We start from the raw sequence: 61102 nt of genomic DNA on the forward strand, positions 1-61102 counted from the left end.
AAAAGATCTAACAACATGCTTTCCAGGAGAAAAAGGATACCATGCGAGGATCAAGTAGCCCATTCTGAACAGGCCTCAAATCAGCGCCATAGACTCTATTATTCCAAACCTGCACTTCCGCTGAATTCTTTATTTCCTCGCTAGATAACGCACTAAACCTAATACTCTTTCTGTGCAAATCAAAAGAAACAGTTAAGACAACTCAGTTAGGAGCAAAAAAACAAATTTTTCCATGAACTGAAACTATGCCCAAAGAGCATACATCCGCCGAGGCCCCACATCCTCAATGTATAGTTCTTTTGTGCACCGTAGCTTCTCCACCCTCCGCGCCATTGCAGAATTAAGAGGGCCGAAGCAATTTCAAATTAAGAGGGCCGAAGCAATTTCTCCGGATTAATAGATTATCAACACGGACACAAACGTGGGAATAAAAGAAGCGCTTTTATAATGGTTTAGGGTTCTTCCTTTGAAACGGCGCCGCTACACGAAGCCGCTTCAAAGGCCACTGGGAGTAGAGAGAGATTAACTAGACACGGACCAGGGGAGATGAGAGTGGAGGTGAGGGCGGCGCCGATCACCGGAGGAAAAGAGGTCCGGAGGGCTACACCGTGCGAACTGCAAGGTTTTAAGGCTGCGGCATCAAGGTTTTTATATTTTAAAATACCTTAAAAAATATTGTTTAAAAAAATATTCTTAAAAAGGAATAATTTTAGCGGTAATTTTTCAGTTTTGCGAACTGACCGAATCAAATAGATGATTTTAAGATTGTCCAAATTACGTAGCTTAAAAAGTTTAAGTTGGGTTAGATCAAAATAAAAATATTATAAAAAATTTTGATTCGAATATGAACTCTATCCAAAAATTTTAAATTCGAACTTATATAATCCAACCAACCCAAATAACCTAACTGAGTTAATTTTTTTTATTATTTTCTTTAATAATTTTTTACTTTTATTTTAATATTTTATTATTATCATATTAATATTTTATTATTATGTACATAAAACATCTTAAATTTCAAATAAAATTTGATTTAATCCAGACTCCTAAATCCGAATCCATCGGAATCAACCCAAACTCATTCAAAGACCCTCAACCCCAATTTGATTTTTTTTTTTTCAAGTTGGGTTGGGTTTATTTTTGGCACCCTTAACAAAACCTCCTCCTGTCACTAAAAAACTCTAATATATATTTTTTTCAAGTTGGGTTGGGTTTATTCTTGGTCCTCTTTCTTTTCTATGAAATTCCTCTCTCATCCTTTTCGGGGTCATCATCTCAAGGTTCCATGAGGCTTTAGACTAAAATTTTTTTAGACTTTTAATATATATTTTTTTAAAATATAAAATTTTTCTTCACTCTTTTTCATTCGAACTTGGGATCGATAATAGTGGATTTAATTTTTTTAAATAAAATATTAATTTAAAAATAGATTTTTATATAAAATTTAGTTTTCTAGCTATTATAAATTTTTATATAAAATTTAGTTTTTTAGATTTTTTAATGTAAAATTATTACTTAAATTTTTATATTCGAGTTTGGTTAATAAATTTTTTTTTAATTCATAAAATTGCTAGATTATTTAATAATATTGTTTAACGTAAATAAGACTTTATTAATTTTAATTTTGAAAAACTTCTTTATGCTGAAGCTACACTAAGAGTGCGTTTGATTTAAATTATCACACATAACCTTGGTTATATGATTACCAAATAATCACATAACCAAGGTTATAGGGTATAAAATATAACCTAATATTATTTGGTTCAACTTATTTATTTGAAGGTAATAAAACATAACCAGTTTAACATTTACTATATTATCCTTGAGTCAAATAAATTAAATTAAATTAATAATATTAAAATTATTTATTAATATTAATAATATTAATGATGATAATAAATTGATACTATATTAAAAATAAATATAACTTATTTATATTTTTTAAATTTTAAAATAAATTTATAGATTTTTCATAAAATAATTTATTAAAATAATTAATTAAAATAATTATTTTAATAAAATAATTCAACAAATTAATAAACATAATTCATTAATTTTATTTTTTTAAAATTTAAAATAAATTTATATATAATATTAATAATATTATAAAAAAATAAATGTAATTTATTTATATTTTTTAAAATTTAAAATAAATTTATATATTTTTAATAAAATAATTTATTAAAATAATTATTTTAATAAAATAATTCATTAAATTAATAAATATATTCCATTAATATTCTTTATTTAAAATAAATGTTTATATATATTAAAAAATAATTCATTAAAATAATTATTTTAATAAAATAATTTGTTATTTAATAAATATAATTCATTAATTTTATTTTAATAAAATAATTCATTAAATAATTATTTTAATAAAATAATTTATTAAATTAATAAACATCATTTATTAATTTTATTTTTTAAAATTTAACATAAATTTATATATTTTTTTAAAAAATAATTTATTAAAATAATTATTTTAATAAAATAATTTATTTGATTAATAAATATAATTCATTAATTTTATTTTTTAAAATTTAAAATAAATGTATTTATAATTAAAAAATAATTCATTAAAAAATACTTTAAAAAATAAACCATAAAAATAAAAATAAATATAATTCATTTATTTTATTCTAATAAAATAATTTACAAGTGGTACAAGGAGTTTAGGAAGGTCTTGGATAACATGTTCAAATAAGTTTCCGTAAGCAAATATGATTTAATTACTACTATCATCACAAATTAATACGTGTTTATATTTTTCAATAATTATTGTTGCAAAATATTAACTCTCACATCTCTTACACAAGAAATATCAAGAAAAGAAGGTTGTAATGGATGTGAATATGTCATCGCTTACAAAGACAAAGATGATGACTTGATGTTGGTTGAAGATGTTCTTTCGGTATGAGTGTTATGCACTAACATGTGTGTTTGAAAAATTATTTTTTTCTTATGAATTAACATGAATCTCTTTAATTGCTATTTGTAGAATATTTATATCTTCTTGCAAGACTAAAGATAATGAAAGAATCTGAAGCAAGAGACATGATCAAAGCAACAAGAAATCAACTAGTCATACAAAAAGATACAAATGAAACTTGAGTGTTTATTTTATGAAACTAATTGTTTTATTTAAGTTCATAGACACTAAAGTTATCAAACGAATAAATCCATGGCGAGGCTGACTAACCCACTAGAAACCCATCATATGACGGGAGCAGGGTAGGTTAGCCTACCAACTTGGGAAGTTGAAAAATCTCCAACCCAACCCAAGGTGAATTGTAGGTTATGCGGGCCAACCCACAGACTTGTCAAATATATATTAAAAATTTTAAAATTAGATTATCATTTAAATTGGTCAAATTAAAATTTTAAGCTTAAATTGTAGTTTAGACAGATCAAGTCCACTAGTCCATTGAGTTTTCTACTTTAATTTTAAATTTTAAAGAAAAAAATAAGTTTTTTCAACTCGAGGGCCAACCCAAGCCCCTCCCCGGCCAACCCACGCGGATCGCGGGCCTAGGCAGATCGGTTAATCTGAACCCATCTTAAAATGAATTGATAAAATTTTAACCCAATTAGCCTAAATTGTTTGGCGGGGCGAGTCATGGGCCCAACCCAAATTGATGACTATAATAGACGCTGAATAGAGAAAGAAAAAATTGAAAATAGATTTTAAATCACTTTATCATCCCTATTCAGACAAGAAGTTAAAAATATGATGCTAAATATTGTTTAAACATGCATTTAATTGAGAATATCAAGCATGTTATATAAGATATGCTATTGTTGTGTGAAAGAAAAAAAATTATTAATTTGAGATCTATTATTGTTTGTTGTTATAAATTAATATTTGATGTTTATAAAATAATTTTATTCTTTTATTTGAGAAATATTTTACCTTAATCTACATTGATATTAAATTATTATTGTAAATTGATGTTTAAGAAAACAAGTACTTTTATAGAATGGTGTTGATTTTAACATATTAATAAATTCATTTGTGATGTCGGTTAATGAGTATGATCGTTGTGGTCAAAATAATGAGCTTTTGATATCATCTCAAATATTAGGGTTACGACGATCATACTCATTGATCGATATTACAAATGAGTTTATTAATATGTCAAAACAAATATCATTTTGTAAAAGTACTCATCTGATAGTTTCATCGCTGCTATAATTATTATGTCAATTATAAAACCGTAATTGTTACAACATGAAAAATAATCTTAAATAAAAAGTTAAAATTCTTCAAAGCCTTCAAAAAAAACCTTTAAATGATATTTTTTAAGCTTAAGATTGGGTCGTTATCAGTTCAATGATAATAAATGTAGATATTTGAATGTGCTTTGATTTGATTTGATAAATTATATGTCTCGTAATTCAACCCAAGATAAAAATTATAACCTCTCAAAGCTTATCTAATATTTATAATTATAATAGCAACTATTTTATAACTCCTATAACACATCCTTGATTCAAGATTTATATAAAAAAATATGAGAGAGAGATAATAATAAAAATAAGATAGTAAAGAGATAATTAAGTGATTATACATTGAAAAACACTTTTTTGATAAAAAATCAAAATAGAGATTCCCAAAATAAAAAGCACCCTTTTAATTTTTACCCAATTTATTTTAGTATTTATATTATATAATTGTTATAACTAACGTTAATTAATTTCAGTATATATATAGCTTAATTAATATTTTTTAAACATTAATTTTAGTATTTATTTCAATTCACTATTATGATAACATTAATCGAATGCTTATATATATTTATTTACTATTAATATTTTAGCATTTTATGTAATTATTGGTCAATCTTCATAAAAATGTTTTGACCAAAATACCAAAATAAGTGATTAGAGCTTTGACAAAAAAAAAAAAACTCCATAATAATGTTTAAACATTTGAACCATCAAAATATACATAGCATTAAAAAACACTAAATGATCTATTTAAGGTAAGACAATCTTACAAATACACTTGTTTTTCTTAAGAATTCAATAATAATTATTATTATTATCTCAAAATTAGTGGATTTTAAGCTTCAAAATTAGTTAGAACAAGAGAATGAACAACTACAATTACTTCCCTTAACCATATTGCTCATTGTAGGTTACTGACAAATAAACCCCTAATATAACACATTTCACACATTCACGACAAAACATTCACATCATAATCCCAAACATCGACACTGAGAGATTGATCTCAAATGACCAGGACAAATATATATTGAGAAATCTGATAACACTACCGACACACATTTTTGCACCCGGGATTTAGTTACATCTCCAATAGCAAAAGTTAGGAACCACCCCGCGAAAATATTCTTGAGGACGGATAGATGGTTGTTCCACCAGTGCCTGAGAAAAGAACCAAAAGAAGATCAGTGCCAATTGCCAAACATTAATGCAACATTTTCATTGTCATGGACATTTTTTCGTTCTCAGATTCGATACATCACCTGATGAACATCCTTGTCTCCAATTGAAAATCCACGGTTGCATAGCCACCTGGCACTGAATGCAACAATATAGATAGTTGAACAAAATGAGTAAAACAAAGTATCAAAGCCATTAGAATTAGAGTTAGGAAGTTCAATTTCGATAAGGAATCAGTCAGAAGTATTGCACACGGTATAGTATGACACGACAAAACTAAATATGTTTAGAATGAAACTTATTTCCTCAGAGAGAAGATTGATGCAGCTTAATTTGACCACACATTCAGCAAACTACAAATTACTTGAGGATCGTTGGGATCTCTATAATACCATTATTAGTTAGGATTGTTGGGATCTCTATGTGTATCAATTCCCGATCGCAAAGAAATTAACAATGGCAACATTAGAATTTACCATTTTAATGGTCCACGAGAGAGAGAGAGAGTTATATATAGCATTGAAGCCTATTACAATTGTGAGGTTGTGAGAAACTAGATGCAATAATAAGAATATTAGTTTACAGAAGATGTGAGTTGATTTTCTCCCAATGATTCCATTTTATTTATTGCAACATTATCCCCCAAAAATTGTAGTTAGATGGGAAAAGAGAGCGTATAACTTGAATGACACAAGGGAAAATAATATTACCTCAACTTAGCTAGCCGATTCTTACAACTTGCAGCAGCATGAGAACTATGATCTCTTAGGAGAACAGAGAATAGGCCATCCTTGTTACCATTGCCTTGAAAAAAGAACATAAGCTTTGTCATATAGAAGTTGGAAGACAGTTCGATCATAATACATAAACTTTGTAAAGCAGCCAAGGTAGCTATTTCTTTAATAACAAATATTCCACTAATGAAAGTTGTATCGATAATATAATCCTAGAAAGAACTAGAATTGACTCTTGCTTCATGCCAACCCTTTTGCAGACCTAACCACACAATGCATTAGGGCTTAGTCTAGACACTACACTTAGCAACACATGATGGATTAGAGTAGGAGTAGCTTCAGAGAATATGAGAAAGAAGAATAAGTTCTGTTCAATTATGAGTATATTTGGTTTCTTTGACTGGATTCTTACGAGATTATTGAAAACACAAAAGTGCTAGATAAGTCAAACTAAGAACTGGATCCTTGTCAACAATAAAAGAGTACCATAAATCATTTCTCCTTAAAAGAGGAAGTTTAATGTTGCTCACCTAGAGTAACCTTCCCTAGTTGCCCACTTATAAGCTCACTGTTACGAAAATATACATATCCATCGCTGGGACACATGGTCTCATATTTTGTATATATTTTCTCTTTGACTATAAGATTAACATGTTCATTTGGACGCACAAGAACACTGAAAAGTTGCTTCCCAGTCCATAGTTCAACAGGCTGCAAAGGACAAAGAAATATGTTAACAAGATAAAATTAAATGGAAAAGCTAGGCCAAAGCAATCAATTTGGAACATGTAATCCCTATGTTTGAACGAGAAGGGGAAAAGAATGAAGTTTGAATGAGAAAGCACTATGTTTCCAACCGAGGTCGAGAAAATGAATTTTAGAGACAGTCATAGTGAAGTAGTTGTTGTTGCATCCTAAACTAGGGGTTAAGCAAGAATCTTGCCTTCATAATGGCTGGTACAGGCAAATCAACATGATCCATAGCATCATCCATGTAGCAGCACATTAGAGAGAATGCAGCTCGATCAAAGAAGGTATCTTTCCGCGTAATCAAAAATGAAGCTAGGGTGGAAGCGACTAATGTCTCCGGATTCTTTTGAGTGCACAAGTTATTTTGGACCTGTGAAGCAGCATGACATAACTTCAACAACATTCTTTAAAAAAGAAATGGATTTCTAACTAGAATGCACATCAACAAAAATAAAAATATCAGTAAGGCAATGAACATAACCACACCAGGTACACAACATCTCAATATCACCAATGTGCAACATGTTCTTCTAAAACTAAGGTTTGAAAGAATAGAATAATTCACATGTCTCACTCATCAAGCTATCTTCAATCAGCATTAACTCTTACCAGCATTGCAATTGGCTTAATAATCATACCAGTGAATAGAAGTACAAAAAAAAATGAAAAAGAAAAATCGGACATGTGATAATTTTACAGTGAGAAATAGTTGTGCCACTAGTACACAACACACTTCATTATCTCAGGAAAATGGCTTAGGATGCATTTGCTTCATGAATTTTCTCTTTTAATTTACCTCTTCCATAAAAAGAGAATATGGAAATGAAAAAGAAAATTAAAAGAAAACTGTCATGGAATGTAGCACAAACTCTAGCATTGTTTAGGGCACACTAAAAAGTCAGAATGATTTAGCAATTCAACATGCTTAACAATGATAATAAAAAAAAATGGGAATGCAAATGCACTCCACATAAAGAACATTGTAGAACTAAAAAGATCAAACAACCTGCTTTTCAGGAGAAAAAGCATACCATGCGAAGATCAAGTAGCCCATTCTGAACAGGCCTCAAATCGGCACCATAGTTTCTATTATTCGAACCCTGCACTTCCGCTGAATTCCTTTTCTCCTCGCCAAAGAACGCGCTAAACCTAATTCTCTTTCTGCGCAGATCAAAAGAAATAGTTAAGGCCACCCAGTTCAGAGCAAAAATAAATTTTTCGATGAACTGAAACTATGCCCTAAAATCATACATTGGCCGAGGGCAGCTCACATCCTCAATGCAAGGGTCTTCTGTGCACTGTCGCTTCTCTTCCCTCAGCGCTATCGCAGGGGAAAGAGGGCCGCAACAAATTCTCTTTCTGCGCAAATCAAAAGAAACAGTTAAGACCACCCAGTTCAGAGCAAAAGTAAATTTTTCGATGAACTGAAACTATGCCCTAAAATCATACATTGGCCGAGGGCAGAGCCCATCCTCAATGCAAGGTTCTTCTGTGCACTGTCGCTTCTCTTCCCTCCGCGCCATCACAGGGGAAAAGGCCGAACAATTTCTCTGAATTATAATAGTTTAGGGTTCTTTCTTCGTGTAGCGTTGGAAGTAGGTTCTTTCTTCAACGCGGCTTCGTGTAGCGTCGGAAGTACGTTCCCTGCTGAAATCGCCGGACCAATCCTTCCCGCGGCTCAACTGGCAGCCTCAGCTAAATCAGCCCGAGTCGCCTGTTCGCCGGCGTTAAAGTTGAGCGGCGAAGTCAAGAGAGAGGCGGTTAATTGGCTTTTTTGCGTTACATAATCATCCTTTATATAGACATATAAATAGGACGAGCAAATATTCTGTTACACCGAATAAATCTACCTCATCGAACAAAAATTCGATTAGATTATTTTAAAATTTTAATTATTTAAAAAAAATTAATTAATTCAGTTAATTCTATTCAATTTCGATTTTAAAATTTTTATTCAATTAAATTAAATAAATCAAATTAATTAAAATAAAAAATAATTTATAAATTCTTAAATAAATTTATAAATCCTTAACTAATTTATAAAAAAATTTAATTATTTCGATTAATTCGATCAAAAACTAAATTAATTGATATTTTATCAATTTAATTTATTCAATTTTTATTTAAAAATTTCGATCGATTTAGTTAGTTTAAAAAAATTCAATTCGGTTCGATTTTGATTAATTCGATTCGATTCAATTTTAACCGAATACTTACCTTAAATATACAAATTAACAGATATCTAACGATTTATTTTAATTGAAAATTAATAATAAATATAAATGATTTATTCCGAAGATAAAGATATTTACAATAAAATATTTTTTATTTGGAAAAAAATCTATGTTTTATAATTTTACCATAAAATATCCTTTTCTCTTGTTTATCAAAATTTAATTAATTATGGAAAACTAATAATTTTTTAATTAAATAAGATGGCAACTAATTATATTTTAAATAAAACTCAGTCGAAAAGTTAGAAATAGAAATAATAATACATAAAAATTCTCAATAATAATAAGTATTGAAAATATTAACTATATCTAACTTTTGCTATCAATATATCGAATATTTATAAATTAAATCATTACACTCCAAACAAAAAAAATAGTTATATCCAAAAATTAGAGTCTTTACCAAAATAAACCATTAAAATATTCATAGCATTAAAAAATCCAAAGATATATTTAAGAGGAAAATTTTATATATATATATATATATATATATATATATTTGACAAATAAAAAAAATATTTTTTCCCCAAATTAGATGTCCCATTTTACTTTTAATCATGTAAATATTATAACAATTCTAATTTTATAACTACTATAACATAAATTCATATTTATATTACAATAATTATAAAATTACAACGGCTAAAATAATTATAACAACACTAGACTCATAATTATTACAATATAAATTTAAATTAAATTATAATAATTATAATTTTATAATTACTATAACAATTATAACAACTATGATTCATAAACTATTATAATGTAAATAAAAATTCATGTTATAACAACTACAAAATCGTAATTATTATAACATACATTTCTCTTATTCTTGTTCATATTATAACAACTACTATAATGCAGTCAACCGATTCAAAAATAAATAAAAAATAATAACATTAAATAATAATTATACGCAACTAAATAACGAATCAAGACATCTTTTTTATAAAAAAAATCAAAATAAAACGCCCTTGATGATTTAATAAAAACTTCTTAATTTTTTTTTTCTCAAGAACTCAAATGATAATATAATTTTCTCAAAAGGTAAATTTTGACCATCAAAGCAGTTTATTATTTATTGTAGCTTTTTGACAAATCAACCCCTAACATTATACATTTTACACATTCCATAGGAAACAACAAACATTTGCATCCAGATTGCAAAATGGCATGTAAATGCAATATCAAACAATAAATACAACACTGACACCAAGAAATTGACCCATAACGAGCTTGACAAATTGAGAAATTTGATAACAATGCTGGAACACATTTGGGCGCGGAGGGATTTAGTAAGATCTCTCAAGAGCAAAGTTAAGAACGGTGCGAAAAAATTCTCGAGGATGGATAGGTGGTTGCTCTGACAGTGCCTGAGAATAGAACCAAAAGAAGATCAATGCCAATTGCCAAATGGTAATGCAACATTTGCAATGTCATGAACATTTTGTAATTCTCAGATTCAATCCCTTACCTGATGAATCAAGACAGTAGATGGAGTCATCCCTGGCACGGTGTTCACCTCTATCACCATGACCTGTCAACAGAATGATTAGGTAGGCATTGGAACGACAAACATACATGCGAAGCTCAAAAAGAACGAAAAACAGAATACTGTTCCGTTTAGTTTCAGTGAGGTAAATGGTAGGGTGTATCAGTCCAAATGATGAGCTTTAAAGCAAACAGATTGGTGTAAAAACAAGAAGATTTACCTCCCCAGTGTGAACATTAACAAAGGCATCGATACGTGAAAATCCTTCCAAATCTAGAGTATTTGCTATTATTTCAACTCGCCGTTTGCATGCTTCCAAGGCTTCTTCACTGTCAAAATTTGCCAAACATTGAAGGTAAGAAGACCCTCAAGAACATTTTGTCTCATTATATAGAAAATGCATGAGTTTATGTTAAGTAGGTATAGCTAGTGATATTAAGATCTTTTTTAGATCACTTTTAATTTTGATTGTGTAAACTAAAGTTTGTGTCTGACAGTACAACCGGGTCTAACACCTTGACTGGTCATAATCCAATCGGATATCAACAGGGGATAGAGACTTTGAACCATGCTCCATAGAACCATTTTATTTTTTTTCATCCGATTTCTCAATTATCATATAGATCTAAATTGTCAATCGAAGGGACTAGAAATTTCATGTTTTATTACCAATTGTGTTAAATCGTGTCAATGTTTGGAAAAGAAAATTTATAAGCAACTAAAAACAAGAGTTTCAGATGAACCTGATTATTGTTGCAGGAGGTGGTGTCAAGTTGATGCCAGTACCACCTGCAAAATAAATGCATAGTCTAACGATCCATTGTTGACAAAAACATACCCTTGGAGCATATTATAAAATAGCATGTTTGAGATGCACACTATTTGACCACTTTATAACCCAACAAATTAAAGTATATACTGAGGACCAAATAATAGAAATAAATGATATTGTAGAAATGGTGATGCCTTTCAAGCTAAGAGATGCCCCTTTTGCTTTGTTTTGACTTAAATTACTAAGACCATAAAATTTTCTTTTAGCCAAAAGCACACAAAGCAATCACAAAAGACTAAAAGCCCTCCATTTTAGCTGTCTACTCTTTAAATCATTAAAAGATAAATATCTCCTTGTTTGATAATAGATCTAAGATATCTAAATCTCTTGCACCAGTTTCCTATCAATTTGTCTAAGATATTGCCTTTCTTTTCTCATTATTAAAATTATATGTTACCTCTATATTTAGTTTTAATTAACTTAAAATTTTATGTTTCTTTATGATACCTGAAAATAGAAAATTGGAAAGTTTGATTTAAATTTATTGAATATCATTTGCAAATATCATATATGAAAATCATGGCATAGGTGGTCATGTTCGACTAGCATGTTTTGATATGTTTAGCAAAGAAATTTAAGTTAGGTATTTGCTTATGTTACTCTTTTGTGCGTGGAGTTTACAGGGACTTGGTAACATGCACATGAAGTTCGTGACACTTGTGAGTTGTGATGTTGACTTAGTGCAGCCAAGATGGTTCAGCTCAAGGCTCAAGTGATCCATTGGAGTATGGAAAAGGGTGATAGGAGACATCCAAGGGACCACAGAACAAAGAGATTAGAGTTGTTACGACAATTTTGACAGAAGTTGCAACAGGTGAACTTCATAGGTGAAGTGAAGAATGACATAAAGCAAGTCATGGGCTTTGGTGCATCCAAGGGATTGAAGGACCTAGCGGAAGATGGGCTCTTGGATGACATAAAACTTATACAACCGGAAGACTTTGTGCTGTAAGAAATTGTGTGGCTTCTAATTATGGGTTTATGATTACAGGTTAGACAAGCTTGATTGAGAGCCTTCGACGAGGGAACATGAATTCCTAGTTGTAGTCTAAGCATAAGCTCGATCTCGAAGGACTGTAATGGTTTATAAGGTGTAAGTTAAGTAAAATCAGAGATCCAATTCACTTATGTTTGTTTCAATCGACCGGGATGCTTAGTTGATTGTCTGAGTTGACTCATGTGACTGTTAAACAAGATAAACTTATTATATCTGCTAGTCGAATCGACTATATAGGTATCAACCGACTCATCATAGTTGAGATAATTGAATCATGGTGGAGTTTGACTAAAAATAAAAGTTGTTGGCAAATAAGCTCGTTGAGGAATAACGTTATCTTATTTGAATAAGAGTCGAGTCAACTGATTCCAACCAAAAGCTATCCGAATGAGCTATCTTACCTATGCCTCAATGCTCTCTCATTACTATCAAGCCAATCAAGACGGTCCACAATTGCAACATAGTATCCATTCTATAGATGGACCAAGAAAAGTTACTGAAAACATGTTTAATAATACAATCCATGTCCAACATCCCTACCCTAACTAGACTGCACAAAATTGATTTGTGAGAAATGCTTACTTTACCCAAGTTAGTCAAGATGAGAGTACTGAGATGGAATGTGCACGATTCCTATGAGAAACAAAGTAAAATATCTTTACTCATGGGGTCTGACCCTAATAAATGATCAAATAAGAAAACAGGTTAAATGGTATGAACATGCACAATAAAAGCTCGAGCTTCAATTAAAGTTAAAGAAGTGAGTAGAGGATCGCCAAAAGATAACTTTCCTTTTGAAAGTGATTGCAATACTGATTTACTGACAATATTGCATTACATAGTGCTTGACAATGAGATTAGATGCACATAACTGACTCCAAACAGTTGGGACTATGGAGATTTTGTTGTTGTAAACTTGAAATACACATCCCTTATGATTGTCCATTTTTATGTAGGATACGTAGAAGATGATACAATTATTAACAACCTGATGATTATTAATCTGACAGAAATAACAACAAATTCAAGTAAAAATCACATTTATCTTCAAGGTCAAAATATCACCAAATGAGAAACAGTACCTTGAAATTTCTCTTCAAGAGATAAAATGTCACCAGTTTCTTTGACAGTAATACTTGGACTAAGAGAGTGCATTTCACCACGTGTTCCCATAACACCCACTGTCACTTCGATCCATCCAGTCCGTTCTTCCCATAGTAGGTGACGAGCATTATTATCCGCTGATTTTGATGAAACAATTATTTCATCTGTTTCAATAAAAGGCTCAAAAACTAATGATTGAGGAGGAGGGTTTGGCATTTCAATTACGCCATGCGCCTAAAAGAGAAAACATTATTGTTTTTTAGAAATCACAATTTGATTGCATAGGGAGTCAAAAATAGTTATCAGTTGGCATTACCAATCTACAAGATGTTTATTAATGAAGAATTGGAAACAGATAAATACAGTTATATCACATGATACTAGCAATTCATAAAATATGTTTCTTAACTAAAGAAGTGCAACAGTTTAAAAGTATGGCTTGTAGACATGATTCCATTGTTCCAGAATAGGTGAAAAAAGATATAACTAAGAAATTATTGAGTCACCAATAAGACAGCACAAAACTTTTGTGAGATATTCCATATTTCCTTTAAAATGCCCAATTTTCATTACGCAATACTGTAGAGGTTTGAAAGTTTACATACTAAAATTTTATCTCTATAAAAACAAATGCTTGATATCCCTTAGTTTATAGTGTCTGAATATGGCATCGCCAGTTTATAGCATGCAGCTATATATGTTTGGCAAAGAAAGCATAGTTTAGTTACAAATATGAGGCATGACAAATAAGTTTAAAGTAGTTTTCATTTTTATCAACATAAGTAGAAAAAAACAGCAATTGTGTTAGTCCCAACTATTTGAGGCAATTTGAGATTAACAGATAGAATATGAAATTAAGTATCACAATAGTTAATAATTTAGGACGGGATACTAAGTAGTAGGAAAACCAAAAAAAATTATGCCATGTACCTCGTGAATGCACATTGCAGGATCAGGAATAAGATCATAATTCTCAGGACCAAAAATACATATATAAGGATTTCTAGTACAAAAACCATAAAAGATAGCGACAAGAACAAAACAACTAGGACATGCCCAATGCCTTTTGCCAACGTAAAAGAGTCATTGATAAGCATAACCTTTGTAGGCAAGCTGAGTGGTGTGAGGCTAGAGAAGAATTCAATCTTACTAGACGTGTACAAAAGCACATGAATCAAGAATCCAAGTAGACGATCCAGTGGGATATGTGGGGAAGAATTAATTCTATGGATCACAACAGTATGTGACTCATATGTTGCATCTGCTGCTACCTAGATACAAGGAAGACGAGCTGACGAGGATACTCCTGAGTAGAAACTGTGATGATAAGTCAGGACAAGAGGGGATGTGATTAAACGAACTCTTCCTGAAGGGCTGCGGGATAAGAGCAGTTGAATAAGCTATATGAGTTATAAGGGAATATAGAGAAAGTTGCTTCCATAGATCTGTAGTTATGCAGACAAGCGCAGAACGAAATGCCCAGAGATAGAATAGAAGACTAGGCTGCAACACACAGATGGGCTTGTGTGAGGCAGAGATGTGCAACTGGAGAGACAATCGGCCAAAGAGACATGCAAGGACATGCTGTTGTAGATATGTTGTTAGTGAAGAAAGCTTGCATTAAGACTCATCCAAAAAGCTCGTGTCATTTAAGCTAACATGCACAAAAAGCAAGGTTGTGGAAGGATGAGCCATGAGGATGAGTGGCACGAGGTTGCAATGCATCCAACAGTGTTCAGTGAGCGAGAAACTTGCCAATACAGAGGCTCCACAGAAAAAAAAAACCCATGGACAAGAAGCCAATCATGTATGAGAAAAGGTATCACTACAACAGTGGCTTTCTCTGAAACCGTGATGTAGTAGATAAATTATTAGGATTACCCAGGTAACCTCCTCTACCACCATGCATTATTCATGAATGAAATCTTAAAATATACACCCTACATTTATGGTATTTATACATAGGTCCCTAACAACCCTAACACTTACAAATATAGCACAGATGTATGAATTATGTATTTGTCCAACTTTCCAGTTATATGAACATGCAAAACCGTAGTTACAAAGCATAGATAATTTAGTATTATGGTAAACCAAAAATAATGTCAACCTAAAGGGCATTAAACATTCCAAAGTTCATATTTTATTGTAAAAACAAATTTTTTTAAAATCATAAACTTCCATCAGTTATTAGCAAGTAACTCAATAACAGAAATTATGGTAGTTATTCTTGACCTTTGACAGACTATTAGCTGGAAGCCGTGGCAGGGAGTTTTGCAATGCATTTACATAGACTTTAAGATCTTCTTTGGAGCTGAAAAATATTATTTGATCATCAAAAAGCAGAAACGACTGTGAAGTTAACATATTACCATCAAATTTTTAAGAGAAAGGCCTGCAAGATGGCATATATACCGTAATCTAGCAACTCCAGTTGAGCATCCATCACGAGCTGGTTTGATGCACAACGATTCTGATTGAAGTTTAACTGTCAGATCTTGCCAGGTATCAGTTAAATTAGAATTTAATAATTCCTCTGTGCTCCTAACATCTTTGGCTATGGTAAGAACTCCCAAATTTGTCAACTGTACATTACAAAAACAAGAAAAAAATAGAATGATGAGATTTCAGTCTCACAATTAGCTAAATTGAGCTGTGCATTGAAACCAAACTATAAATGAACATGATTTCAAAAACATACATAAGGCTTAGAAGCCAGGACATAGAGTTTGACAACCATTGTCAGTTCATTTTGACAGAAAATTGCTGGAAAAATGATGCACCAAGTGTGATATGACAATTTTTCCTTTGAATGACTTGGAACATTGATTTTGAGCATCATCTAATACTTCTACGTTGCTATTCAAATCAAGATGTTATCAATGTGATTAAGCTTGTTTACATATTTGTTGTATGCAAAGCATGGGTTATCAAGCTTCGAAGTTATAATTTATAAGGTTTGATGATGTTTCATATGAAGGCCAAATAGCACATTTCTCATTGTATTAAGGCATCAACAAGAAATTGTTGACGCCCTCCTTAATGTTACCCAGTGAACTAATTAATCTCCTTTCAAGTTTGCCTCCTCCAAGCTGATTTTGACTTATATCTCTCATGTCATCCATCTTAGGATTATTTTTCTTTACAAGATTGCTTTTGTTTATCACCAAATCATGTATTTTCCCAACTACTTCCAACTGGAAAGTACAGGGAAAAGTGTCTTAACTTCATGTATGACAGGAATTGTTTTATTGTTTTTATCATAAGATGAGATTTGTAAAAATGTTCATTCAGTCCAACTTGACTACGCAGTCTTTCCAGTTGAAAAGCTCAGCACAAGGTTTTCTCCTCTTGTAGATGAGGAAAACAAAAGATATATTCTGTAACGTGCAAAGTAATGGCACAATGAAAGATTATTACCCATGAAATTTGGAATTTATCGTGTCTATATTAATCTGATATAAGGTTGAGTGTAAGGGGATGGCTTCCTTTATTCAACTCTCATTAAATCAGTATAATTAGCCAAACTGAATTTTACATTGCCTAACAAGTCAAGAATTGATTGATTAAACGACAAAAGTAATGGCACAATGAAAGATTAACAGCTACGAAATTTGGAACTTTCTGTATCTTTATTGAAAAGCTATGAGTTTAGATACAAGGATATTTTCCTTTATGAAGCCCCAGTTGGATTTTTGGAGCAATATCACTAGCCAAGCTAGAAGTTCTGTTGTCAGCAAAATCTAACAGGTTTTGTTGACTGTGTCAACAATTCCAGATTTCAGAACCTCAAGATAATAGCAAATCACTGTCAAAATATTGTTTGCAACAAATTGAAGTTCAGAAGTGAGGGAATAAAAGTTTTTTAAAACCAAAAGACAATGTGTGCCACAAAATTAGACAGTATCATACATGACTAAGAGAAACAGATGTTTGCACTTTATCCATACAAACTTTGGAAGCAGATGGTCCAGGGCCTGCACGATTTAAAAGCCCAGCTAAATGCCAAGAATAATGGTACAGCATTAGAACTGACAGAAATTTAATACCTGTATAGGGAACTCCTGCAGACTCTAACAAAGATTGGAGAGTACCATCTTCACCAATTCCACCATGTACTGTTCAGAAAAGCTGATTATGGTCAAAGGCTAAAGCTAAAAAATCAATTTAAACAACCAAAAAAACCACGAATCTTAATCCCATGTTTGTTAATAAGATTAACACTTGGAATTTCAAGTTAAATGAAACAGTAGCACTTGATAGAAAATAGAGACAGAGAAAAGATACTTGAGAAAGATTAAAAACAATCAGGTTCTTGAAGATCTTTTAGACTAGTAAACTAAATGCTTCCCACATGGGAATGGGACAAAGAAAGAGGAGTTATGGTTACAATGACAAATCTGTATTGCAGAATCACGAGTATTAGTCAATGACCATTTACGATTTAACTCATCTAACCAGGGTAATATCAAGGAGGAAAGGAATAAAAAGTGCCTCATGATGACTGGAAAAAATGGATAAATTTCTATTCTTCAAAATGACTTTGTTAAATCATTTTCAAGCAGCAGTTCATGTTGAGATGGAAACTTAATTAAGAACAACTTGATAGAAGATGTGTCAATCATAATACTTTCAGTGGCTTTTGTATTTAACTAGGTGTTCAAAATTCCAAAATTAAAATTCAATGGTCTATCAAATTAGTTTATACGGCTACTGTAAATACATCAAGGAACCTTGATATTTGATAGCATTTATAAATATGAATTGCCAACGATAGGATTCAGTTTCGTGAGTTACGGTAGCCTTTTTTTTGTACCAACAATTTCATAGAATAAAGATAAGCTAAGAAAATATTCACCCAAAAAACTCAAATTTAGTAATTCTTTTGCAAGAAAGTTTCAATTAAAATGATTGAACACCAACAAGAATTATTTGTGCTGAATTGAAAATGCAGCCTGACAAACCTCAGTTGTCAAATTTAAAAATAATAGACAGAAAACTATCCTCATCACAGCAATTTGAAGGATTAATGTGTATTCATTTTATTATTGCTAATCATATAAGATTATCCAAAGCCATCTTTGATAAACCAACACAAAAAATGTATCACTACAGTAGTATCTAAATGCACAAAGTCAATTGTCCTTGTAAGCTTTTCAAGTATAGTAAACACTACCAAAGAGATCTAAACTGTTTATAAATGCATTAATGAATCACGTATCCAACATGTCATACAGCGATACTTATTTATCTAGAATTAGTATTACTGCATATGTGTGGTTAAGATCAGACCTGCAATAAAAACTATTGCCTGAGCTTCCTTAGCATGCTGGATCCAGTTTTCCAGTGTATAATTCGTAGGAAGTTCTTCAATGATGTCAAAACCCGTAAACCAGTCATGTTTACTAAGTGCTTCTGTTAGTTCACTCATAGCATTGTTGCGTAAATGAGAAGTCAATGAAGCCCTATCAGGTTCAATCGCTTCAATGCATGCTGCCAGAACTTCTTCTGTGGTATGGCGTAGGACAAGAGAATAACTGTTCAAGAACATAGGTTTTATTTAATTAGAAAATATATATATATATATATATATATATATATAAATACTGGTAAATTGTTACCTGACCAAGTATATGATGTCAGTTATGTGAAAAAGGAAGGAAAACAATTTTAGGTGCAATTCCAACATATAGATCTGAGTATATTCCCGTTTTTTTTCTTTTTTTTTGGAAAAGAAGCAAATTATAAGAAAAGTTATCAGAGCAAGGTGAAGAACACAGGAGATGAGCTGAAAGAAAAGAAGCTTACGGCAAAGTCCAAACAGTTCTATAGTTCTCACGTTGATTTACATCCCCATGCTGGGCAGATGCATAACCTCGTGCAGGTGCTAGCAGGCAAGGAATCACATCAAGCTGACCAAAAAGAAAATTATCATGCTAGCTCAATAACGAAACTTGACATAGCAGGGGGAAAATGATAAATGCTTATGCTATATCCAAGAACAAAATTATGTAACCATTTTTTTCCCTATAAAACCTAAGCACCAAGTCATGCTAACAACTTCCCTACAAATTATCTGCCTTCTTGAGGGACTGAACGCTCTTTCTCATCTCCCCTGGTACATAGGCCTGGCTATATTACCATCTATGTACATGATTTTATCTAAATACACAAGGGTTGGTAAATTGCCAATCCATTCTTTAAAATAAATTCTCTGGAAAATGGTCGACAATGAATATAGGTACGTAAATGCATCCATGAACCAAACATAGCATAGGATACAGAAAATGGGCATCCACACAGGAAATATATTTAGTCAAAGGGACTAGAATGATAGAGGCAATTAAGTGAGTAGATACATCTATTTGGATACCACATAGGTAGTCCAAGTAAAATACAATATGTTATGGTACGGTCAAAATTGTGATCCATGGCACTCATTGGAACAGTTAGTTTACTAAAATAGTAAAATACTGCAAAAAAAGATAATTCAATAGGCTAGCAGGTGTCAAATAGCAGTAAGTTAGGAATTTACATCATCATAACCTTGCAAGTTGAGCCAAACATTTGTTCCACTCATCAGTGATACTTGACGCTCTGAGGTTTCTCCTCCAAAAAGAACAAAAACCTTCCGACGACCATGGGACTTGGAAGGAATGTTGTGCAAACGAGGAGAATGCAACCTTCTAGCTAAAGTGTTCCATACACTGCTGCGAGATTTGAGAGAAGGAAATCGCGAACAAGCATGCTGAATAACAGTCCGAAGAATATTTGAATGAGAGAACCCAACCTATATAAGTAAAAAAAGGGTCATTGGAAGATAGACCTACAAAACTCATGGTTAAATAATATTGAATTAACACCAGAAGTCTGCATATGAACAGAAGTGCAAAGTTTAAATATTGTTCAATACTAGAGTATTGGTCCCTTTGGAATGGTATAGTTTCAGTACCATGTTGTGCAAACATTAGGCACGCTTTCAAGCATTCGACAATCAACTCAAGTTTTCATTATATAGTCTTATTCTACTTACCTTGTTCACATTTAAATATAGGTCAATAACAATTAGACACTCAATTAATTTAAAATTTTAGAGCAATAAATTATAAAAATATAATAATTATGAAGATTAATAATTATAGTTACTAATATCAAAATTAATAAATTTTCAAAAAAAATGCTAAAATGAATGTTGTGCATTGGATGAGTGCACTAATCCTTGTAATATTTTAGTGAGATTAACCTCATAATTTTTCAAGAACTAAATTGAATAATACTTCAAAAATATTTGATACTGAAATTAGTTAAATATATCTCAGAATCACTAGGAGTTGGAAGTGGAATTGAAAGAAGTATAAGATATTGATATATCTCAATTTCCCCTTCCTTCTTTTTTTTCTAGTATTTGATCTCCTCCCTATGATCAACATACAAAATTAAAGGAAGTCATGAGAAGAGAGTCTTAAATCGACCAATTTCAAATGAAACTAGTCAAGCCAAGGCATGTCTCTATCAGTACCACCAAAACGACACAGACAGGTGACATAGTGACATTTGTTTACCCATGCCAACATAATATCAGTATCAGTCTGTGGCTAGAACGAGATGTCTTGATTGTGCTTACTGACATCGACTGACTTATGGAACCATGAAAAAGTGAAAAGATTCTATCATCTCTTTCTTGATTTTCCTATTTTGCTGTTATAAATTATAATCCATTATTATGCCAACTCTAGTGGTAAGAATACGATTCTGCAGTCGCCATAAGCTCCAGTTTGAGGTTTTTATGTGTACTTCTTTAGGGCCACTTTGATAACATATTTCATTTCCTGCATATAGTCTTCTAGGCATATTTTAAAATTTTGTCAGATTACAGATCTCTGGTTCTTGTATTTACAGGGGGCAAAAGATAGTAAATACCTTTGAGGCTTGCTGAAATAGGAAGCTAGTTTGCTCCATGCCACTTACCTGAATTCAATGAACAACTGTCACTGCCATAGCAAGTAGAAAAATGAAACAAGCGTTGTGAGCTCAGTTACCAAAATATTCTCACATACCAAGTTAATATCAGTGAAAAGGATGGTACCAGATTCAGTTAGTCCAAACTTAATATCCTTTCCCAGAGTTGGAATCAAATTAACATGATTGGGCAAAAACCAACCATCAATTCTGGCAAAGTCACGGAGACCAAAAGATTGAAAGAGCATTGATGCTCCTTGCCTTATGCATTCAATTACGTGGATTGGGAACCGTGGAGGGGTGTAATAAGCAACCTGCACAAGACACAACCTCGTAAGTAATCTTACAAAAATTTTAGAGTGAATTCAATTCAGTGTAAATCAAACCGTTAAGCCAAAAGGAAACAATGTACGAAGAGAGTACAAAACAACATCAACATTAAGAAAAGATAAAATAAAAAAAATGCTGCAAACTTACCTGCTGTGTTGGAAGATACTTCCTCCTGTAATTAAAGATGACATCTTCAGAAGCATCAGGTTTGGCCAAAATTTGAAGATCCACCTAATATTCAATAACAACAATATACATACCATTGTTAGTTAACCTACTCCTTTGGGCAATACCCAATCTAATTTCTAAATATCTCTAATTTAACAAATGGTGTCACCCAAGTTTTAATAGAAAAAAAGGTACAAGATGCCACTTAAGAATCTGGGAGGACTGATAAAGCACGGTCTAGACAGAGTTTCGGAAATCTAAGCAAGCATGTGAAACCTTATTAAGGTAAGTACAAGGATAAGTTAAGGAATTGATATGTTTAGCTTCCCTAGTTAGACAAGTAGATTTGACAATGGATCTCAATGTGACGCATCTCAGTAAAAAAATGTGCAACTCTTCATTACAGGATTTAAATTGTCAGGAACAAACTTTTAATGACAGTAGTAACATCTCCCAAGATTTGTCAAATAGTACTCAATATTCTGGATGTTCTAATTGACAATAAAAAAATTTACATACTCTTGAGAGAAAAATATCAATGTCATTCAGGTTTCTAGGTATCTTAAATAAACGAAATAGCCACAAAGTTTTATCTAAGAAAAGCAAGGGCATTGACTTACTTCGGTTGGAAGTAAAACAATTGGCTTGACATCATTATCCATTCCAACATCAATGACAATTGCTGTAAATTCAATCCCTCCTTCAAGAAAAACTTCAACAAGGACTTTATCATCAATGCCCTGCCACAGATAAACTCAGGTTAAGGAAGGAAATACATATTCTTCATATCATATATTTACTGCAACAGAGAATCAGAAACAAGTCACCTCTTTTATTATGTTAACTGCCTTTTTAATGGCATCATCAATACCATAAGCAACAACAACACCTATGCTTGATCCAGCAAGAGTGGGCTTCACCTAAAACACATGGTGTATAGAAAACTTGTACTGCATGTCTGTACATTCTTGTACAAAAAAATCATTGGCTTACCACAACTTTTCCTTTTTTCTGGTCCAAAAAATTTCTTTCAAACCATTGTACCATTTCATCCCTATTTGGTTGAGTTGCCTAAATTTTGCATATGAAAAAAGAAAACATATTAAGAGAATTCATTCCATTGAAGGAACCTATCATGGAGTCTATCAGAAATAGAAACAGGCTAGAAACTGGGAACTGCATTTACCAATCAAAATGTAGTTAGAGAATCTTAAATAAAAGTTTACAGATGAGATGTACAGCAGCCATTTAACTGGATAATTTATTTAGGGCAAACTTCTAAATGTGAATTCTATAGAACATTGATATAGAATCCCTAAATGTGCATAGTGATAATCTTCATTCATTATGAGAATAAGTTGTGACAACTTTTGTTGTCCAGATTTGGAATGAAATGATACTTTGACAGATTTTTACATGATACTAGTTCCATAGATGATCAGTACGTTATCATCTAATCTATTCTGGTTTGGAGCACCCTAACTTCTTCATTTTCTGTTTGCTCAAAGTCCACCCAAATTTTCTCAGGTAATAAAGGTAGATACTTAACAAAAAATAATAATTTAAAATTGCAAACAGATGCAAAATGTTGATAAGAGAAAATTAGAGCAGAAGGAGATAAAAGGAAAAAAGATCTACTTGGTAGAAAGCATTGGGAGTAAGTCATAACTTGGAGGCATAAAAAAATTAAATAAAAGGCAATAACTCCTTCCATGTATGTTCACAAATTTCAGATAAATTAGATAGCCAAAGCATTCACTCAACCAAAGAATGCTTTTAAAGATGCAGAAATGGTGCCACACCTGAACAAGAAAACTGGGTACTGTAACAAATGCTTGTCTACTAAGCTCCAAGGATGCATTGTACTGCAAAATAATTTGCAAAAGCAATAAAGAAATTGATAAGAAATATTGTCAGAAAAACTTCAGTGAGCTTGAAAGAATGATAAAACCTTATCTGCATCCCGCAATTGTCAGCTTGATAAATGTTTATAGAAAGAAGAATCAAAAGAAAAAACCAAAGGTAAAAGGCCCAAAACTTGAGGCAGCAGAGAGGGCAGCTTGATAACTTCATCATAGGAAAACTTTGTGAGATAGGAAGCAATATCAGCACAATCCAATTAGAAGGCGAGAAGGGGAAGCAGATAATAGGAAAGAGAAGGAAGCATTGAAATTTGAAAGACAAGGAGAAGCAGTAAAATTGGAAAGGGAAACTGAAGCGATGACAACAGAAACATTACAGTTATTGCATAGTAATGTCAAATATCTGTATGATGGATTGGGTTTCACAGTAAAGAGAAGTGGACAAGAAAATCAATAAATATTTGAGCTGGTACTAGTTAATGGTAGCGAATATCACAATCAATCATGAAACATATTCACAACAGCAGTAAAGATGGCTTACCTTGTCAAATGCCTGACGGCATACATGAGAAGTTGTGCCTACGAATGGAACATTAGCTTTCTCCAACAGCTCCTGAACATGCACACATGATGTGAAATCAAACTTAGCTTCAGAACATTAGCCACACATATTTGCATCAAGCAAGTTACAACATTATGGTGGTTCCACAATCAAACATTCTGAATGATTTCATAGTCAATATATTCACGGGAAGTTCAGATGGAATAGACTAAGATTAGTGGCATCTTGAATACTGTTATGTGACAATCTTTTGTGTGAATTATTATCGCGTTCAATTTGTCCATAACACTAACCTGAATACCTCCATCTTCACCAAAACGTCCATGAATTACAGGAAAAACTATATCCACAGAAACAGCAAGATGCTCAACGAAGGCGTGTAAAGAGTGAAAACCTTGTGCAAGGCTGCAAATATTTTGTCAGATAATAGGTCATCCACAAAGGAACTCCAATTCATTGAGCTGCAGTCTAGAAGCTTACCTCTCTAATTTGAAATCAAAGTCTGCAGGAGTATTTGAGTATAACTGTAAGCCCATTGGATAAAGGATTACTATAAATGCTAATGATCTGATATGATATATAGACACAGAAGAGATAAACTCCAGTACTCCACAATAGGAAGCATAACAATATTCAAAACAAAAAGACAGTAGCCACATAATAGCAATCTAGAAACAAAAGTAAAACACAGCTTTTGTCATGTATTGAGATTAGTTGTGAACACCATCTAAACAAACAATTATATATCAGTCAAAAGTCATTAAACCAATGACTATTTAGACCCAAGTTACTAACAAACAAAAATATAGAACAGAAAATTTGTTATTAATGTTATAGTTGGCTCATCAAGTGTCTCAATACCATGAAACTTATAATCCAGGAAACTGACCTGGGCAGGTGAAATGGCATATGCATTGAGATTGCAATCAATATAATAGCAGGAGACATGCAAATCTTCTCCCTGTTACATAATACAGAGAAGGAACACAATGTCAGGAACACAATCGTCTAATCTCTCGTCTGCAAAAAATCATCCCTAGATAGCACAATGCGGGCATAATAAAAATATCCAAACAAAAAACATTCTTTTTCCAATGATCGAGAAAGCAGCAAACCTGTATGTGATCAAGAACCGACCTCGCGGAGTTCAACGAGATGCCACGCTCCGCGGACGGCCCACCACAGATGATCCCAACCCTCAATGGCCTCCCCGGCTCCTCTTCCTCCTCCAGCACTCTACTCCCCTCTTCGACCGCGGAGTAAAGGTTAGACGAGGCTCGAAGCGGTAGCATGGGAACCCCCAGCTTCGCCGCTTTCAAAACCCACGGGGAGCATCCGGCGACAGACGCAGAGCCGTCCGCCGCCCGCGGGATTGAACACTGCTCGCCGAAGCAATGATTCCTGGGACGGCAGCGAAGGGAGAAGGAGACGATCCCGGGAGTGGGGAGGCGATGGCGGAGGAGCGAGGCCATGGAGATCGGAGGACGGAGGATTCCGCAGAGTTCGAAGAGAGTCGGCAATGGAAAAAATAGTGGGGGAAAGAGGAGTGATGAGGACACGCCTTTTGTCGGTAGCGGCGTGGTGATGGACAGCAAGGATTCCGTTTCGATGACGATCGAACGGTCCAAATTGACAACTGAGAGATTCCGATGTGAGATTCCATTGCATATAATCCAAGTAGCAAATAGAATGCGGTGGTTGGAGGTGGAAGTGGGCCACCACCGCCGGGACGGCAATTGTGTAAACATTTTATTAATTTTAGAAGTGTTAATATTTAGTTATATGGTAATTATATTTGGTTAGTTTAAATAGATATTTTTATTTTAAATGTGTGTTAGTATTTTATATATTTATTCAATTGTAGTAATATTTTACTTAATTTAATAGTATATTTTCTTCTAAATTTATAATTGAGTAAAAAACAGTATCCCTTGTTTTTATTAAGCATTCCATTTTTAAAATATATCAAAAAGTACATTATCTTATTTTGACATTTAAAAAATATTTTTATTCCATTGCTAATAAAATTTTATTTGAAAAAAAATCTTAGTATTTAGAATGGGAGCATCATTTTAATTTAAAAAAATATTCTATTACACGAAACTCTGATGAAATCAGGAAGAGTCAATTATATAATCTTATTATTATGCCTATGATCTCTAGATAACATGATAATAATTTTACTATTACACCAACATTTGTCTTTAATAAGCATCATTTTAAAACATAGCATAAAAACATTTAAAGTTTTAAAATTTTTAAAAGACGCACATATTTTGACATTTAAAAAATATTTTTATTCCATTGATAATAAAATTTTATTTGAAAAATCTTAATATTTAAAATGGTGAGCATCATTTTAATTAAAAAAATATCCTATTACACAAAACTCTCATCCATATGAAATCACAAAAAGAGTCTATTATATACAATTTTATCCTATATGTAACCTTCAAATAATATGATAATAATTTTACCATTACACTAATATTCCTCTTCGATAGTATCATTTAAAAACATAACATAAAAGAATCATCAATTAACCAAAAGAAGCATTTAAAGTTTTAAAATTTTCAAAAGACGTACCTAGTTTTTAAATTTCTCAAAGGACACATTTATTTTCTTTTTTACCCCTCTCACTAATCACTGTAGTGCTACATTAAGAACAACACCATTATGATGTAAAGAAAAGCATCACTAAAGAGATGTTGTATTTCAAACATCAATACCACAATAATACTAATTTTAAAAATATTTTTGAATATCATTAGTATTGATTTTTAAAAATTAAGTTCTAAAATCAATATCATTGTCACCATTATAATGTTGGATTTCATATAATGATGTTCTTTGAAATCCAACATAATAGTGATGATATTTTTTTGAATATAGCACTACAGTAATCAACGAGAGGAGTAAAATGGAAAATAAATATGCCCTTTGAGAAATTTGAAAGATACGAGTGTCTTTTAAAAATTTAAAAATTTCACAAGTGCGTCAAAGTAAAAAAGCTATAAAAGAATTATATTTTAAATTTTAAATAAAACGAATATTTTGTATTTTCAATTAACTTATTAAAAATTAAAATAAAATAAAATTCCTCCAAAGAAATGCAAAAGCATAACTAACAAGATCAAGGATGTCAAAGCATGGATTGAAATGCCAAGTCGATTCTTCTTCTTCTTCTTCTTCTTCTTCAAGGAAAGGATTCCTGCCATTGCTGCAACTAAACCCTGCATCTGAAACAAGATCTCAGAAGTCAAACTGAATCACTGTGTGGTTAGGGTTCTACGTATGCTGCTCTACACGGCCTTGATCAGTAGGTCGACCAAGAGATTTAGTAGACAAAACCCCATTTTGAGCAAAGATCAACCTGCTCTAAATCAAGCTGCTGAAATTGCTAAACAATGTCGAGCTGAGTACCTGCTGCTTTGCAATGGCCGAGGAAGATCCAGGTTTGGGAGCCGCTTTCTTCCGGGAAAACCATCTCGGTCGCCGGAAGATCCTCTTCGCCAACTGGAGCGGCTTCACCGAGGAGGCATTTGGCAGGGCCAGGACTCGGCGCGCAGGGCGCTGGTTCTGGGACTCGAGTTGGAGGAAGAAGCGGCGGCGGAGGCGGAGGAAGAAGGAGATCCTTTCGCCGCCGCTGCCCCAGTAGGGGAAAAGGTTTGATGCGCTGAGACACAGATCCAGGCCCTTGGATTTGGCGCGGACGGTGATGCTCCATCCCCGATCCTCATTGCGCGGCCGCGGCTCCTCCATCTCCGCCGTTTCGATGGCCCGAGTGCGGCGGTTTCCGTTCCAGGTTTCATTTTTCAACATGTTGCTATTTATAGATATATATTTCCAGGTTATCCTTAATTAAAAAATATATAAAAATACATAAATAGTAGCATGACGGCCATTTCCTCCCTCCGGTGATTCTTGCTCGCTCTCATTCTCCTTTCTCTTCCCTTCCCTGCGGCAAAAGGCGAGCAAGGGCGACGACTCGAGATGCAACGGAAGGCCGCCAGATCCGCTGCAGTCGCCCAAACCTAACCCCAATTTCTCTCCATCCTCGCCGCCGACCGGGCCACCCGCCCCCATGTCCCCTCGTCCCAGCCCCACCACCGGCGGGCCAGATCGGAGCTCGCATTCCGCATCCCGACCTCTTCTGCACGTTTATGGACTTCGAGCAGATAGAATGCAAGGTCGAGGAGAGCGGGGCCGTACTGGAGCTCCGGGGATAGGAAGATACGCAATGCTGCTGGATCGGTACCGGAAAGGCCCAAGCATCGGCATAGCGTCTCTATGGATGGGTCGCCGATGATGTCCGGGGAGGCCATAGAGGCGAAGGAAGCCATCGTGACCTCCGAGCAACTTCCGGAGCTTGCGGCCGCCGATCCCCAACGAGCCAAAAGGTACCTCGTTTTTGTTAGCAGAAAGTTGCCATCTTTGTCTTCGTGGGAGCTCGGTGCTTGAATCTAAATGTCAGTTTCTTCGATTTCTCATATCACATGCCAAAGTAGTTGCTGGTGATTGAGATTTCGCTGGTAATTCAGAATATCTAAGTTCGTTTTTGAGTAGAAAACATACTAATTATCCATGAAAAACACATGAATTTCCCTTTCAAACACATGAATTTTGGTGTAGTGATGCTCAATATCTGCAAACAAATCTTGTACTAGCAAACACCAAACGTCACTTGATACGAGACATAAGTAACCTTGACTAGGATTTTATTGGTAATTCTATGTATAAGTTCTTTTTCGAGTAGAAGATATATTCTAGCCAAACACATGAATTGAAAAACTATCCATTTTTTTTGGTGTAGTGATGCTCAATATCTAAGAAGCAAACAAATCTTGTACTAGCAAACACCAAAGCTCACTTCAGATACGAGACATAAGTATACCTTGCCGAGGATTTTATTGCTAATTCTATATGTCTAAGTTCTTTTTCAAGTTGAAGATATATTAGTTAGCCATGAAGCACATGAATTTCATCAAAACTATCCATTTTTCTAGGTATATGCATTCCTTAAACCCTATTTAGTTTTACTTCTCAAACACATGAATTTTTGGTGTAGTGATGCTCAATAGCTAAGAAGCAAACGAATCTTATGCTAGCAAACACAAAAGCTCACATCAGATACGAGACATAAGTATACCTTGACTAGGATTTTTTTGCTAATTCTATATGTCGAAGTTCTTTTTTGAGTAGAAGATATATTATTTAGCCATGAAGCACATGAATTTCATTAAAAACTATCCAATATTTTGAAGTATATGCATCTGACCAAAACATGCATAGGTTAGATTCAAACTTTGTCAATGATATGGTAGTCTTACATTTGGATTTGTTTGTCATTGTTTAAAACTTGATGCATGTAGAATTTTGGCTAATGGACAGTCTGCCGCTCGCTCGAAGGAAAGAAAGGCATATTTGTATAACAGAACTTGAGAAAAAGGTACAAACCTTTTCCGAAGCTACAACTCTCTTTGCACAGCTAGCATTGTTTCAGGTGTGTGATCTTATATTTTATGCTTTCGATAGTATGAGCTATCTGACCAACTAACTCTCCCAGAGTACCATAAGTTTTGGCTTTAACTTAGTTATCTCTGCTACAAACAACACTTGTTCGAAGGCAAATGACAGAAAAAAATCAACAATGAATACCTTATTCGATCATGGTTAATGGCTTGTGCATTTTCTCATATATTTAATTTTATTTCAAATCGCCACACAGTCTGCAATTCACTGAACAAAACCTGTGGACCAGGAAATGCTCTAATACTTGCATCTTGTAGCATAATGAACTTGTCTGCTGCATTGCTTCAAAAAGGCATCACTGATGAATCAGGTAGCATAAAATATGGTCTGTTCCATCCAATTCTTAATTCTTAGCAAAAATTGTGTATTATGGTAAAATGATTAAATAGACAAATCAGGCTTCTTCTAAGGTATATTTGGACTTTCTTGTATGTTTTTTTTTTTGAGTGTGTGTCATAAACTGAATTATAAATTGAAGTTCCATAAACTTATGGCTCTTTAACTAGAGTCAAGCTTTCTAGTAGATTTGGGTTCAGACAGTTGTATTCCAACCAACAGTTCGACCTTGTCAATTACTTATTTACTTCTGTTTAGTGAACTTTATTATTGGCTTGCTCCCAGTAAAGTAGAATTCCCTAGGTTTGTGCTTCTTCCTCGATGAAACAACATAGCATTTTAATGGACACCAGTTTCAGATCAGGCATTTTGGCTCCCATGTTTCTGGTGGTGCCAGATGATTTACTGTTTGTTTCTTTTGCAGCACTAAATGAAGTGCTGAAGCAGGAACTCAAACAACTCAAGTTTGCAACAGGAACTCGATCAAGTTTGCAACAGTCCCAACCTCTTGTCTTAACCAGCTACTTCCCCAATCACCAGACTCCTTTTCCAACATGATCCGGCAAGATCCTGGAGGATGGATGCAGGAATTGGACATCAGCAGCAGTTCCTTAGTGAAATTAGAGTGGTCCTCAATTTCTAGAAAATAGAAGCAAACAAGCTCTAGTTCGGCCTTCTTTAATCTAGTCATTGTGGTCCAATAATTGCTGGATACGTTGTGTAATGTTCTTTCTAGTAAAAATTGTTTCCCTTTTTCTAAGGAATGTTTTTTTTTTCCTTTTCTTTTTGGATTTGTAAGCCATGTTCCTAATTTGTAACAGCATTGCGCTTTGGTAATTCTATATGTTTATTTTGGCTATTTGCCTTCTTTTGTTATGCTAAGTGCATTTAAGAAATATCATTTTTTTAGTTTTTTATTTATTTAATTTTAGATTTTTACCTCCTGCAGGTGTGATGCAATGATAAAGTTTTAAACACCTAAATTATCAGAAATATCCTTTCTAATCAAGATTAATGTATTAATTTGTATGTATGTATGTGGATGAGGATGATCAATTTTATAAGTTATTTTATATATTTAATTTAAATGGAATAAAAAGAGGGGAAGGATATTTGAGAAAAGAATGCTAAGTCAATAAATTGACAAAGAGGTAGAGTAATTAGGTTTAATAAATTGGCTAAAACTAAAATTGAAATGGAAAGACAATATTCTTTAAAATTTGATTCATGAAATTAATATAACATATTTAATTAAAAAAATATTTATTATTATTATCAATAAAAAGCGAGTTTTCACAATACTTTATATTATTCGTGTAAAATTTATTTTATCATATTGCTCTATTATTCATCTAAGAATTAGAAGTAGGTTAGACTTTGATGCGAAAGGAATTGAACTAAGCACCAAAATAAAATGAACAAAAAACACACATTAAATTTTTTTTATGTCAAATTGTAAATTATAAAATATTTTTTTAAATAGGCTAACGTCCAGGACGGTCCTATTTTAGATCCGTCTATAGTCCTAAAGTACTCAAAGAAATAATTAAAATAATTCTAATAGGAATGAATAGTAGATTGACGTTTAAACGTGCATAACATTTCAAATTTATTTGATAGATTAATTAGAAAAAGATTGTCTACATAATAATAAAAATAATAATAATAATAATAATAATAATAATAATAATAATAATAATAATAATAATAATAATAATAATAATAATAATGATGATGATGATGTGATCCACTCCATGCCCTTTAGAACTACTTTACCGAGCTTTATGTCTTAAAAATAAAAAAATTATGGTGGCCTCAAACCACCAGTAGTTCTTGGGTCTGATGAGGCAATCTTTGCTTTGCATGCCAATTGTCCTTTAAAAAATTGTGATCAACCAACTTGTCAATTTTATTTTAATATCTTCAAGGACATTTTTTAAAATATCTCTCTTTCCTTTTGTGTTTATTAAAGAATAAAATAGACATTTTAATAGTAATAGAAATTTTATAAATTATATATCCTTGCTTTAAATCCAACCTATTGGTATAAAAAAATTAAAGGGTGGTCAAAATTAACTAAGAACACTTTATTTTTATTATTATTAAAATTGAAGGGCACAACATTAGTGTTGTTATAGTAGTTCTAGTCATAATTTCTATAAGAGTTATGGACATAATTGCTATAATAATAATTAATAAATAATATTTAATATAAAGTGTTTCATGTATAATAATTTTACTATGTTTTTTTGGATGAAAAAATAGAATGAAATATTCTTTTGATATTTTTTTACAATAATAATGAAAATAAGGGATATGATGGTGTTTTGATTTTTGTCTACAATTATATTCCAACATAAGATTATAAAAATTAAATTATGATTCTTTGCCAGCTTCAATTGGTTTAAGAAAGATGGAAAAGGCCCTTCTATTATTTATTAAAATATTGTTTTTATAAAATTTTGAATAAAAACTATTCCATCTAATGAAATTTTAATAATATTCACATTCCAAATTATTAAAAGAGCATTCACTTTTATCAAATTGTTTCCTTTTGTTAATTTAAAAATTTTAAGTGTAAATTATACTTATCCTTAACAATATTCTCTTATGACAAGGCTTTTTAGTATCATAGGAGAAATAATAATGGTGCCTATTTAATCATTATTAAAAAAAAGAAATCCCTTTAATTATTTCCATGTGATTTTAAGTTGCTCTCGAAAATTAATAAACTCGAGTTAAAAGTAGTTAAACAATCAATTTAACATTCATGATGAATTTAATCATGATCTCACATTAATAAAAAATCTTAAATTGCAAAAAAAAAAAAAATAAAACAAAATTTGAATTGAGAAGTCAAGATCACGTGTTGTAGGGAGAAATGACTACTCACTGACTTTTTGGATTGCTTCAACAGGAGAAAAAAGTGATTGCTCTCCTATCCAACTGAAAAAGAAAAAAAAAAAAATTTTCAAGAGAAGGAAGAAGTTGACGTGGTGATTGGATTAATGATAAGAGTTTATGATTTCCAGTTCATAATATTTTTTATCATACAGTAAATGAATGGAGTAATGTTCATGAATAAGATTTTCGACTAATTTATTTATTTTTATTTAATATACGTTCAATTTATTAATCTAATAAAATATAATTTTATTTATCCCAAGCAATTTAATACTGTCGATCCTACAGTAAAATACTAATAGATAGACCGTCAATAGACCGTCAGTTGAGAGAGCATAATCAGAGGCAATGAATTTAAATTTTCAAATAAATACATACATTTATATTATCAACTCAAGAACTAACCAAACAAATTTAAAATATAAAAATTTCAAACAAACAAATAAATTTGAATTGAAAGTCAAATCGATGAAACGATAACATCTAAACGAAGCTCCAGTTAAATTTAAAGTAAATTTAAAAAAACTTTTAAATAAACAAATAAATTTATATTATCAATTCAACAACTAACCAAAACTTTTAAATGAATAAATAAATTTATATTATCAATTTCAACAACAACTAAAAAGTTTAAAATATAAAAATTTTAAATAAATAAATAAATTTGAATTAAAAATTAGATAACATCTAAATAAATCAAGTTCAAATTAAATTTAAACTAAATTTAAGCTAAGAGTTAATTTGTCAAACTTAATTTGATTATCTTATTAAATAAATTTAAACATAATAAAATTTGATTTAGTTTAAGTCGTTTTACTATCTTAACTCCTTTTCTGTAGAAGGATTCGAACTCTTGTCCTCTTCTATAAATCTGTTACGTCGTAATCAACTCAGCTATGTCTCAAGAACTACTATCTTAACTCCAACTCACAAAAACGGAGATGGGTGTAGACCACCTCAAATGCTATTATTAGGCCCACAATTATTATATCGAATGAGTTACTAAAAATATTTTCCGGAGATATTTATTTTCCTGGAGAGGCAGATAAGATATCTAGGCACAGCGGCATTTTTATACCACCGAAAACAAAAAAAAAAAATTCTAAGGAATCAAAAAAATTGAAAAATTGGATCTATGTCCAACGGATCACACCCACGAAGAAAAAGTATTTTGTTTCGGTTCGACCCGTAGTCACATATGAAATAACTGATGGCATAAATTTAGCAACACTTTTTCCTCAAGATCTCTTGCGGGAAAAGGATAATGTCCAACTTAGAGTTGTCAATTATATCCTTTATGGAAATTGCAAGTCAATTCGAGGAAGAAGGGTCAGCTCTGTGATCCCATGACTCATTCGTGATTTCTGCAATCGATTAGAATTTTAAATTTTTATTAAATAATTAATTGTACATAGACCCAATAAAATAATTAATTAAATTAAAATTTTAAAATATTAAATAAATAATATGAAGCATCTCATGTGTAGACTAGAAACATCATAAAATATTAAATTTTTTCTCTCTTTGTCGGAGACAAAAGATAAGTTTTTTTATAGTCCTAGAATATTTAATTCGTAGCTCTCAGAGCTATGGATTAGATACATTTTCCATTTAACATCCTTTAAAAAATCAATATAAATAGTAAATCGTATTATATCACAAATTAATCTATTTATCCCAACACTACCATAAATCAAGAATCTACAATTAACCACAATAGAAAGACATTATTTATCTTAACACACTTCTTAAAAAAGAAGTCAGTCTAATTTAAATCATCATGCTCAACGATTAATTTAACAGATTACTATCGAAATATCAATTTTGAACGCGATTCCAATAAGAGAAATCTCTGTGCAATGATGCAATGGTAAAAATTATCCTCCTCTATAATAAAGAGGGATAACGTTGAAACCTTCTCTCTATTTTCTTCTTATATCATAGTTGACTCTGATTGATTTCTGCGGAGAATAATCATGCATCATAGGATTCACCTTTGATATCTAAGTCATCATAAAACCCCAAATAATATAAAACAGATAAATGATAAAATAAAACAAAGTAAAGTAGATGACAGAATGATGATAATGTACCAAGAGAGTCATCCTTTTTACTTTATATATAGAAAGAAATCCAATGGACACCCCATTAAAGGGTGTCGCTATAACCGTTTGTCATTTCAAGTTACGGTAACCACTATATCCCTTCACATGTTGAGAGATTGAGAGGTCGACGAATCCAGATGTCAGTCCAAATCGGTAACTCGAGAGGTCGAAAAGTCAACAACTCGAAAGGTCTGAAGTCAGATCAGCTCAATCCATTGGAGACTAATGGATATCTACATTGATCAAGTCCAAAAGCATGCCACATGACTTCTACGTTAATCGAGTCCTGTCATATGCCCCCGCTATCTCCCCTGTATCAAACACAAAACCTTGGTAGAAAATAACTTAAACTCCACTTGTTTGCAACCTCAAGAAGTCTATCAAATTATGAATTCATAATGCACACCAATCCTCTTTGGTAAACAGTTGAACTCATTCATTGAACACTCTTCTGTAAAAGGTGGAATTCGCCACCTTAGCAGCCGCACACGGTCGACCTCACAACCATTTATGAAGAGGTAAATCGAGAAACTGCAATTGGATAATAGTAATTATTATCCTGAAAGAAACAGGGCAATAATGGACTCCATAATTACTCTCACTAAATTTAAATCTTAATCTTATTCGGCACATGATCTTCATTCGTCTCCTTTTTTATTTTTTTTTCTTCACTGTGCATTTCGCTATCAGTGATTGGTATGTACCTCCCTATTCTACAGGTCTAGGTTTACTTGGGTGGAAAGAAATCTGAGAGCAAAAGAGAAGGATGAGAATGAGAGAAGAGTGGATAATAGAAAGGAAAAAAATAACTATCAAGCCTACTTAGTGACTTTGTCTCTATAAAAAATATATGACAAAAATTAAAAAGAACACGACTTTTATTGGAATCATCATTTTTATTCTCTAAATTAGTCTTTCGATATTCTTATAACTGTCAAATAATGTCAATTTTGAAAAAAATAAAATATGCATAATAACATCAAATTTGGTATAAATTTGGTAGGTGAGGTTCCCGTCACATCTAGTGGTCCAAAATTTTGGCCATTTCCAATTTCATCTTGCATACTGTAGACATGCAATTTGCCCACAGTATTCAAGTTGCCCACACTAACTTGATTTAAATACGACAAAATCCAGTACTTTCTGCAAAAAGAGCAAATGATTCATCAAAAATCTTTAATTTTACTAAATTAAAATTTTAATATCAAAATATTTTTTATCCACTTAATCAAAATTACTTAAACTTCAACAAAATTACTTTAAAATAAGTATAAAAAATACTAAATAATTATTATATAATTATAAAAACTACTTAATAGTTACTATAATAATATTATTGTATTAATGATTATATATTGTAATAACTAAAGAATAATATTATAATAGTTATAAAATAATTATTATATATTGTAGAAACTAATCATAATTATTATAATAATATTGAAAATAAAGAGTAGTAACTAATCGAAATGACTACAGTAGCATTGAAAATAAAAAGAGATATTTTAGAGATAAAATTTCTAATAGAGCTATTTTTTATTAAGAAAAAGATGCTTTTTGATAATTTATATAATTTGAAGTGTCCTTTTATATTTGCCCTCCTATTTTTTATCTAAAATACTCTTTTTCAATATTATTATAATAATTTTAATTAATATTGATATAATATAAAGTAATTTTATAAGTTTGGCTAAACTGTCAAATTGCTTTATGTTATAATAGTTTTAGTCAAAATTACTTAGTTTGACTAAATTAAACACTCTCATCTCTCTAATTTATCATCTATTAATTGTTGATATATTCTAGGCTAATCTTTATGGATCAAAATCATCTAATCCTTGTCTACTCTACTCTCGCTTTCGTCTAGTTCATACTAAAAAGCGATAATTAAAGATATACCCTTCAATCTAATGCTATAAGATCGCGTATGTCCCTAGAGCCATGGTGCCATGGTAGGACATCCAAGTTGTGACTCAGGCGGGTTCGATCCCCGCGTATTTGTAAGAATTTTCTTCCAAATGAAGATCCAATCAAAGAATGCTAGGCGTCTAGGTTGGCCGCTGCGTGCGCTTCCCGATTTATCCTGGTGGCCGATAGAAAACTTCCGTGAGACTTACTGGGATTATCATTTTTTTTTTATAAGATCACTAACTAAAATTACTTCATGGACCATCAATTCTCTATCCTCCATTAGGTAAACAACAGGGGAGAGACCTTGAGATGCTCCCTTTCCCTCCTCCTTTCCTTTCCCTTCATGGTAAATGAGGCCTAAATCAAAAGGCCCCCTGTAAAATTTGAATTTGCTTCCTTCACGGCCACTCAACATACTTATCAATTTCTTTCGGTGCCTCTTCTGCTTGCCCAGGTCTCTCCGCCTTCAGTCGCCGTCTTCTCCCCGTGCGATGGCTTCGCCTCGGCGGAGAGCGACGCTCTCCATCGCGCCCAAGGCCGTCACCGTGAAGCGCGCCCTCCTCACCGGCGGCCGCAAGAACGCCTCCCGCACCTTCTTCCTCTTCTCCGCCTTCTTCTTGCTCATCTTCTTCTACACCGACGAAATCAAGTCCCTGGCCGACTTCTCCTTCGCCACCGCCTCCAGATCAAAGTACCAGGAGGACCTCGTCGGCGAATCGAGAAGTACGCCGCCGGCGGGCATTTCTTCGGCGGTCGCCGACCCTGCGCCGGAGCGGACTCAGATTCCGCCGAAGGTGGAGGCCAGCAGGCGGCCGGCGGCGGCGGCGCAAGACGAGTGCGAACTCGCCGTGGGGCGGTGGGTGTTCGACGACGTCTCGCGCCCGATCTACAAGGAGCACGAGTGCAAGTACCTGACCGAGCAGGTGACCTGCATTCGGAACGGCCGCCGCGACGACAGCTACCAGAAATGGCGGTGGCAGCCCCGGGACTGTGACATGCCCAGGTAGGTATCGATCGACCTCTTCTTCGCCCTAAAAATTGCTCCTCCTTTGAGGGATCTCCCTACTGAAAAAAAAAGCACAGATTTGACGCGGCGGCGCTGCTGGAGAGGCTGCGGGGGAAGCGCCTCATGTTCGTCGGAGATTCTCTCAACAGGAACCAGTGGGAATCCATGGTGTGCCTCGTCCAATCCGCCATCCCTGAGGGCAAGAAGACTCTCGTCAAGAAAGGCTCGTTCAACGTTTTCCGAGCAGAGGTGAAGCTTCAGCTTTGCTATTTTGATCTGAAATCGAGAGATTAGTTGAATCCCCTGGTCTGGATCTTCGCTTTCAGGAGTATAATGCCACTGTGGAGTTCTACTGGGCTCCGTTCCTGGTGGAGTCCAACTCCGACGATCCTCAGATTCACAGCATCCAGGACCGGATCATCATGGCGGACTCCATCGCCAAACACGGGAAGCACTGGAAGGGGGTGGATTACTTGATCTTCAATACCTACATTTGGTGGATGAACACGGCGAAGATGAAGCTTCTGTGAGTAGCTTCCGATGAACTGGAGCGCCGTCGATGACTTTCCTTTTCCAGCTTCTGATCCATGAAATTTGGGAATTCTGCAACAGGCGAGGCTCGTTCAGGAGGGGATCGAGGGAGTACGATCTGGTCGACCGGCCGGTGGCCTACCGGCGAGTGATGGCGACGTGGGCGAGGTGGGTGCAGAGGAATCTGGATCCCAAGAAGACCATGGTGCTCTTCATGAGCTTGTCGCCGAATCATATGAGGTGGGGATTTCGTTCTTCTCCAAAATTGCTTCCTTTTAGGGATCGAGCGGTGGCTCTTAGGGGTTTCGATCGCAGGAGCAAGGATTGGGGGAACCCGAAGGGGGTCAAGTGCGCGATGGAGACGATGCCGATCGCGAACGCGTCGCAGACGGCGAAGCTGGCGACGGACTGGCGGCTGTTCCGGGCGGAGGAGGAGACGACGCGGGCGATGCGGTTCCCGGTGGCGTTCGTCAACATCACGAAGCTGTCGCAGTTCCGGAAGGACGCGCACACGTCGGTGCACACGCTCCGGCAGGGGAAGCTGCTGACGGCGGAGCAGCAGAGGGATCCGGCCACCTACGCCGACTGCATCCACTGGTGCCTGCCGGGCCTCCCGGACACCTGGAATGAGTTCGTGTACGCGCGGATCGTTTCCCGGCCATAGCGAGCCTGGGCCTTATAAATGGGCCGGGCCTCAACTGGCCCAGCTCGACCGATCCGCGATTTGTTTTACTCTTATTTGTTTTTTTAAATTTGAGATTAAATTCTTTAATTATCCTCTGGCAAGAACTGAGACTGGTAAAATGAATTGCCTGAATAGCAGAAAAAGAAATTCAGTAGGCGATTACGCAACAGAGTTCGTAAGGTTCTCACTCTCCGGCTTGCTTAGAACACGAGCAAAGTAAATTCGAAGGTTGTAAGCTTGAAACAAAGTGCAGGGAAACCAAACTTACTTGGTCAACTTCCAGATAAATTCTTTGTGCAAGAGACGGATATATAGACTGTCGAACTTCACCGCGGTCTCGGTTCCATGCTCTTTGGAGAAGTCCTTCCCTTCAATTGCAAAATAGTGAGACAACTTAGCAATCCTTCCCCTCATGTATTACAAATACGGAATTACTGTTGTTCTTTTGATTGAGCATTCGAAGGATTCGTTTGTTTGATAGAAAATAGTTTCTGAATCAGAGGGATACCTGATAAACTTCTAAAAATTGCCACTTCAGATCCCATCTTTTCTTCAACAGAACCTGAAAAGAGTGACGAAATTAGGAGGTTGTTTCCTCGGAAGATTAGTTGGCATAACTCGACAGACAAAACTGAGTAAAGCGCATAAATGACCTTTGTTTAGGATTTGTATTGGATTCAAATCGGGAGTACTGCAATCATGTTCACTAATACAGAACAGCAGACAATGAGGATTTGTCACTTTTTTTTTTATGTTAGAAGCTTTTGTTACCAGCTCGGCAAAGAAAGAATTACAAGATAGTGCATGCTTACAGTTTTTCGTTGATGTAAGCTTGAAGTCCTGAGTTGGTTTCTTCTGAAGAATTTTCATAGCCAAAAGATGGTTTTTCTGTTTTGTTGTTCAGTTCTGCACAGCCACTTTGTATTTCCTTGCTGTTTTCACTGCTGCTCTGTGAACACAAAGATTTTTCACCCAATATTTTGCTTTCTAGCTTTGAAGAACTACCATCTACGTCTCCTTCGTTGATGGAAGCATTTCTTTGCCTCATTGGTTCAGGCATCGGAATTCTATCTTCATTATCCCCAGAGAAGAATGAATATGGTAAGCAAACTTCTGTCTTCCTAGTTTGTTTGTGGTTCTTGTTCCAAACAGAAAAACCTGATAGTTCTTCTGATCTATCATTTGCGAAACTGAAATCAAAAGGACTTGCATGGTCAACAGGCATTTTCAATCTAGATGTGTCCTCTTTGAAGTCTGCATTGTGGCAGCAAAAGCAAATCGTTGAGGCATTCTGCCATTATGATATGTAATTTATTTCCATAAAACTTTTGGATCCAGAACTTTTATTCAAACCAATCTACCTGAAAATTCCTCCAGAGGAAAAATGAAACTGGGATCTGGAATTCTCTGAAGTCCAGGTGAAACTTTTGAGCAATGCTGAGCTTTAGAGTTTAACTGATTCAGTATGAACTTATCTTTTCCAGGTTCTAAATTCATGTAACAAACACTCCATCAAATTCCATTTTGATAACTTATTTTCCTTAACTAAGGCTATTACCTGAGATTATATCCATCTCATCCATGTGGTTTTTCTTGATTGCATTCAGATTCACGAAGGTTATGTCCAGGTCACTTAGATGTCTTTTCTTGCTTCTCAATTTTGCTGAATGTGATAAAAATTCATAACTTTTATCTTCTCTAGCTGAAAATCAACTTTTACTTAGATTCATATGAATAAATATAGCTTTTAGAATTATAAACTTGCAATAAAAATTAGCGGCAACAATCAATAAATGACCTGCAGTCGATGTGCATGACTCTTCACTGCAAAAAAGTTCCAACCGGTATAAGATGAACTTTGTTAGGATCTGAAAAAGCAAAGTCTATTGGGGTTGGGTGAGAGGAGCAAGAGGATATGCATTTACCTTAAAGAGCTTGCGCTGTCTGGCAAATTTTCCTTTTCAGTGAAAGACCAAGAAGGTAGATTGAAATTACTGTCCAGAAAAGAGCCAATCCAAGGTTTAATCAACCACATTGCAGTTCATGGTCATAAACTAACAGGGCAATACCTTCTATCTTTGTCAAAAAATATAAGATTGCATTCTTTTTCTATTGCTGAAAGACTGAATAAGGAGTCCTCAATTTCTGACACTAAGCAGTTGAAGAGTGTCACCAAGAAAAAATAACAATGACTAACGAGAAATTTGCATTTATAAGGAAGCAGGAGCAAATGGCAAAAGCTAAACAACAATGTGAAGAGAATCTGCAAATAGAAGTCTGCAGGAGACAACTCTGGGAAGCAATATCAGAGGTGCATATGCTGCTGTAGAACATGAACGTTAGTAGTATGACAATTATCAAATTCTGTTCTGAAAAAAAAGAAGACATTCATACAAATACTATCCACATGAAACAATTAACTGTTTAACTTGAGTTGGTACTTGGTAAGACAATACCACATCTTCCACAAGAAATTGCCATGAATAAGCTATTCATGCTTTTAGGGAAAAGATAGCTGTGGACCTAATGCCCTGGAAGAAGGCATACTTCATGCTTAAAGCATAACAATGAGTATTTCTTCTCTAATCAAAGAACTTAACAGATTTAAGCCACTAAAGATATATGTGGTTCAATGCAATCATGATGGTGTTACTGCATAAAAACTCATTGCAATAATTGATGTTTATATTTATATAATATAATTGGATCAAACTATGACAAATATACACATCAAACGAAGAAGAAGAAGATCAAAAAAGACTTGGTTAGTAATAATAAAATAAGATAAAATTTATTTAAATATAAATGATAATATAGTAGGGGATAAAATCCAATAGAGTAAGAGAATTTATATAGTCAACTCCATCTAGTGGGATAAGACTTGATTGTTATTGTAATCGGATTAAATACAAGTATGAAGGTATCACTATTTAAAATCTCAATCCGTAACTGTTGACAGAAGTGAATTTTTTTGTTCTGTTTGCTAACTGGCATATAGGATCCTCAATAAAACAAGTGGAGGCAAGGGGCGGCTAGAAACCAAAGCTAGTGTCACATCGAACTCCTCTAAATTGCAATATCTCTCAGTTCCACTTGCATGCAACACTCAATTTGTTGCATCGAGCTTCTCCTCCAAATTGCAATTTCACACCAAACGTAAAATTGCCATGCACTTTTCTAGAGACAAAAAAGAACTGAGGACATCTTTATGGAACCAATACCAATAATCTAAATAAAGATAAAACAAAGAAACTGATATTAGTCAACCTGAATTGCTGTGTCTCTTTTGTTGTTCTGCTCCAAATCTAGAGAAATAGAAAACAAAACAGTAAGATCATTGGTTGTTTATATAGAAAAGACATTATGTTGGATAGTGAACCTGCTAGTATCTAAAGAGAAATCCCCAAAGAAACTGTTATTCAACTCCGATGTATTTGCATTCGAGATGACAGAAGTGTGAATTCTAGAGGACTTAATGTCACAAGCTGCATCATGCTCCCATATGTCCATGAAACTATTGTCCAGAATATTATTATTATCTGGTAAATAAGTTGATGGTTATATTTTAGTTGTGATGCTTCGAAGTAAATGAAACAAACAATATTGATGCAGATAGCCCATGTAAATGACTAATTAACATTCTGCCAGGTAAGATCAGGGGGCAGGATAGCAATGAAACAATACTGGATTGAGCCACATTTGTAAAAGCATTCTCCATTGGCAGTAAGGTCAATAATTATGCACTATAGAAATTTAAAAATTTCAGAACCAATACCAAATGCATGAAAATGCACTGAAGGTAAATTTGATCCTAACAATTAACCAAGATCTAGGCTCTGCTAAGATGATGAATGAAGTATTCTGGTAATCATATTAACAAAGAACTCATTGCTAAGAAAAACAATTAAGAAACAAATGTCCTCCCATGGCTGGAATGAATGTCAAAAATCAGACAATGAAAAACAATTAACAAGGATGTGAATTAAAATCTTCAGCTCAAGACAATGAAGAAATTTACATTTTCTTAATTCATATGGCCTTTCTTGAAAATTTTCATTGTTGCTACCAAGGAAATCAGACATATCATCAAGCACATCTGAGTAGATACATGAGTTGACAAACTTCGAAGATTCCCTATTCCTTTTCTCATAAGTACGACACTTCTGTTTGTGAACTACTTCAGAATCCCTGTGAATTAGCTTACTGATATCATACATAGCTTCACTCTGCAAGTCAAAGGAGAAACTAAATACTAAATCTGATTTTACAAAAAAATGTGGCATCAAATAACACTGAACAAAAGCATGTCTAGTTAGTTAGCTAATTGAATTTTTATTACTGATATGGCTTTGCTAGCAACAAATGCATGAGCTGGACTTCAGAGTTCTATGTTCTTCAGCAACATAATCAACCAAGTATGATGCGACACAATAAATATCTCTTTAAAATGGTCGCAGCTGGTGTTTTGGGAATTGGCTCAAACTACCCAGTTCAACAAGAAACGAGTTCTCAATATAATATAAGAATGAATCTGTGAAGATGAAAGTCATTTGTAAAGTGGCAGTGTTCAACCATGGATGAAAAAGGAATGTAAATCATGGGTAAGCAAATGCTATCATTACTAAGTGGCAGGTGATAATGTAAATCACGGTTAAGCAAATGATATCATTACTAACTGGCAGGTGATGCCATGAAAGCTATGGATAGAAAGAAACCTAAATACAAAATGTATACAAAGATATAAAGAACTACAACACCAAGCGCTTTCAGGAAATTATTGATATTATAGGCAAATCAGGCATAAATTAGTGAAAAGAGCTCTTTATTTGTTTGCCAGTATGGAAAGAAAACTAATATTTTATTATGAGATACTTAGTTCTTTTTTCTTATTTAATTCTAAAAAATGAGTTGTATGCATGGAAAGCATGGACTTTATAAGCATCATACTATTTGCGAGACAGATTTTGATATGACAAATTATGGTTTAGAGAGGGAAAGAAATAAAAGAATAATTACCAGTTCTAGCCCAAGATCAGAAGACATGGACCTAAAGTTTGATGAGTTTTTTGAGAGCCCAGCCACCTTTGGTGGTGAATTGAAACCCCTGTAGAAGAGATCAATAACATCAAGGTTTAGAATATAACTTATGATTCTAACAGCTGAAAGTTCTCATCAAAATAAGTAAACCTCTCTATCTTTCAAAACAACTGAACTGCTTAGGTAAACAATATAAAATCCCATAATTATCAACCAGAAAAAGGTTTCGTGTAATTTTAGAAATAATAAATGTATGGTTGTCTAAATAGGTATCAGTATTGGATCAGATAGTCAAAATATCTAAGGATGAATCATACAGGATTAGGACTTGTGAAATCATTGTTATCATCATCATCAAGTTTGTCTCAACTATCTGGGGCCAACCACAAGAATCTTTTCTATCCATTGAGCTGTATCACGGCCATAACACTAGTAACATACAGTAACAACCTAGCCTAATGCAAAATAAGATTGAAGTTCATGTTTATAGCTTCAAACAAATTTTGCTGTTGACAGTGTAGGTGTAACACAATCCTCAACTTTTCTCATTCAGGCTTGGAACCAACATTAATGGTATTAAGAATGATAAATGAAACTATTTCACATATGACATTGCAAAAGATATTCAATAATCATAAGAAAACATATTTTATGCATAATTAACAACATATTTTAATAGTACTGTATATAAATAATAAATAATAAATAGTAGTTAATAAAATTAGATTAATAGCACAATATGTTAACTTAAATATCAATAATATTAATCTAAGTGGCACTAGGCCTAGTGAGTGATGACAAGGTTAAACAGTTAATCTTTAAATTTACAGTAAATGTGGAGAAAGAATGTGGAATTTATGTGAGCTACGAAGAATCATTTTCCTTTGTGAAAGTTAATTAGAATTTAAGCTAGGATTGGTCAAAAATCAACTGGATTGATGGATTTCAAAATTAGCTTGATTTAACAGAATATTGCCCATTTTCATCTTTTTTGGGGTAAAACTAACTAATTTCATTAAAAGTTCACTTTCTAAATTTCTCAGTCGATCTTATGAAATGCCCCATTTCTCGAGAAAGGTTGGATCAGCCTTTGTAGATACAAATCCAACTCGAGAATTCTGTTGCACTATTAACCAATTTTGACCACTATGCAAAGATAAAAAATCTTAAGCATTTGAAAGAGGGTATGAATATGAGAATTTGGACAGCCATATGAGAGTTTTTGTTGTCATAGGATTTGCTTATGTGTGAATCAGAGATACATAAAGAAGCTTCAACTCGAGTACACAGGAATAAAGCTATTGATACAAAGGAATATTACACAGTTCAAAGTTTTCTCAACACAATGATTTCAACTTCTAAATTCATTCTAATCACTAAAACATTTAGCTAGTCAAGGTTGTTGCCAAATCATGATGAAATATAAACAATAACAACCCTTTTATTAAGTCATCACTAGTCAAAAACTGAAACTCTGGCATGATTCAACATTTTTAACTTTGGTCATCACTATATTTTTAATTTTGTTATTGTAATCAGTTTTATTATGGAGTCAGTCCACCAGAACCAGAGCACTGCATTAGGTTTGTTTTATAATTCCTTTATTTTTGCAAGGTGTGATTTAAGTATAGAGTTTGTAGACCATATTTAAGGGGCCTAGTCTCTTTACTTCTATTTCTCCCCCGAGTATATACATAGATAAAAGATGGAGTTCAGATCAATAAATTCAATCAACTAACTAGAAAGGACATTACTTTATCATTCCAACTCAAATATACAATCCTTGCATTGCTTTGGTGGAAATAGGTAGGGTGACCTTGTATATCATCAGCATAATTAGTATTTTCTGTCAAAAAGAATTCTGAGACTACAATGTAAATCCTCTCTAGCATGAATTAGTATTTTAGACAGGCATGTTCAACTAACTGCTGAATAACCACAAGTTTCATAACAAACCTTTGTGTTCTTGGTGAGTGAGCAGGAGTTTCCATCCCGATCTTGCCAAGACCTGACATGGAAGAACAAATAAATTTAAAACTAAAAGTTTGTTTTCTTAGTTGTCTCAAATAAAAAGGAAATGTATGATCATGGAACTATTGGTACTCTCATGATTACCCATGGAAATGCCCACATAGCATACATGTAATGTAAGTCATGCCTGGGTCAACAATTGTAAGTGCCCAATAAATTGTAAAAAAAAACACTAGCATTGTGTCATTCTTTACTTAGTAATCTAATTTATCTATCCAATTATCCAATTAGATTACCAAATTAGTGTAGCCTGCCTTAGCTGTTGGCATGCTTATCAGCTAACTTCTTCCATTCAGACATAGAGCATATTATTTAGTATATTTACAATCATTTTTTTAGATGCTTCAGTCTGGAAATGGGAATTCAAATGCAAATGAATGATTAACAAAATACCTCTTAAGCGAGAATGTACTTCTTAGCAACTTCCAATCATCATGTGAAGTTGATGTTGTGATTAAGGCCTTAACAACAAATGAAAAATTCAACTCAAGGACTATGTTGATTTGAGTTTGGATTAGTTTAAGTGTTGAACAGAAACTCTTAACCTAAGCACAGCATGATAACCTACATATTTTTTTTTGGATTTTTGGAGTTCTTGTAACATTAAACGATGACAAAGAAGACAACATTTTAATCCTTCCATATGTTCCTATTGATACTAGTTAACATCTGAATCAAGAACTAAAAGTTATGTTGTTAGCAAGGAAAGTCTTATATGATTGTCATTTCATGCAACCATCTGCATATAAGAGAAAATCAACAGTCAACTTGTTAGGGACTATTGACCTAAATGCTTAAGCACAAGTTAAGAGTGGTTCACTCAACTAAGCCCTTTGATTAGCCCACAGCTCTCCAACTGGAACTAAGCTAAAGTGTCACGATCTCACTCACTTAACGCTTGAGATCTCAATCAAGACCCAAATCCAACTCCTAACCTAATCGCAAATGTCATGTCCAATGGAACTTCACCATCACACATGCAAGCACAACACTTTCAAGATACCTAAACATATTTAGGTTAGATCCCTTTGGTACTATATGTATAGATGAAAGAATTGAACATTTGCCCACAATGATAGCAATCATTTCCAAACCTTTAAACCCCTTGATCAGCCCACTAGTCCGTGTGAAATGAAACTAGAGTGTGACTTTTTGTAGCCAATTTACAGGTAAATGACTCCATTTGTATGGAAGTTGTCATAAAATATGAATTCACACAAGACACCATTCTTTCTCAATTTTCACTTTCTCAGAGTAACTAAGAGTCGAGAAATGATATGTAGCATGAAAATGCAGCATAAAACTAACATGACACATTCAACTGCATGGTTGTGGGTCCCCATGGAGCATTGTATGCAGTGTGTCATGTTGATTTCATGCTGCATTTTTTCATGTTGCATATCATTGCCGCTTGGTGCCTTATGTGCTAAAACAATTACCGCTTGGCTCCAATGTTGAATTTTATGCCACTTCACCTTCTAATCAAAACCAAAGAAACTCAATGAAATGTTGGAACGCCAAACTTGGCTCTTATAAACTTTAGCGATTAGAAGGTTATAACAAGATCTGTCAGAAATTGTCTTATTTAAGCAACTAGCAACTGGCATTACAGCTGAAGTTGCAACTGCTATTATGTTTGAATCAAGTATAAAAAGAACCCAGTTATCTTTATGTAACTTGTAGTATCATGTTCTTTAAGATTGTTATCATCATCAAAATTTGTTTGACTATTTGGGCTTGGCCATCAAGTTCTTTGATATCTTATTTATAGTTTATTGCCAAAGATGGGTGACATGTCATGCAAAATCACAATAGAGAAAGAGTGTGTGAGAAGCAAACAAAAAAGGGCCAAATTCATCTATTAAAAGCATAAACTCAACAAGTTTTATTTTTATACCTCCAACTGAAAATGCAACATGAGTTTCAGGAGCTACTTTTGCTTTGTTGTCTATTTCTCTATCTTCATCGTCATCATTGAGTAAACCAAGAACCAAATTCTCTACAGAGAAATATTTATTAAAAACATTAAAGGAAACAAAATTAAAAAAATGTGGAGACTCTTTAAATAGATAATCCCACAAGGCAAATGGATTTAAATTGTTCAATACAAGGAGGTACTCCTTAAAAGATCATTATGCAGATTGCATACCATCCTGAACTTGTTCTTCAATTGCTTGTGATTTAAAATGAGCAGAGTTTGAACCACATTCACGTGCTGCTGACAACTTAAGGCCTTCAACTTTGCTGCTAAGATTTTGAGTTGCTGATGCTTTTTCAGGAAGAATAGCAGAACAGCTGTTCTAAAATTCATTTATTTACTTCAGCACAGCTCAGGACATCCTAATAAGTATGTTGTACCAAAGGAAAACATGACATACTTGTTTGCCAGTGAAGTCTCTAACTGAATACCTGGTAGCAATCATCGAATAAATATAAAATGAGAACACCCAAAATAGTCTTCACTGTTATTTACAACATACTAATATATGTTATAGTAAAACATACAAACTCCAAGCTTAAGAAACTTCTTCCAGGACATAGCATAAAAATCATCACCATCATCTTCAAGTTGTGTTCCAATTATTTGGGGGCAATTGGATACATATATCTTCTTCCTGTATTGAGGTCTATGCAAGGGTATATTACTAGGAATGTTCTAGCATAATGACAGACCATTTTGTTTAAAAAGAGCTCTACGGAAGCTTCATGAAGCTGCAACGGAATTCTACATGTCCAATCTTCCAATGACCACAAACTAAAATTCATGGGAGAAAATGAGATTTTAAAACAACTCTGCTTGGATACAACCTTACATGTTGAGTTCAATTGTAAATACATAAGGTAGAAGCTCACAATAGTTTCTCTATTTAAGAAGAATAGGACTACTTAGTGAAATATAAGTCAAGTATTGGTTACATAGTAGTACAATATTTTCATGCCTATTAATGATTAGACCAATATAATCCTTGAAAACTTATTTCTAAAACATCTGGCTCAGATGTAAGGAATAAAGTTGTAGGCTAAGGAATCAAATATGCCAAAAACTAAGGAGTAAGGACTTCAGATTATTATCAATTAGCAGCAAGCTAATAAGGTTTTTTAAACAATGGAATCAGAAAAATATTGCCGTTAGTTCCTAGAAAAAATGAGCAGAAATAAAAATTGCACATGGTAGGTCGGATTAGTCAGGGAATTCAAAATAAGGTTTTTTAAGCAATAGAATTCAGAACTAAGTTGAGAATGAGAATTTTCAAGTTGACCAGAATGTGCTAAATTATTTTGCATGCAGTGGACCGCAGGCTTTTCTCCTTCCACTGCTTTTGAAATAAAAGTATATGCAGGGGACAAAAGCTTGTCTACAATAATTCAGGAATGTGATTTTCAATCTTTTATTGATTAAACTTCATACTACAAAGAGCAAACAAAATTTATGCAATCAAACAAAAGGTGTTAATCCCATAAATGCTCTGACTTAAACAACCTTCATCAGTAACTGTAGCCAAATTTATGAAGTTCAATATGTCAAGGGATCGCACTTCCTCATTATAATGAAGCCATTTGCTACTAACACCAATATGATTGTCCACTCCAGGTCTCTGTAGTTGACGTTTCCTTTGTTCAAAGTAATGCTTTTGCCTTCAAGGTATAAGTTCAAACATGATTAAACTCTGTCGCGTGTGTAGATAAGGGAACTTCTTATTGAACAACATATAAATCAAATCAAATGCCTTGAATGAATTTAGTATGTTTATGACTTACTTGTTAAGCATTGACTTTCGAGACTGTTAATTTCATCATCCATCCATGGTTGCACCATATCAAAAGAAAAATAAATGATCTATTAGATATAATTTAGTAAATATATGGAGTATAGCATCATCAGATCTTGCGTTCAAACTGAAGATGGAGAATAAAGGTAAACAATAGACGAATACTAAATGAGTTATGTGGAAGACACTAAACCAACTTTGGGACAAAAATATAATTGAAAGTAAAAATAATGTAAAAGTGTAACTTGAAAGACACAATTAATAAGAGTAAAATCAAAGTTATAGGGTTCTAAGTCTTGAATGCCAGACTTTCCACTGCAGTGCAGGTGCCAACTTGAATTCAGATGGTTGAATTAAGGGGGAAATTGGGTCACATTTGGTCTATTCTTGACCAGAATTTGACATGACCGAAATTTTCCAGGCCAAGAAAAATTGATTTGAAATGGTAATCCAAATAAAGTATGGGAGATCCAACCCAACCCAAGATGGATTGATTCCAAATGAGTCAATTATCAAGCTTTTAGAGCAAGACTAAAAAACTAGTTAGTAAATGCTCAATTACCAAATAGAGACTATGTTTCGCTAAAAGAGTTGTCACTTGTAGAAAATAGGAATTCATTAAAGGAAGATGGACATGTTTGAAGCTGACAAACATCACATTAATTTAAGTTACAGCCACGAGAGGAAAAAAATTCAGGATTACCATATTGGCAAATATAAGACTTAGCGGAGGTAACTTCTTGAAGTAAATTACTTTGATTCATTAGATAGCTTACTAAGTATAATACTCATATCTCATGTAAATTATGCAATTAAACTTGAGTCAGATGATTTGGTATTTTATAATAGATACCTGAAATCAACCAATATCTACATTTGTTAAACTTCTTAACCCAACACCTGAGCCAAGAATTGAAATAACTCAATTTTTCAGGTCAGATCTGTTTGAAATGTGTTGGATATCTAGTACAAAGCGGATAAAGATTAGAGAACAGGAACTTAAAAGTAGTCACTTGCTAGACAAAAATGACACTGCAAACGATAACACATGTAAAGTGACTTGTTAATATTTGATTCCATCAAGGCATTGAATTAGATTGCCCTAAATATAACCTAATCTATGATACTGACAATAAGAATATAACATCACTTTCTATGGAAGTCGCTAGCTAGGGAACGTGCTAGCAGGTGTGTGAAACAATACTTACAGAGTTCACCTTTCTCCGTGAGCCTCCCATCCACTGCAACATTTTCGTGACGTTAATTGCCTGAAAATGAAATAGCAGAAAATGACTCCTTTCTAACATGAGATATACATATAGACGTATAGAGGCGTAACCACTCACTAACAGGAAGTCCCTTGGCGACGTATCTTAATCTTCTGTGGCTTCTCAAATGGAAAATCTACTCATCGGCTGATCTGAGGCACGGGGTAGACAAATCGCATTCGGACGATTCGCGTCTTTTTATCAAATAAACTTTAATCGAGAGCGACCTATGCACCTAAAAGTGAGAGTACAAAGATTGGGGGCGAAAATTCACCAGAACAAGCTCCTAAACCCTAAACAGAGAAGCCCCGGAATAAATCTGTCAATCGAGGATCCAAAAAAAAAAAACAACGGACACTAATTCATAGCCTCGCCTCCCGAAGTTTTGCATGAACATCTCAAAGCACACGGAAATGAAGGGGAATAAAATCTGAACCAAAAAAATACAAGACCTGGGTTTGATCGAGCTTGTTCGCTGACGAACGGATCGAAGGAGAAGATCAACCTTTTACCCAGAAATCCAGCTCCGGATTGGTGGAAGATCGGAGATCGCCTTCGACCAGTGGGATAGGAAGAGGCGGAGTGAAGTGTTGGCTTCGCCGGTCGAGATCGAGCTCCTCCCTGAAATGAGTCAACTGATGGAGAGCAGCTAGGGCTGCCGTTTTTATAGTAGGATAGCCGGTACGATGAGGTGGACCGTAGGCGCGAAAAGGAATTAATAATTCAAATTTCTGCAATTTCTCATCTTTGCCCTTACATTTTACAACTTTCGTAGAATGTTCTCTGTTTTTTCAGTATTTGCAAAATTGTCCTCCATTGCTTACGAAATGGTAACTTGAGACATGAATTAATTAATTTATAAAGAGAGGTTATTTGAAAATATTAATTGGAACGAAATTCTAATTAACTCCTAAAGCTTTCATCATTAGTTAATTCAGCCTCCCCGGAAAGATGACGTCGATGTTGCCGCTGCTGCTGCCGGAATTGAACATGGCGTCGGCGAGCTCCGCCACCGACCCGTCCGTGTCTCTGCCGCCGCGCTGCGCCGGCGCCGCTCCCTGTCGGCCATCGCCGAGGAGGCTGCCCTGGCTCCCCATCCAGTCATGGACTTGACCCGCCGCCGCCGCCGCCGCCGCCGAAGAGCCATCCCCGGCCGCGGCGCCGCCGCCTATGTCGTCGTCGTTGGCGGCCGGCAGGAGGAGGGGGGTGGGGGAGGTATGACACGTGTGCGTGCCGCGGTAGGTGATTTTGAAGACGGAGGCGTCGTCGTTGAGCCGCTGCACTTGCTTCTTCGCTTCGCAACCGTAGAAGCTCTTGTGCGTGCAACGGTAATAACTCCTGTCAAATTTTATATAATTTAATAAATTTTAATTATTTTTTCAACTATATTATTAATAATTTAATTATTTGTAAAGCGAAAAAAAATAGTTGATAATTTATAAAGGAAACTAATTAAGCTTAATTAAAATTAGAAACCTAGGAAATCTCGAGTTGAGGATGTCCTTTTGTCCGTACTTCCGCCACGTGTATCCATCGTCCGGTGGGTTGTCCGGGTTCCCTGTTCTCGTCGCCGGCACTATTAGCGTCATAGTCCCCTCTTTCCTAGAAATTAATCCATGGTACCAAAGTGTTATTTTTGAAAAAAACAATCTTAGGAGGGTAAATTAGAAAATTGGTCAACACTTTGACCGTCAACGATATTGAACGACGTGGAGTCGGCTGACCTTTTCATTTGAGTCCATATTTAAAATTAACTTTCACCATCAATTTTGTAAGAAATGTCAAGATCCATTGACTCATTTATTTGTTAAAATTTCATCAAACAGAATACAATCACATATTAATATTAGGTATCATAAAATTTAATACTTTTAAATTTTTTTTATTTTAAATCAATCGAATATGTTACATGACTATTTTATAAGTTTAACAATTTTTAAATTAAATAATTATTATTTTATCTAATAGAACAGTGAGAAATCACAAATATATATATGTATATAATTCCAATAGTGCGTCTCATCTTAAGGATGAATGAATAAAAATTTTAAACGTTTTATTTAATATTTTCCTTTTAGAATTAGATTGGATTATAATATTAAATATAAAAAAAATTTAATTACCCATAGAATATATCAATAAGAAGTGTAGAATAATAATTTGATATACCTTGAGTAATTAAATTTATTTCATTTTAAATATTTTTATGTTAATATTATAATCCAACTCTAAAAAATCTTAAATGATTTAATTATAAATTAAAAATAAATAAATAAATAATAGAGGTTCGAAATCTTGTGTAGATTTCAGAGATATATAATAACTTGGAAATTTTAAGAGCATTTTCAAATGAAAATTGCTATTTTTAATTAATATTCTTCACCTTTAAATTTCACCTTTTTTATTTTTCAAAGTACCCTAGCGAATTTTGAAAATGAGATGATTCGGAGAACCATAAATAATTATCGAACTACGAGGGACCAAAGTGAATATTTTTCCAATTTCACAAACCTCTTCCTCGACGACGACGACCCAGCGTCGCCCCTCTGCAACGGCAGCGCTCCGCCCTCCAACGCCAGCTGCGCCAACTCCCCCGCCGCCGGCGCGGCGGCGGAAGGCTCGAGCATGAAGTCGCGCAGCGCGGCGGCGGCCCTTTGGAAGGCGCCAGCGGCGTCCTGGCAGGAGGCGAGGAGATAGCCGGGGTCGAACGCGCCGCCGGAGTTGCGGAGGAAGCGGTCCAGTTCGTCTGCCAGACCGCAAGCGTCGAGGACCTGGTTCAGAATCCGGTCCATGTCGGTTCGACCGGATGGGATGGGATATGCCAGACAGCTCTCAGGAGTTTATATATCCGTTTAGTGTAAAGAATGGGGTGGGTGGGAAGTGGGAACTTGGACCGCGGACTCGGTCCAAGTCACGGGGTTTAATTTTCGTTCTCTTGGTCGTAGGGAAGACCGTCTCGGTCTAAATTTAACTCGAAGGCCTTCCCGACTCGTGTCCCGCAAGCAAGTGATCCTGAGCAATCAACTGAATATTCCATTCGATTGACTGACCCGGTCCAAAAGTCAATTCAACTCGATAGATTTAGCCGTTAATTAGGTTCCCATTTAGCCCACTGAACCGGTGGACCGGTCTCAATCGGCGGGAAAAGAAGGCAATCTTGTCACTAGATTTTGTCGGATTTGAGCCGTTTCCAAGTGTCTATCGCGATCTATCATCTCAATTGCTTTCTCTGCAGATTTTGCATGGACTCTTTGAATAGTCTAAATCTATGGAAGAAGAAAGTTGAAGTGGTAAACTATGATGTTGTTTTTGTGAAGGAGCGTTTGATGGTTATAATTTGTTCATAGATTAAACTTTTGGATCTTAATTACATCGAGAAGAATTGTCTTGATAATGTCGATATCGAGCCCACTATAGGTCAGCAAGACATGTTTATATGGCCTTGCTTCAAATCAACTCGAACTCTTGAGTACCTTGCATGACTCGATTTTTCAAGTTTCTTATTCCATTCAGGAATATCTCTTGAGTTCTCCATATAGTTTAGTTTCAAGAATAGTTTAGTTCTCCACATAGTTTAACATAATGCGTACATGATTTACAATTTAGAGTTTATAATGCGAATGCAGATCCTCAATAAATACCCAAGGCTCAATAATCCTAGGGCTTAGAGTTTAGATAATAATACTATAAAAAAAATTATAATTCAGATATTTGATATTTACGATCCAATTAATTTTGAAAATGATCAGCTCGATCCCATATAAATTTTTCATTGGCCATTAAGATAAATTGAAAAGCACATATGAATCCAAACGAATGGCTCAATGTCATAATAAATATTAAATTTGATGTCGATATCAATATCTAACCCTATTATCTTTTGACAGAGTCTTTCTTCCTCCATCGTGACATCCACTTCAACCTCTAGTCCAACAATAAATTCGAGTCGCATCATATCTCATTTTTATCTTTTAGCATTTGATAAATAATAATATATCTACTTAATCAGTATCAAGCCTCTGTCCCTTCAAACCCAATTAAATGTCATTGTCACATTTAAGCATTATATGTCTTTCATTGTGAAAGATTGAGAGCTAGTCATCATCGATGGGGAAGAAAGACTCTGTCAAAAGATATTAGGGTTAGATATTGATATCGACATCAACTTTAATATTTATTATGGCATTGAGCCGTTCGTTAGGATCCATCTGTGCTTTTATTGATATCGATATCTCTTTTTTTCTTCTACAGACTTGCAGAAGAAAAAAGAAAGCTAGTCATCGCAACCAAGTGGTGCTAGTGAGACAAGCTCTATCTTCTCTCGAGAAACTAGAGAGAAGGAGAAAGTTTGATGGTTGTAAGTCGCTCGTCCAGTTGTTGGGCTATGCAGAGGAGAGTAGAGCTCCAATAGCGCAGAGATCACCGGAGCACTAGCAAGGCACTGCACTGCAGAGGTGTGGTACTTGGCATGGAACAACAGCATTACGGACAAGCAGTGTAGATAAGAGAAGGCAAGCAGATCATCGGAATCACAGCAAGGTTGGGAGCACCGGAGTAGGAACAAGAGGTTGTACACTACATGCACTAGCTCCTAGTGTGACAAGGCAGGTATATATAGAGATCTTAGGTGAAAAATAACAAATAAATACAGCGGAGAAAAATAATCCTTCAAAGATCCATGTGAATACAATATACATCTTTGATCAAGTTATCATTTTTATTGCGTGAACGGAATAATTCCGATAGTAACTTTGATTTGGTAGATCTTAACATAATCAGAATCATCGTGCATTTTTAATATCCACACTTTTTTTCATATCCTTCGTTTGTTGCATGAATTCAGCCTTTGGAGTGAACCTTAAAACACTTTCGTTATGCTAACAACTTGGATGGTAGAACCAAGTGAGGAAGAAGAGAAGACTAGAAGTAATATATCGAAAATGCATTGCAAAAATGACTTTTGTACTCATCTAATAAATATAAAAGGTTTTTATCTTTTGCTCTCCTTTTCATTAATACTTCATTAATCTCTATTAATAGACATTAATCCTCTTTAGTAGTTAAATCTAATCTAATGAGTCTAATTCAAATTAGACTCAATTCAATAATCCAATAGTTGAATTCGTTTGAGTCTAACTCAATGAGTTTAATTCGGATTAGACTTAATCCTATAATCTTATAGTCCACCATATTTTAAAAAACTAAAATAAACTCATCTATAAATTAACATGTTCTTTGTGTGTAATCTAATAGGTTCTTATAATGTTGGTAATGTCTCTAAAATAACATTTTAGATACATAAGCAATGAGTGACATCTAGCAATGCATCATTGTTACCTAAATGATGAGAATGTCAAAATTTGACCTAACCTTTCTATGTTTATTATCTTGTATAACTTAGTCCTTTTATCTTCGATATCTAGATTGATCCATGAGGCATAGACTGTGTCATCCCTTTATAAATCTTTGTGTTTCTTGATCTCCAGTAGACTCACTTACCTAAATGAGTTCAATATCTCATATTAACTTATTTGAGCATGACCATGCATTTGAGTAATCTTACTTAATCAAGGGGTCCACAAATATCATTTCCGTCATATGGAAGGGATAAATCTCATCTACATCACTCACATCCCTTCACATAATTTATTGCATACATAGGGATCGACTTTATAGTCTATCTTATTACAGGTAACGTTTGTCGATACTAAAGTACACGACTCTTTATGTAAGAAATCGTAGTGACTTCAGGACTAAGGATTATTTATACTAATAGTCATTATGAGAATGTTTATGACACTCATATAATGATCCATGAAACATTCTCATGGCAGATGAATTCAGTATATATTCTCTAATATACATGTGTCAACTTGATATCTTATATACACGATTTATGAAATTAAGTTATTAATTGACCTACATATTAGTCTCAACGCATTAATATTGCTATTGTATATTAAAGCTTGACTAAAAATAATTAAGAGTAGTGTTATATGTACATCTACAATCTCTCACTATTAATTTAACCAATTGATATATTGTAGACTAGAACCTATTACCTTAGAACATTATTATATTTATTCATCTGACACATATATGAAGTAAATATAATAATCATAAATTTTATCTTTTATTAATGAAATATAATACAAAAGTTTCCTTATCAATCATTTAATAATTAACTTTAAGAGCTAACATTAACAGTAAAGAGGCAAAGGGGAGGTTGGTACATGCAGTAGGCAGTGTACAGAATTGTAGGAGTGTTTCAACAGCTATGTAACATATTGTCGGAGCCCCACCACCTCCGGCGATCACTGACACAAGGAGGAAGAAGGAGAAGACCACCACAAAAGATGAAGGAGTTGGTGAGAGGTTGTTGTGGAGGGTATAGGCTAGAAGCTTTCTTGGTCAGGTTTTTCCAATTATGGTGGGTGCACACACTGTTGCCCTGTCGCCCACCCTGCTCCTTTCCCCTTCTGGACCAGACATGGCCAAAACAAAGAGACAAACCACCAGAGGACAAGGAAGGGGCCAGCCACAAGGCACCACCAGTTCTCCACCTCCTATTGATGGGCAGAGTGGAATGCAACAAGCCATTGTTGGCATCGGATAGACCCAACTAGAGGTTGAGTTAGCAGACAACGAATGCAGGGAGGCACTCACAGCTGAACAAGCGGTAGTGAGCATTAAGGAGGACTTCACTAATGCTGACGTGGATGAAGAACTGATGGGAGAAGCTATTAATGTAGATGACAAGGCACAAGTTAGCCCCACACCTAGTGCCTTTGGACAACTTGTCCTCATCGATCCAATGTAGAATGTCCAGTAGAGCAACATGTTGCCATCTCAAGCATGCCCTGCATTTTAACCTCACGAACCTGAAGGACTAAAGGAGGTTACTCATAGCTAGAACAGTGGGAGTGTGAAGTCATCGGTTGGTCTCTTCCTCGACAACCAAAAGTGGGGGGCTGCGATGAAACTCCAACACTTGGAAAGGCAAGGAAAGATACTAAGCTCGGACTACAATGACATAGATATGGTGCAGGACTTGGGGTTTTGTCTTGTAGGTTTCTCCATGGGACAGAACTCCAACAGGGATGGAATCGTAATGGTTGCTCGATGTTGGAGGACTTCATATAAGTTCCACATACATATGAGTGGGTGGATTATCTTTTGATTTGATGCGATAATAGATTGGGATTGTGTGTTGGCTAAGGGGTCATACTTCACATATGACAATCTACTATTCCTGAAGATATTGCCAAGTTGCTTCTTGTTTAACGAGGGTAATCATTTTGTTCCAATGTAGGTGCAAATCCATGACTTGCAGATGGATTGTTGGGTTGAGCAGGTATTCAACCTCATTGGTTCGAAAGTTAATCGACCAATGTATATGGACAAACTAACCTACACTAAAGAACCAGTCACCTATGCACGACTACTAATAGAGGTTGATAAGGAAGGAAGGAAAGTTGACTTAGTGTCGATTACACTCCCAACAGGTGCACAAGTCAACTTGGAGGTTAAGTTTGAGCCGAAGTTTTGTGAAGGTTGTTGGCATATCGAGCACTCAAAGTAAAATTACTCAGTTGTGCAAAAGGAACCACAAGAGGCCACAGGGGCAATCTATGCATAATGGTCGATGTTCGAGATCGTGTGGAAGGCAGAGTGCAGAGGCTACACACAGACAAAGACAAACACAGTAGATTGGGATGCAATAAGGGCCATAGGATCCAGTGCCAAGTGCGAAGAGTGGAAGCACACAAGGAGATGTTGATTCATAGAGCGGAGGCATCCAGAGCAAGGACACCAATAGCACAACATAGAGCAGACGTAGTGTAGAGAGCGAAGATGGTGGCTTGGCAAGTGGAGACACAGTAGTATGGAGCAGAGCGGAGGTAATGCGGAGAGTGGAGGCACCCAAGGTCATGCTAGTGCGTAGAGCAAACACACCTAGTCTGAAGTAGTAACAGTATGGAGCAAAGTGAGGGCAATACAGAGAGCGAAAATGGTGGTGCGACGAGTGGGAGCACCCAGTGCTATGTTGGTGAGTAGATCGGAGACACCTAGTGTGAAGACACTAATAGTGAGGGGCAGAGTAGTTGAAGCACTGAGAGTAGAGGCACCCAGTGTGGAGACACCACTAGTAGTAAGGACCAAAGCGGAGACCATGCAGATTGCAGTGACGATGTGGACCAGGTTAATGTGGAGAGCGGAGGCACACGATACAGTTACAGTGCAAATCAAGTTGGGGTGGAGAGCGGATGCACCCAATGTCATGCTGGTGCACAGTGCGGAGGCATCGAGTGCGGAGGCGGTGTGGCCCAAGCTGGTGGGCAAAGCAGAGGCACCCAATGCCATGCTGGTGGGTAAAGCAGAGGCAACCAGTGCGGCGGCAGTGCGACCTAGGTTGGTATGTAGAGCAAGGGTACCTAGTGCGCAGGTAGTGTCATACTGGTGCACATAGCGAAAGCACCTAGTGCAATGTTGGTGCGTGGAGTGGAGACACTTAGTGCGGAGGCAGTGCCATGCTAGTGCGCATAGCGGAAGCACCTAGTGTGGAAGCGTGCGACCTAGGCTAGTGTCAGAGCGGAGGCACCCAACGCAATGTTGGTGCACAAAGCGGAGGCACCCAGTGTGAAAAGTGGTGCTACCTAGACTGGTGCGCAGAATAGAGGCAGTGAAGTACAATGGAAGGACGTGCCTACACCAAGACGGCAGCGGACACATGGTGTCTGCAACAAAGCATGAGAATCACTAACTAGAACATTATGGGCTTCCACAAGCCCTTAAAACAGAAGGTTGTCCAAAACCTCCTTCAGCGACAACGCCTTACAATTTTGGGACTGATGGAGATCAAGCTATTGAAGAAGGACATCAATGATTCACTTCATATAAGGTTTGCGGGTATGGAAATTGAGCATCTAATGGACTTGAGCATCTTGGAGGTCAGGGAACAATTTATTCCTTGTCGGGTTAACTACAAGATCACAACACAGAGCATTTTGGTGACATTTGTCTATGACCTGCATAGTATCGCTGCGAGGAGACCGTTGTAGGCATCACTCATTAATCTCGTGGAGCATATTATGGAGCCTAGGATGGTAATAGGAGACTTCAATATCTTGATGACAAATCAAGACAAAGAAGGTGGCAAGTCGATCTTGCACTACGAAACCAACTACCTAGGGGTGATGGTGCAACATTGCAACTTGCTGGGCATCCGATCTATTGGCTGCCAATTGATGTGGACTAATGGCTCAGTTTCTGGCAAACTTGATCGAGCAATGATCAACACACAATGGCTCCTTGAGGACTATGAAAGCTATGCATAATTCCTCCCGTCCGGCTACCTCTCGGACCATTTCTACTGAATTGTCACCATGCTATCCAGAGAACAGCCCAAGTCGTTGCCCTTAAAGTTCCACAATATGTGGACTTTGCATGAGGACTTCCATAGGATGTTGGACGAATCATGGACACAACAAAGTACAGAGACAACACAGTTTCAACTAAAATAGAAGCTAACCAGGCTCAAACAACATCT

At 34.6% G+C, this 61102-nt stretch overlaps 7 protein-coding genes and 1 pseudogene across 7 annotated transcripts in view; 2 read left to right on the top strand and 6 right to left on the bottom strand.

Annotated features, from left to right (window-relative positions):
• Positions 1-333, bottom strand: part of LOC141827971 (DNA-directed RNA polymerase III subunit 1-like) — a 17054-nt gene extending 16721 nt beyond the window's left edge. The window contains exons 1-2 of the mRNA XM_074715322.1: positions 263-333; positions 41-170 (exon numbers count right to left, since the gene is read on the bottom strand). Coding sequence (XP_074571423.1) covers positions 41-170; positions 263-333 — 201 coding nt within the window. The remainder of the gene's footprint in view (positions 1-40; positions 171-262) is intronic.
• A 4827-nt stretch (positions 334-5160) lies between these two features.
• Positions 5161-8627, bottom strand: LOC141828199 (DNA-directed RNA polymerase III subunit 1-like). The gene is made up of 7 exons (XM_074715574.1): positions 8343-8627; positions 7925-8054; positions 7087-7263; positions 6674-6854; positions 6120-6213; positions 5493-5547; positions 5161-5391 (listed from the first exon to the last, which is right to left on the bottom strand). The coding sequence occupies exons 1-7, from the start codon at positions 8414-8416 to the stop codon at positions 5308-5310; spliced, it is 795 nt and encodes a 264-aa protein (XP_074571675.1). The 5' UTR covers positions 8417-8627; the 3' UTR covers positions 5161-5307.
• A 1558-nt stretch (positions 8628-10185) lies between these two features.
• On the bottom strand, positions 10186-25929 carry LOC141826625 (uncharacterized). The gene is made up of 24 exons (XM_074713887.1): positions 25552-25929; positions 25326-25397; positions 24917-24960; positions 24730-24841; positions 24416-24487; positions 23815-23877; positions 23006-23083; positions 22840-22932; positions 22633-22752; positions 21992-22075; positions 21613-21828; positions 21476-21523; positions 20091-20345; positions 19364-19467; positions 18848-19092; positions 17605-17673; positions 17468-17532; positions 15971-16140; positions 15791-15869; positions 13534-13789; positions 11366-11411; positions 10843-10951; positions 10605-10667; positions 10186-10503 (listed from the first exon to the last, which is right to left on the bottom strand). The coding sequence occupies exons 1-24, from the start codon at positions 25906-25908 to the stop codon at positions 10423-10425; spliced, it is 2901 nt and encodes a 966-aa protein (XP_074569988.1). The 5' UTR covers positions 25909-25929; the 3' UTR covers positions 10186-10422.
• A 1581-nt stretch (positions 25930-27510) lies between these two features.
• On the bottom strand, positions 27511-28310 carry LOC141826954 (uncharacterized). The gene is made up of 2 exons (XM_074714264.1): positions 27860-28310; positions 27511-27675 (listed from the first exon to the last, which is right to left on the bottom strand). Exons 1-2 carry the CDS (start codon positions 28256-28258, stop codon positions 27511-27513), a joined length of 564 nt encoding a protein of 187 aa, XP_074570365.1. The 5' UTR covers positions 28259-28310.
• Positions 28257-30862, top strand: LOC141826955 (transcription factor RF2b-like; annotated as a pseudogene).
• A 6819-nt stretch (positions 30863-37681) lies between these two features.
• On the top strand, positions 37682-39645 carry LOC141826486 (protein trichome birefringence-like 28). Its single transcript, XM_074713737.1, has 5 exons — positions 37682-38227; positions 38308-38479; positions 38557-38756; positions 38843-39001; positions 39077-39645. Exons 1-5 carry the CDS (start codon positions 37716-37718, stop codon positions 39423-39425), a joined length of 1392 nt encoding a protein of 463 aa, XP_074569838.1. The 5' UTR covers positions 37682-37715; the 3' UTR covers positions 39426-39645.
• Positions 39646-39710: 65 nt separating this feature from the next.
• LOC141826485 (uncharacterized) lies at positions 39711-51534 on the bottom strand. The gene is made up of 20 exons (XM_074713736.1): positions 51493-51534; positions 50274-50296; positions 49996-50150; positions 48893-48923; positions 48664-48809; positions 48412-48513; positions 46440-46491; positions 44463-44550; positions 43465-43672; positions 42826-42985; positions 42714-42751; positions 41516-41591; positions 41372-41440; positions 41245-41270; positions 41005-41148; positions 40808-40933; positions 40259-40700; positions 40100-40152; positions 39955-40008; positions 39711-39814 (listed from the first exon to the last, which is right to left on the bottom strand). Exons 1-20 carry the CDS (start codon positions 51532-51534, stop codon positions 39711-39713), a joined length of 2139 nt encoding a protein of 712 aa, XP_074569837.1.
• A 916-nt stretch (positions 51535-52450) lies between these two features.
• LOC141826039 (uncharacterized) lies at positions 52451-54349 on the bottom strand. The gene is made up of 3 exons (XM_074713293.1): positions 54064-54349; positions 53029-53154; positions 52451-52890 (listed from the first exon to the last, which is right to left on the bottom strand). Exons 1-3 carry the CDS (start codon positions 54342-54344, stop codon positions 52482-52484), a joined length of 816 nt encoding a protein of 271 aa, XP_074569394.1. The 5' UTR covers positions 54345-54349; the 3' UTR covers positions 52451-52481.
• Positions 54350-61102: the final 6753 nt, after the last annotated feature.

The sequence above is a fragment of the Curcuma longa genome, chromosome 4 (assembly GCF_044706935.1).
Source record: "Curcuma longa cultivar G26 ecotype Majalengka, Jawa Barat chromosome 4, ITB_CL_G26_1.1, whole genome shotgun sequence".
Lineage (NCBI taxonomy): Eukaryota > Viridiplantae > Streptophyta > Magnoliopsida > Zingiberales > Zingiberaceae > Curcuma > Curcuma longa.

Excerpts from the sequence above, each read along its gene's own strand:
- LOC141826625 (XM_074713887.1), bottom strand. The coding sequence starts at position 25,908 with ATGGCCTCGCTCCTCCGCCATCGCCTCCCCACTCCCGGGATCGTCTCC. Across the intron at positions 24,961-25,325 it reads ATGCCATTTCACCTGCCCAG|TTATACTCAAATACTCCTGC; the intron begins GTCAGTTTCCTG and ends ATGGGCTTACAG. Across the intron at positions 23,878-24,415 it reads GCCGTCAGGCATTTGACAAG|TACAATGCATCCTTGGAGCT; the intron begins GTAAGCCATCTT and ends ATTATTTTGCAG.
- LOC141826954 (XM_074714264.1), bottom strand. The coding sequence starts at position 28,258 with ATGTTGAAAAATGAAACCTGGAACGGAAACCGCCGCACTCGGGCCATC. Across the intron at positions 27,676-27,859 it reads CGGCCATTGCAAAGCAGCAG|ATGCAGGGTTTAGTTGCAGC; the intron begins GTACTCAGCTCG and ends ATCTTGTTTCAG.
- LOC141826485 (XM_074713736.1), bottom strand. The coding sequence starts at position 51,534 with ATGTTGCAGTGGATGGGAGGCTCACGGAGAAAGGTGAACTCT. Across the intron at positions 48,514-48,663 it reads TGAAGAACAAGTTCAGGATG|AGAATTTGGTTCTTGGTTTA; the intron begins GTATGCAATCTG and ends ATTTCTCTGTAG. Across the intron at positions 39,815-39,954 it reads AATTTTTAGAAGTTTATCAG|GGAAGGACTTCTCCAAAGAG; the intron begins GTATCCCTCTGA and ends TTGCAATTGAAG.
- LOC141826039 (XM_074713293.1), bottom strand. The coding sequence starts at position 54,344 with ATGGACCGGATTCTGAACCAGGTCCTCGACGCTTGCGGTCTGGCAGAC. Across the intron at positions 53,155-54,063 it reads TCGTCGTCGTCGAGGAAGAG|GAAAGAGGGGACTATGACGC; the intron begins GTTTGTGAAATT and ends ATTAATTTCTAG. Across the intron at positions 52,891-53,028 it reads CTCAACTCGAGATTTCCTAG|GAGTTATTACCGTTGCACGC; the intron begins GTTTCTAATTTT and ends AAAATTTGACAG.
- LOC141826486 (XM_074713737.1), top strand. The coding sequence starts at position 37,716 with ATGGCTTCGCCTCGGCGGAGAGCGACGCTCTCCATCGCGCCCAAGGCC. Across the intron at positions 38,757-38,842 it reads ACGGCGAAGATGAAGCTTCT|GCGAGGCTCGTTCAGGAGGG; the intron begins GTGAGTAGCTTC and ends ATTCTGCAACAG. Across the intron at positions 39,002-39,076 it reads TTGTCGCCGAATCATATGAG|GAGCAAGGATTGGGGGAACC; the intron begins GTGGGGATTTCG and ends TTTCGATCGCAG.
- LOC141828199 (XM_074715574.1), bottom strand. The coding sequence starts at position 8,416 with ATGGCGCGGAGGGAAGAGAAGCGACAGTGCACAGAAGAACCTTGCATT. Across the intron at positions 7,264-7,924 it reads GGCTACTTGATCTTCGCATG|GTCCAAAATAACTTGTGCAC; the intron begins GTATGCTTTTTC and ends GCTGCTTCACAG. Across the intron at positions 6,855-7,086 it reads CTGTACCAGCCATTATGAAG|CCTGTTGAACTATGGACTGG; the intron begins GCAAGATTCTTG and ends TGTCCTTTGCAG.